General features: G+C 35.2%; 4 protein-coding genes and 1 long non-coding RNA gene across 6 annotated transcripts; 4 read left to right on the top strand and 1 right to left on the bottom strand.

Moving 5' to 3' along the window:
• Positions 1-258: 258 nt before the first annotated feature.
• Positions 259-3,669, top strand: LOC126688194 (probable serine/threonine-protein kinase PBL3). Its single transcript, XM_050382810.2, has 6 exons — positions 259-610; positions 800-1,122; positions 1,195-1,330; positions 1,949-2,085; positions 2,193-2,316; positions 3,055-3,669. Exons 1-6 carry the CDS (start codon positions 544-546, stop codon positions 3,507-3,509), a joined length of 1,242 nt encoding a protein of 413 aa, XP_050238767.1. The 5' UTR covers positions 259-543; the 3' UTR covers positions 3,510-3,669.
• Positions 3,670-14,417: 10,748 nt separating this feature from the next.
• Positions 14,418-17,078, top strand: LOC126653940 (UDP-galactose/UDP-glucose transporter 3). The gene is made up of 6 exons (XM_050347944.2): positions 14,418-14,645; positions 14,801-14,898; positions 14,989-15,150; positions 15,885-15,988; positions 16,122-16,243; positions 16,457-17,078. The coding sequence occupies exons 1-6, from the start codon at positions 14,542-14,544 to the stop codon at positions 16,863-16,865; spliced, it is 999 nt and encodes a 332-aa protein (XP_050203901.1). The 5' UTR covers positions 14,418-14,541; the 3' UTR covers positions 16,866-17,078.
• A 4,800-nt stretch (positions 17,079-21,878) lies between these two features.
• On the top strand, positions 21,879-25,518 carry LOC126687442 (uncharacterized). The gene is made up of 3 exons (XR_007644117.2): positions 21,879-22,123; positions 22,451-22,531; positions 25,180-25,518. It is a non-coding gene; the product is annotated as an uncharacterized LOC126687442 (long non-coding RNA).
• Positions 22,219-26,822, bottom strand: LOC126687440 (transcription factor MYB124). Of its 2 annotated transcripts, none has more exons than XM_050382002.2 (11): positions 26,273-26,822; positions 26,133-26,189; positions 25,990-26,062; positions 25,822-25,877; positions 25,438-25,596; positions 25,189-25,361; positions 24,935-25,080; positions 24,221-24,363; positions 23,914-24,134; positions 23,684-23,832; positions 22,219-22,879 (listed from the first exon to the last, which is right to left on the bottom strand). In XM_050382002.2, the coding sequence occupies exons 1-11, from the start codon at positions 26,368-26,370 to the stop codon at positions 22,769-22,771; spliced, it is 1,386 nt and encodes a 461-aa protein (XP_050237959.1). In that variant the 5' UTR covers positions 26,371-26,822; the 3' UTR covers positions 22,219-22,768. The 2 variants fall into 2 exon arrangements, with proteins under 2 accessions (XP_050237959.1, XP_050237958.1); XM_050382001.2 differs by having other exon boundaries at positions 24,935-25,083; positions 26,273-26,821.
• A 12,029-nt stretch (positions 26,823-38,851) lies between these two features.
• On the top strand, positions 38,852-39,929 carry LOC126687750 (uncharacterized). Its single transcript, XM_050382307.1, has 4 exons — positions 38,852-39,314; positions 39,402-39,461; positions 39,577-39,749; positions 39,891-39,929. Exons 1-4 carry the CDS (start codon positions 38,852-38,854, stop codon positions 39,927-39,929), a joined length of 735 nt encoding a protein of 244 aa, XP_050238264.1.
• The last annotated feature ends 21,064 nt before the right edge of the window (positions 39,930-60,993 follow it).

Below are 60,993 nucleotides of genomic sequence, written 5' to 3'. Positions count from 1 at the left end.
CCGGAATTGATTAATATTTAAATATGATTAGTTAGAATAAGTTATAGTTAATTAGAAACTCACTCTCCAGTTAAGGTGCCACGTCAGCATAGAGGGGGGGGGGGGGTTTCTAAACCGTTTTTGCCGAATTCAAGATACAACTGATCCGATTTTCTAGTTATGAACTTTTTCAATATTTTGTAAAAAATTGAGGGGGTAAAATAATCCTTTGTCCAATAAAAAGGTGAGCTAAGTTAAGACGAAATCAAAGCATAAGCAAAGACACAACAAGAAGAGAAAAGGAAGAAGAGATAGTCATTTAGAAGCCCAGCCACCAACCCAGAAAGTCCCCACCACGCGTTCACCGTGTCTCCACTCCCACAAATAAACACACTTTTTCTTCGCAGCTTTTTAGCTTCTCTCTCTAAATTTGCCTCATCTACTCCACCAAAACAAAAAAAAAGAAAAAAAAAACTCTGTCTTAAAGGCGTTTACTTGGCAACTTCAACTCCTGATTTCAGACAATATTAAGAGTTAAACTGTTTGTATTTTGGTTAAAAAGACATGGGAAACTGTTTAGATTCTTCAGCTTCTAAAGTAGATATAACTCACAGCTCACATACTCCTTCTGGTAATCTTTTTTTTTTCCTTTTTTATGCTTTTACTTTACTTTGTTCTTTAATTTTAGTTTTTTTTCTTATTTAGAAGTGGGAATTTTGATTTCATTTGGATTCTTTTTTATACTCTTTAAATCCAACTGATTTTTATGACGTTGATTAAGGTTTGTTTGTTTTAATTGTACTGTGTTAATTTGCATCAGGAGCCTCAAGACTTTCCAGCAGAACTAGCCTGCCTTCCACTCTATCTATCCCGTCTTATGGCAGCTCTGAGTGTCTGCCTACACCAAGGTCCGAAGGTGAAATATTGTCGTCCCCTAATTTAAAGCCATTCTCTTTCAATGATCTCAGGAATGCCACCCGAAACTTTCGCCCCGACAGTTTGCTGGGCGAAGGGGGCTTCGGGTATGTTTTCAAAGGCTGGATCGATGAGCACACGTTCGCGGCTGCAAGGCCCGGATCAGGGATGGTTGTCGCAGTCAAGAAGCTCAAACCTGAAGGTTTCCAGGGCCACAAGGAGTGGTTGGTATGTTTCTTCGTTGTCCAAGTTGCGCCTTTATAATTTTTGCTTGTTTACTCACAGCTGCCTGCTTTTCAGACAGAAGTTCATTATCTTGGCCAACTTCATCATCGGAATTTGGTCAAACTCATCGGGTATTGCTTGGAGGGTGAGAACCGGCTATTGGTCTATGAGTTCATGCCGAAAGGCAGCTTAGAGAATCATCTGTTTAGAAGTAAGTTGAGTTATCCAATGTAATTTAGATTGTAGAAGCAGCCGACCATTGCCTTTGGTTAACTTCTTATGTTAGCAACTCTAGCTTTCATAGTTTCTAGGAGCATCCTTACTTGAATACCAGTAATCTGCATTCCTAAGTTTTCCATTTGGTCACTTCTCGATTGGTTATTATTTTGAATGTTTGAGGATATTGACCCTTAGAACCAAAGGGTTACAAGTTCAATATTCAAGTTAGGGGGTCAAAAGTGTTGAATGAAGCATATTGTTGTATAAATTTAATTACCTTGATAATTTTAAAACCATTGATGTTAAATCGTATAATTTTGGACTCTTGGAGTTCCTGAAAGACCTCAGAGTGAATAAATATTAAGTTCGGTTAATATTTATAATCCTTTTATTTGTCTTAATACTCTAAGACATGCTAGACACTTCATTGTTTCTGTGACAAACATTCACGTCTAGACGATCAAAACAATTAAAACATACAGTTTGGAGTCGTGTCATATTGGAATAAATAGGCATGCACATAACGCATCTTGAAAAACTTGAAACTCCTTGTGCATACATCCTAGAACACTTGGTAAATGTTGAATAATTATTTTCCCCTTTGTTTTAGGAGGACCTCAGCCGCTATCATGGGCAGTGAGAATAAAAGTGGCCATAGGTGCTGCCAGAGGACTCTCTTTCCTTCATGATGCAAAATCCCAAGTCATATACCGTGATTTTAAGGCTTCTAATATTCTTCTGGATGCGGTATGCTGAAGAAAGGGCCGACTTTTTTTCTTTTTGATAAATGATAAAAATAGTTTTCGGGTTATAATTTAAATAATTTCTGGTTTTAACAATGTATTGGGATGCAGGAATTCAATTCCAAACTGTCTGATTTTGGTTTGGCCAAGGCAGGTCCCACCGGAGATAGAACTCATGTATCTACTCAAGTCATGGGTACTCATGGCTATGCAGCACCTGAATACGTTGCTACAGGTCAGTCAACTGTTTTTCTTATACAATTCTATCTTTTACTCTTTCTTTCTGAAACCTACGTGATATAATTGTTTTATAAATGTCTTTTATAATGCTGCTGCTCCACATTATTTGTTTCGTGATAGGAATATGATTTAATTTCATTATTCTTAAAAAACTCATGTAGTCAGTCGTAGATTATGATATGCAAACGGGTGCTTATCTCAGTTATCTGGGGGTTGCCCGTTCTCTTGGTAATATCTAATGACCGATTTTCTTGCTAATATAAGTATTTCTATTATAATGTGAAGTAATTCATCTGATGAGGATTGGTAAGTAGACAAAAGGATTGAGTGTTTGGTCATTGCAAAAACACTGTACATTATATACAAGAAACAAAGTATATGCTTGGCCATCAGATAAGAAAGCTCTTTGTCTATGTATGTTTTTTTTTGTCAAAGATGGTAATCGACTCTTTCGAGTCTCATTTGTTAGTTGTTAGTTACCGAGGCGTGGTTCGAACTCACAACCTCTTGATGCATTTAGAGATGCCTTAACCATTCAGGCTAGGCCCACACCCGTTCTTGTTGAGGACTACTGCTTTGCATATATTCGCTGTGCACGGACACATGTACAAAAATTTAGCTCTTATTTAAATGGAATGTTCAAACAATCAGGATCAAGATTCTGATGTGATTCACCCTTTTCCAGTTCACTTGTGGAGCTGATATTGTTACAACTCTTGTATTTGGTGAATAGGTCGGCTGACAGCAAAAAGCGATGTATACAGCTTTGGAGTTGTGTTGCTTGAACTACTGTCAGGGAGACGTGCTGTTGATAAAACCAAGGTCGGTGTGGAACAGAATCTGGTGGACTGGGCAAAACCCTACCTGGGCGACAAAAGAAAATTATTTAGAATAATGGACACCAAATTAGGGGGGCAATATCCTCAGAAAGGAGCACATATGGCTGCCAATCTTGCCTTACAATGTCTTAGTTCCGAAGCTAAAGTTAGGCCTCGGATGGCAGAGGTGTTGGCAACGCTGGAGCAAATTGATTCCCCCAAAACGGCAGGCAGATTATCCTACTCAGAGCATCACCCAATTCAGATACCTGTCCGTAGTTCCCCGATGAGACCACAACATTCTCCTCTTAATCTAACGCCTACTGCATCCCCACGCCCATCCCATCGCCAATCTCCACGAGTGCGCTAAGTAGCTGTAATATCAAATTTGATTGCAAATTTTTGATTCCCACGAATATCGATTATCATTACCTGTATTCTGAAAATATGCAGCATTAGTCTGGGGGTCGTCTACCTCTAGTCATTTGTAATTATAATATGGTTTAACCTAGTGTTTTGTTCTAACACAATTTAGTTCTCACTGATTGTTCAAACCGATTATAGTTATAACTTTTTTTTTGATGAATGAAACTTTTATAGAAGAAAACCAAAATCATGTAAACCGCTACATTATACAATATCCTACGAACAAAAACAAGCAAAAGATTTTGGAATGTCGCCAACTGGTTTGTTAGTGTAATGAGCATTTTCACTTGCAGAGTTTTCAATTGCCACCCAAAATTATCAAAATAACAATTATAAAAAACTCAATAATCTTTTTTTTTCTTTTCGATTCAATAATATTGAAACTATTTTTTTCAAAGGATAATATATTAAGTCAATAAACGGATTACAACCTAAATCGTGAAAGTACAACGTAGATCAAATTAAAAAAAAAAAAAAACTGAAACGCTATAACTGATCCACGAAAAGAAACGAAACAACAACAGAAATTTAAAGACACAAATCTTGTAGGTGTTAAATATCCAGGAAGAATTCAAGTGTTGAGAATTCCCTGACACCAATTGCACCTTCAGATCCGTTACTAATATACCTCAAACGATAAAAAAAGCTTGAATCTTCAAGAATTTGAATCTGAAGCTTGAACAAACGCTGAAAAATCTTGAACGATCCAAGGATCTAGAAAATACAGACTGTATATCGAACAAAACACATGAAAATCACACAAAACTCTCAAGAATGGAGCAATTTATTCAAAAAACAAGGAAAACAAAACAAGAAACGAGCTAAGAGACGATGATTTCCGGCTACAAGCTGAGAATCACCGTCTCCTGCGCTCGAAACCGATCAAAATTTCCTTGGACATTCACTCATACTATTACAAAAAAGTAATTTTTAATTCTAAATGCCCTTAAAACCTGAATTTTATATAAACCACCTTAAGTTAGAATATGAAGGAGGATATAAATTCAATTAAAAAATTAAAAAAAAAAGTCTAAATGTATTGATTGGACCCCTGCCTCGATTTTGAATTTGGATTCTCACAAACTTTTTTTTCTTCGATGGAGGTCTTTAATAATATAAAAAAAATTCACAACGGAACTCGCGAACCTAAAATGCCACGATGTCCGTCAATGGCTGTCAACCTCATCACCAGCATGTAAGATTTTATAAAAAAAAAACAATAACTTCGTCCACTCAGCGCTGACGTGTAATTAATCTCGTCCACCTCAAATGACACATCATCAAAAAAACCATAAAATACCTAAATACCCCTAACAAAATACATAAATATCCTTAATACCTTAACCTCTTCTTCTCTATCACTTAAGAATTTTTTGGATTCCAAATCTTACCTCAACTACTGTTCACATGCCTCCTCCTCAAAATCTTTGTCCCTCTCTAATCTCTCTATCACCACTAAACTATGTCATATACACCATCGAATCTGTCGTCCTTTCCCTCAGTCATTTCATTCTCTCTGGCGAAGGCTTCTCTTTCAACGTGCCTTTGTGCGCCGCCACTAACCTACTCTAACATTTTCCTCCGTATGCAAATCCACAATAACCACTAAATGCCTCTCTCTAGTTCACCAGCTTTGCCACGAAAGCATTCACGATGTGAAGTTGTTTTAAGACTAGATCTAATCTGATGTCGTTTTACACCACGGCAAGGTTGCAATGATGTGTGTTAGTTTTTTTGTTAATTTTTGATTACTCTAAGGCTTTGTTCGGGAGAGAAGAGAGTAAAGTAACATATGAATTTTTAAAATAAAATAAAATAAGAGACGGTAAATGAAGGTAAGGGTTATGTTTGACCCTTCTATATTTTTGATAGATTTGTGCCTACAGGGCTTGGAAAATTCCACATTTGTGCCTATTTTAAAAAAAGATTCGAATTTTGTGCCTGGGACCACACAATCTGCGATCCAAGATCGCGGATTGCACCTCAGATTCTCTGCCATTGGCAAGAAATCTGACCAAATACAGAAATCTGCAATCTTAGATTAAAGATTGCTGTCTATAAATGGGGGGGGGGGGGGATTCATTTCCCTCATTTACCACTTCTACAAATTATAGTAAAATTAGTATTTTGAGAGTTGTTTTAGAGCGGTAATATTATTGCGGAGCAGGAATAATTTTTTTAGGCGCTATTATTCGAGGAATACAAGAGGTGAGTTCAATTTTTTTTAATTATTACGTTAAATAATTATGTTATTAGAAAAATATTAGGGTAATAACTTTAAATATTTATTAATAATCTTGATTTTAATAAAATACTAGGTGTTATTGTAGTTTATTGACAAATCCTAATTTAGAGACACACTAAATTTGTCGGACGTTGTCAAAAAACATAATAAAAATTGTTAAAAATTAGGTTTACGAAAAATTGTTAAAATTAGTAGACTTAAAATATTATATAATTTGAATTAGAAAAATGATACAAATTGGAATAACTGAATGTATGTTTATTTTGATGAAATCTGTAGCAATGGCGACTGTAAACCTATCGTTTCTGATATGGTGCGATGGCTGCATGGTAAGCTCTCCGGCTGGAGTAGAATTCAGGGCGGCCGTCGAGTGGATTTGCCGCTTAGCGAGAGAAAAAAATTATGAAGAATTGAAGAATATATGTATAAGAGCAGTCGCTACGGACTCGGAAGTGGAGATTACAAAAATCTACTTTTGGCTTCCAAAAATTGAAAGTGGTCGTACAATCTCATACTCGTTATACTCAGTGGAAAACAACGAGCACATATTTGCAATTCTAGGAGAGGCGATGTGGTACTGAGGCCTTGATATTTTGGAATTTTACGTGGAGTACCGCACTATTGTTTGTAACGACATTTCTCTAGATAAGTTGGTTCTACGTGAATCATGTGGGTCGGATAAACTTAGTGATGAAGATGAAGAAGATGATTTTTAGGGGTGCGAGAAAGAGGTAGAGGATGAAGAGGATTTCAGTGTCAATACACGGTTCCAGCTTCCACATGTGGATTCGGTCATCCTTCTACTCCCTCTGCTCAGGGTTACCGGCCCATCTTACCTTGGCATGGTTATGCGTCAGCGTCACATTCACGACCCTCTTCTTCCACCCCCGGCTCCGGATCTGTCGCAGCTATATTTTTCGCCATCAAAGTCTTTATTGAACAGTTCATGTCTGTGGGGCGGGGGGGGGGGGGGGGGGGGGCTTTTCGGTGAGTTACATTCGAGAGGTATGGAGTTCACAAGTCCGTCCTTCAGCCTTCTTCTAGAGTCACAGGAGGGAAACATACTGCACCAGCTACAAATGTTGAGGAGCCATCCCAGGATGGCGATGAAGAGAGCGAGGGCCCGCTAGCTGACTGACCAGGTGACAGACAATACCGCACGCTGATTGCTAGCATGCGGTGTCGCCGACAGGATCAGGGCTACGATCTGAGGACTAACTTGGAAGAGAACACTAGATATCGAAATTTTTTATGATTTTATTGTTTGTTTATTAAGACACTGCAAACTTTGTATTCCAACTTCAATCTATTTACTATTTCTTATTATTTTTATATTGTTTATAGTTTCAAATTGTTTATGCATTTCGTAATGTTTGTATATACTAGTGAAAACGGAAAACATTTAAACATGCTAAATAATAAAAACGCTTAGATTTTATTAACTATAAAAAAACAATTATTAACAAATGATTGGGCAAATTTCCCAATCATTGTCTCTCTTTCCAATCATTGGGGAGATAGAAATCTGTCTCCCCAATAATGGGGGAGAGAAAGTAATATTACTTAACTTCCTTAATTTCTCCAAAATGAAGTAATTAAGGCATTCCACAATCTTAGATTGCGGATTGCATGGCCCATGCACTAAATTTGAAATATTTTCAAAACAGGCATAAATTTGGAATTTCAAAAGCCCCGTGGGCACAAATCTGTCAAAAACTAAAAAACATTAGTTGAAAATAATCTAACATTCTAATTTGGGCGGTTGGCATATGATGGTTGAGGGGGGGTTAGGGAATATTTTTCAACCCTCCAAAATTTTTAAAAGAAATTTTCCAAACAGGGGTTGAAATTTTCCAATCCCTGTCAATCTTTATTAACCTTCCTCAACCCTCAATCCAAACATAGTGTAAGTTTTGAGTTTTTGAAGTTTCCTGAGTTTTTGTTAATTTTTAGATTAGGGTAATTATAGACACCTATTTTTCAGACTAGTAAAAAGTGACAAGGGACTGAAGCGTCCAATGATGATTTCTAGAGAAATCTGTTCGGGTGACGAGCTATCGATTTGCATGTTGGAATTCAAGCGAGGGAAATCAGAGCATAGCTGTAAACTTGGAGGATCAAAAAGTAATTAGCCGCAAATAGCCTACAAAAATCCAAAGAGATTGTAGTTTAAGTCTAGAAATTGGACTAATTGCAATATCTTAAAAGTTTATGAGCTAATTGGCAACTTTGACAGACTGAAATTGACCATAACTAAACCTATAGGGTCTTAGTAGTATTTTTTTTGACATTTTCACGCACCAAAACTCACTTTTAGCAACTTTTTACTTAACTATCAAGTTTAAATCTGAATTTAATAAAATAATAAGTGTTTTTAGCTAATCATAATACCTAAAGGCTTATCACTTAAACAATTTAAAATCTAGAAGATTCTAGCTAACCTTAAACCCTAATCACCACTATATAATCAGCCTTAACTTAGCTGAGTCAATGGTCGGACCAGAAACACATAAACCCTATCTTAATAAATTCGATCCCTCCCCCTAAAAAACCCTAGTTGGCCGAACTACACACACCACACACAAATCGCACTTCAATCTAGTCCCTAAAACACCTAATTACGCTTTAATTCTCCAAGAATGCATCCTATACAGACTCGAAGCTCGATTCCGCATCCACTTTTCCAACAAATGAGCTAAGGATTAAGGACGGTAATTCCGAGGACCCTCTATTTTATCCTCTTAATTTTTGTATGCCATGATCAAATTAGGTTGTATGTTTAATCTATTTTGTCTTTTTGCCATAAAATTGTCATATTTAGCTAAATTGCAATATTGTCAAATTGCTATGAATTCGATGAATGAACATGTTAATCACTGTTAATTAGCTGTTTTTATAATCAAACCCAAAAATAATCAATTGGAAACATTAGAATGCATGTTTCTAAGTGTTTTTAGTGTATTTTGCCATGAAAAACAACTTAAAATAGCTGCTGTAAATTCTTATTTTAATGCTCAAATCACGTTTAGAAAATTTATAAATGTCATATTTGAATTCCCTTTTCGATTTTATGCATTTTGATTACTTTTGCACAAAAAACGGAGCTGGAATAAGTGAGAATGGACTAAAAAAAAAGAAACCCCGAACCTGCTGCCCGCACCGCCGCCGCCTCTATAACCGGTGGTGATGCCAAAACTAGGTGGCGGCGGCGGCACCGCCACTATAACATGTCGGCGCCGTGTTCATCGCACCTAGATCCCCAGAACCTGCTTCCCAGATCTTCCAGACTTTGATCCAAACTTTAAGACGTGTTTTCGGACTCATACGAGCTCTGAATTAGGCTCGGTTTGAACCCAGACGAAGGAAATTTAATGTACTTTAATTTTTTGTATTGTAACGAGTCAGACCCGATGTAAAACAGACCCCGAAGTCCACTGATGCACCATAAAGTATAATCCGGGTCCACGAGCAAAAGGCCCGCAAACCCAGCATCTTACAGAGCAGATTCTAGGGAATCAACCATGGTTTGAACCGAATGAACCAAATCGACGAGACGGACAACTTCCGTGTTCTGACCGAGAGCCAATTCTGACCTCACTGATGTTCAAACACGTGCAAGTTCTAGACACTCAAAAAGTCGACGAGGTTTAAAAGTAGGCCTAATTACTTAAAAAACCTACCTTGTAATATTTTTTTCGTTTATACCCCGACCTATAAAAAAGTTCATTTGTACCCTAATTTTTATTTTTCATTTTCGTCTCTACCCTAGATTTAAAAAAAATTGTATATTTTTACGGTTTTGTATTTAAAATGTTATTGATTAATATAAATTAAATAATTATATCATAAGTTTAATTTTTTAAAGAAGAAATTATTTTTGTACTATTAATAACATTAAAATCTAATTATAATATAAGTTACAAATTGAAGGACTAATTTAAACTTTTTTCTAAATAAAAAAAGTTCGATTTAATGTTTTAGGGTAGAGGAGAAAATAAAAAATAAAAAATAGGGTGCAAATGAACTTTTTCCTAGGTCAGAGTATAAACGAAAAAAAATATAACAAAGTGTGTTTTTTTTAAATAATTAGGCCTTTAAAAGTATTTCTAACCTTACATGTATCCCAACTGATTCGGCGAGTTTGCAATGTTTACCGCTTTCCAAGAAAGCATATCAATTAACCGGTTAAAGGACTAATCACATAAATTAGCCAAATAATAGAATTCCAGCCAGTCACTTAGACTTCTTAGGACTACCACGAAAAAGTAGTAACGGTTGTATAGGTTATTGAAGATCACCTACTAAAATCAATCTCACTTAAACATCCGGTTTTAGGCTTTGAGCATGTAATTGATCCAGACTAGCCAAACTTTGCTACTTGCTAGAAGCCTATAAGGTTAGATGTATGCTTATGAGTAACTGCTACTTGCTTTACATGTTCAGTCCAGATAAAGTAATATGCGCGTCCAACGTGTTTATCGGTTTCATACCTATTTATTTCCAGCTTTCATTTCCTATGAACTGCATATACTGTCGAGATGAGATTATAACGAATATGTCTAGTAAATAAAGTCGTAACAGATAAGCCAAGCACATGAGTCTCGGGGAGGTCCACGAACCCTAGTCTTTAGTCCGATAAACGATATTCTTATCCATAAGCAAGTAAGGTTACCTAGTCGGTTAAAAGGCATTTCCTAGTTGAACTAGGTGGCGACTCCATTTTTCAAACCATATCCAGATCGAGAAGTCAGCCATAAACCTTGGGCGAGTGGCCTCCGAACCCCGCTCCGATCACAGTGGCGACTCCAGTGGGATTAAAAACAACTATTTTTGAAAAATAAAAACATTTTCAGAACTATTTTTAAAAACGGTTGCCATGGACCTAAATCGCACGGCTTGCGCCTTATCAATCATTGCATTAGAATCTTCTCATCTCACCTACTCTCTAGGAGTTCTTATCCAGCTCCGATACTTATAGCTGATCTCACGCTCTTGCATTACACTCCAACGTCCGGAACGTCTTATGCGGAGCAGTATCACTCACAGCTCAGTACCTCGGTCGTCTGTACTCGTAATTCAGGAGACCTATCAAAAATGTATCAGTCTATGGGAGGCTTTAACCGCTTAAATCCAAATTGATCATCAAACACTTACTGTTAATATCTTAGCTCAAAACCCTAACCTTTTCGTTTCAAATTCCTTCAAATTAACCCATGAAAATTACAAATTAATAGCTTACCTTTGTTGTCCTTTGATCCATGATTGTTTTGCCTCCAAAATCTTCAAGTTTTATGAAGAAACAATGACCCTAGCATGGAGAATGAAGGGTTCGGCCACCCTTGGAGAAAAATGGAGCTTTGAAGTTTCTTTTACTTTCTTAAGCAAAACAAATGAAAATATCAAATATCAATCCCTTCCTTAACAAGTTGATGATGTCATTATTTGGCCAAAATTCCACTTTAACTCAAGGAACTAAATTGTACTTTAACTTAAATTATTAATTAATTGTCGTGCTTGATATTATACCGATTTCGTAAATTTACAATACTTTGACAATGATTTTTTAATAATATTTCACGGACCTTGGTCTGAAAATTATTATCTCGGACTTTTCAATTTATTTATTTTATTTTAATTCATTTCTTTTAATCCCGCTTAAACTTCTCATTTAAATTATTATTTTACGATAGTTTTGATAGACTCGCTTCGATCTAAATCTTTATTATTCCATCTTAATCTGATATTCTCGATCTTAATTTTCACAATTATGCCTCGTGGTACTATACGTAATACCTTGAAAAATTTAGATTATTACACAGTACTTCTGAAAACGTATTTCACTTATATGTATATTTCAGAAAGGTGTTTACGTAAAACAAAAAAAGATTTTAATGGTAATTTCTGGAAATGGATCGCACGCGAGGTACGATCCAGTAATAATATTTGCAAAAAAATTCTAGAGGTTCTAGGTTTGCTACAGGTTTCGGAACAACCATTTCAGTTCCCTAGCGCCGGTCGTGACTTTGTTTAGGGTGAATTCAGGTCGTGACAAAAGATATTTCCGGTTCCTTTGCTTATTTTATATGTGGAATATTATTGGTTCCTTTGCTTATTTTATATCACAACACTAATCAAATCCAGTTATGTTTAGTCCATGCTCGTTACTTATCGGGTAGGGAAATAGATTGTCTTTTCTCGGAGAAACAAAGGATATTTCAATCGGAACAATCTGTAGTGTCCAATATATTACACAAGTCGCACTAGATTTGTAAGGGTTGGGGTACGTCAATCTAAATGGATTCGTAAGAGTTAGGATACGTAATTCCAAAAGGAATCATAATTCATACTAATCTAGATAGTAGGAAAAATGTGATTTATTCTAGAGATTTTTAGACAAATACCTATCAAACACCTACTTATTCTCAAAAATACCTTTTAACCGGAATTAGTTGAAATTTGCAGTTTGACCAAATGTTTTTACTAAAATACTTTTTCCATTTGCAAAAATACGACTTCAGATTACTAACGATTTCCTAATCATCCGTCTACTATAAGTTCACTATCATTCTACTAATAGTCTACTATCAGTTTAGTTAAAAATCAAATTGCTATTTTTTTTATTTTTAAATCATAAAATGTTAAAATGAATTACTACTTAATCTAATATCAGTTTACCAAGAATAGTATAGAAAGTATACTAAATTAGTTTCAACTTTATTACTTTTATTTTACAATAAAAATAAGTTTACTATTAATTTACTATCAATTTATTTAAAAAAAGATTTACTAATAATTTATTAACAGTTTACTAAATGATTTACTAACGAAATTAATTAGTTTACTAACATTTTACTATCGTTTTACTAACGGCTACAATATTATTTTAAAACCATTAAAAAATAGTGCAAGTTTCACCATACTTGCACCTCTACTACTTTTGCTTCAAATCTTCCTTCTTCTTCCATTCAAAAAAAAAGTAAGAGTTAAACTTGAAAAGAGCTGATGCTTCAACTTGAGAAAGAAAATACGAAATTAAACTTAAATTTTTGGAACAAAAAACCCGCCGTAGTCACCTTCACCATTGATCGACAAAACCAGTGCCGACATAGCCAATTTTCCATTATAATTTAGTTTACTAACAGTTTACTATCATTAACCAATTTTCAACTCGCCACTCTTCATCTTCTTCGTCTTGATTATCCCTCTAGCCAGAAATCATCACCATCGCTTCATCTTCCCAAAAAAATCAATACAAAAACCAATATCCATTAATATCGGGTCAAATTTCATTTCTCCACCACATGACCTAATCAATCACATCCTCCGCCTGGACAAAAACAAATCGCCCGAACAAACATGGATAATCCGACCTCAAATTCAAAGCGGCAACACAAAAACAATAAATTCACAACAGAGCAAAAAACAGAACATTTGATAAAATCACTGCATTCTTTCCCCGACATGATTTTAACAGCGGCGGTAGGAAAGATTCGTCAGCGTCCTATCTTTTCTTTGCCATTTCTTTTTCTTGTTGTTGCTTGAGGTTGTGACTTGTGTGAAAATGAAAGTTGATAGACATAGTCATTCTCTCTAATTTCAAAATGGAAGAAATCAGAATTAACAGTAAAAAAAAAGATGAAATATGGAAGAAGAACACTTTATGTTGTAGTTTTGCAATAATATGGGCTGCGTCGTATTTGTGAGATATTGTTACGTTCAGAATCATAAGATATTGTTTGTAATTGAACTTCAAGGTGGTTTAATATCATTTTAATGATATGTTTTGTACAAGCTGGTTTAGGATTATTCATTTTAGTCTTTATCAATTATAGCTTCTTACTTATTTATCCTTTTCCTACTTTTTACTGCTCCAATTATATTATTATTTTTCTCTACACATGTTATCTTTCACACTATCTTACATTTTTGGGTTGGAGAAAAAACAAGAAGATATTAGATTACGTGCTCTTTTTAAAAAAGGTGAAGGGTTTTTCTTTACCTTTAGCTTAAGGAAAATGAAGAATATTAAACGCTCCAAGTCACTAAACTTATTTATTATCACAGAAAAGGTATTAAATTTCATTTTGTTACAAAAAAGTCACTAAACTACATATTTTGTTATAACGAAATGTCACTCGTATAAAACGCACCGTTTTGACATTAAAACGCACCATTTTTGCTTATGTGGCAAGCCGGAATTACAAATAAAAATATAACTCAGTGACCTTTTCGTAATTCACAATAAGTTTAATGACCTTTTTGTAACAAAATTTGACCGAATCCGTCATAGTGACCTCCCGTTGTAATAAAAGGTATAACTCAGCGACCTTTTTGTAACAAAATAAAGTTTAGTACCCTTTCAGTAATAACAGATAAGTTCAATGATCTAGGGTGTTTAATATCCGAAAAATAAAAGTAATGGGGTTTCGGATTTCATTGAGCAAATATAGGGACCGTGAGTGAAAATAAGCAGAAGTTTCAACGGCCAATGATAAACGGGAGTTAGACTCACTCATCCAATCGCAAACATCCGCGTGGCATATCCACGTTTCTTCGCTCTCATTCTCCTAACTTCCTTTATAACCAAAAACGATAAAAATAAAATAAATTAATTCCGTAATTTGGCCGTTGCAAGAAACCAATTTTCTCTCATTTTCAGTGATTTTCTTTCTTCCATTTTTCACTTTCAGGAAATTTGTAAACTAATTTGCAGAGTAATTATTAACGGCGGATGGAAGCGCACGGCGCCGGGATCCGGCGAGTGCTAGTTTTGGCGTTTTGCGTCGCCGGGATCTGGTCGGCTTACATTTATCAAGGTGTTCTCCAGGAAACACTGTAAGTGCACCTGTGTATTTTATTTTACTTATGATTAATAAATTAGTTTAATTAGTAAAGCTAAATTAAGCCTAAACTGGTCAATTCTGTTTGGAGTGGAACTTTCATGATATTGGTTGATAAAATTTGAATGTCGAATGAATTTATAATTTTAGGTCAACAAAACGATTCGGTCCGGACGGGAAAAGATTTGAGCATCTGGCATTTCTAAATCTGGCACAAAATGTCATCTGCTTAGTTTGGTCTTACATAAGTAAGTGAGTTGGATGAGATTACATTAACATGGTTATGTAGGTTGGTGCTGAAGTCTTTTGTTGGTTTGTTTGTTTTGTTTCCAACACAGTGATTAAGATTTGGGCCAGAAGTAGTTCAGGCGGTGCGCCTTGGTGGACATATTGGAGTGCAGGCATTACCAATACCATTGGCCCTGCGATGGGCATTGAGGCGTTAAAATATATCAGCTACCCCGCTCAGGTCTTGGCAAAATCCTCTAAAATGATTCCCGGTATGTCATGCTTTTTGTTGTTTCATACTTTTCTAAGATAAAGCATGCTTGCAATTGCTCACTTGCTTGATTCATTGATGTTCGGAAGGATACCTCGTTAGCATGTGATGCCGGATTAAATCTGCACTATTGTTGGAAATATCGTTTTTTGCAGTATAATGAGAGGAGAACAACCCTTAAGTCATTGGTTTCTTTTTGTCCCATCTATTTTATTTTATCATTGCTATTGATTTCTGTTGCTTATTGTAATTTTTATGCTCAGCAATTGTTCAAAGTGCCTCTTACATCAATATTACATTGTCAAAGATTTTCTGTTTTCTTTCTGAAATAATCTTTTGTGTAAGAACAAATATGCTGAAATACTTGCAGAAGAGATAGATTAAAGAATTCCTTGTTGGCTGCAAAATACCTGACTCTATTGCACAGTGCACACTGTGAGAGCTTGCAGAAATTCTATTTGTTGAATGTTGAATAGTAAAGAAATTTTAAGGCATAGTTGACAGGACTATTTGTGAATGATGTAGATTATGATTGCTGAGCTTTCAAATTCTTCTTCTTTTCTTTTTTACCTTAAATCAGAAATATACTGGTGGATTTATTATATTGCATTTAGACGTTCTCACTTGGTAAATATATGGATTTTCTATTTGCCATTTTAGTCATTTTTTCCACGGGCAGGATTTAGTTATAAATGTAGTTTTCGAAATAACTAATGGATTGTATATGCTGTGCAGTCATGTTGATGGGAACTTTAGTTTATGGCATCAGATACACTTTTCCCGAGTATTTATGTACTTTTCTTGTTGCTGGAGGAGTATCGACATTTGCACTGATGAAGGTAAGAATGCTTTTAGCGATTCTGTAGAGTTAACGAATCACCATGTTTTTGTGAATTGGTATCTTATTTTCAATCCGATGAAGCTTCAGTTCTAACTCCTATGTTTTTCCCTCGATGCTGCAACTGATCTCAGACTAGCTCGAAAACCATCAGCAAGCTCGCACATCCAAATGCACCTCTAGGATATGGGCTTTGCTGTTTGAACCTTGCATTTGATGGATTTACAAATGCTACTCAAGATTCACTTACGGCAAGGTATGCTTGTTGAAAATTTAACATTAGTTATTTGTTTTGTGCAAGTATATATCAAATTAATTGTAAACTGTCTCATAACAGTATAGCATTTTCTTTCTTGGTTTTTTGACATGTTGTATATTGCCATATGAATGAAGGTATTTCGTCAGTAATTCTTAGTTTGCAGTGAATTGTATTCCTGTAGTATTCACTCCCATCTAAATTGTTTTTCAGGTACCCAAAAACAAGCGCCTGGGAGATAATGTTGGGAATGAATTTATGGGGTACCATATATAATATGCTTTACATGTTCGGTTTGCCACAGGCCATTGGATATGAAGCAATTCAGTTCTGCAAACAGCATCCGGAGGCAGCGTGGGACATTTTTCTCTATTGTCTATGTGGTGCAGTGGGCCAGAATTTCATCTTTCTTACAATTAGCAGATTTGGGTCTCTTGCTAACACCACTATCACCACAACGCGTAAATTTGTCAGCATTGTGGTGTCTTCTCTGATGAGCGGCAATCCTCTGTCAATAAAACAATGGGGTTGCGTTTCCATGGTGTTCTCGGGATTGTCATACCAGATCTATCTCAAGTGGAAAAAGTTGCAGAAGCTGCAGAAGAAGAGAAAGGCTACATGAACTAAAGAGTGATTATAACAATTTTGTATGTTATTTTATATTTGACATTTTTCAGCACTTTATTTAAATCATGTGATATGGACATTGTAACTAGAAGGTTCAATAGTTTAAAGTGTAGACAACAGGTAGAAATTGGTAAAGTTTAAAAATATATCAATCAGCAAGTAACAAGCTCTGAGTAAATGTGATATTTGTTTTTTTGTGCTCCTTTAATTTTGGCTTTACACATTGACGAGGGCTGCAAAACATCATCCAACTCATGTAGAAGAATAGATTCTCTCAAATTGATTGGATATATATATCATTGACTATAAAAGGTTTATTCTGTTATTAGATTTTTTTAACTATACGTCTATTTATTAATTGGTCTGTAAACTATATTTTGTCTCTTTCTGCTGAATTTAGAAAAAACATATCTGCAAATCTTTCGATGGATTTCCATTAAAAATTGTATTAGTTATGTGACATATTTTTTACAAGTAACTCGTTATTTTTGGAGCGTGAATTGCACACTCTTAATAAAAGGACTTAAAGACACGTGTTTTTATAAATCCAGAGACTAAAAAGAGACAAAATTAATTTTAGAAGCCAGTTAATCAAAAGACGCATAGTTTAAAGACCTAATAATGAGTTTATTCATTATAAGATGAATGGTTCCTATTTAAAGAGTGTAAAATATGTCAAGTTAATTTATACCGTTTATTTTGTAATGAAAAGTGATTGAACATAATAGGTCATGTTCAATCAACATGAAAAGAGCATAATCCTACCTAGAAATATATGTGATGTGGTGGAGACTGGCCTTTTAAGCAAGATCTGTAAAATGATATAGTTAGACGGCCCAAATCCTTTATATAGAGGTAAATTGAACATGTCTAGTAAAGTCTCACTAAGATTATATTTTTTTATTTGAGATTGTAAGAGAATTATCCTCTCCAACTCTATTTGGCACTGTTGGTCGTCTTCTCATTGGAGTAGACGAACAGATCGTCTTCTCCATTGGAGAAATTGCTCGTCCCTTCAAATGGAGGGAACGAGCACGAGTCTTCCTCTCCATTGGAGTGCTTGTCCACTCTATTAGAGAGAACGTGCAGGTTGTCCTCTCCAATGGAGGGGACGAGGACATATTGTCCTCTCTTCCTCTCCAATAGAGAAGACGGTCGATGGTGGCCAGCCAGAGTGGGTGTGTGAGACGGCGGCGATAGACAGAGTGCGAGTGGGCGGCAGAATCTGAAATTTCAGAATTAATTGTATCTCGGAATAAATATGAAGTCTCGAAATAAATTGAGATTTAATAAAATTAAATATAATTTTAAATTAATTTTAATAAATTTATTTGATTTAAGATGAGGTATAATTAGATTTAATTTAATTAAATTAATTAGTTAATTAATAAATATAAATTCTTTTAAATATATATGAATTTTATAATAATAAAATTAATTAATTTGATTTAAAATTGGATTTGATTTTGGTTTGCTTAGATGAAGAGTGTTGTTACGTCAACAATTTGCTGAGTTGGCAGTGACATGATGGACATGCTGTCAAAATTTTGATTCGTTTCAAAAAAGAGAAATTTACAGAAAAGACTCATTTTTGTAACTTATTCGTTATGAATACCTTATTTATGAAAATTTATTTTTTTACCTCATTTTTTTTATTGTTTTTAGTTGTACTCCCAACTAAATTTAACTTATTAGTATTTTTATTCTTTTTCTTTTTAAACACATGTACAATCTTTTTTCTCTCCTTTTTTTTTCTTCTTCATCTTCTTCTTCTTTTATCCACCGTATCTTCTTTTTCTTTTTATTTCATTCCAATGAAACTTTTTAATAAATTTTATATTATACTTCTAAAATTCATCTAATATCTTCAATCCATAATACAAGGAAAAAAATACCAGATAAAGAAAAGTTCGCGATGGAAAATTCGATCCAATTCGTTTTAAAAAATTGAAATAACAAAGTTTTTCGTCATCGCCATCACTGATCTTCTTATTCCGAATTTTCTTCTTCTTTCTCTTTTATATTGTTTTGAATTATTTAAGTATTGTTTTCTGGTAATTTGTTTTAATTGTTTTTGAAGAAATCGTCATTTTCTTCATTAAATGTTTTGGTCTGGTTTTTAAATGTTTTTAAAATTAATTTTAGAAACTGTTTGAAACTGTTTTTTAGAAATTTGTTTTAGACTGTTTAAAAACTTTGTAAACTGTTTTTTTTAAACTGTTTGAAACTGTTATTTTTGAGGTTGTTTGAAAGTGTTTTTAGAAACCGTTTGAAACTATTTAAAACCTTTGTAAACTGTTTGAAACTGTTTTTTAACCATTTTAAACAATTTGAAATTTTTTGTAGACAACTTGAAATTGTTTGTTTGAAACCGTTTGAAACTGCTATTTGTAAGGACTACTTGAAATTGTTTTTAGAAATCTTTATAAACTGTTTGCAACCTTTATAAAATATTTGAAATTATTTTTAGTTAAAGGTTGTAAATTGTGATTTTAAAAATTATTTAAAATCTTTGTAAATCGTTTTATAACCTTTGTAAACCTTTTGAAATCTTATAAACTGTTTGAAACCATTGCATAAACGTTCTTTTTTAAAATAGTTGCAAAACTAAGTTTAAAAAACCTTCTGAAACTATTTGAAACCGTTTGAAATTGTTTTTAATAATTTTTTAATTATAGAAAATAAATTAAAAGTTTAAAGTGTTTTTTGTTTTGGAGAAAGTTATGACCGTTGGGTCCGAATTCGAAGTAAAATTTGAAGCGATTTAATTACAAATTAAAAACTCGAGGGGATCCGAAACTAGATTTGAAATTGGCAATAATATTTTAAGAAATAATAATAAAATCGCAGGATTTAATCTTTTAAAATGTTATGAGCTGAAGATTTAGAATCGATTTGTTGAATTATTAATTTCTTTTGAGAATAAATTGAAAAAGATGAAGAAGATGTGATGTATAATAAATATGGAGTATAAAAATAAAAAAAGAAGAGTAAAAAAATAAACATAAAACGCGCTGAGGTAGATAAATAAAGGTGGAGAATCAGGGTTAATAAATGCTAATATGTTTTCTTTTTAGGTATCCTCCTAATTATTCCTTCAAAAAATGGCTACAAAAGGTATTGAATATGCTAAAATGCGCTAAATGGACCGATTTTTAAAAGTTTGGATATAACTGACAAAACTCGTAAAAATTTGACATTTTTTGGTGATTAAACCATATATATATGGTGAAAGTTAACAATATCAAGAAAAAAAAATTGGTGGTAAAACACGTGGTCATAAATATGAAGACGTCATGGGTCTAAGTCCTAAAAGGAGCAAAATATTTATTTTAATTTACATTTTAAAGTTTGACTTACGTTAACCATCAGTCAACAGTCCTTAACTGCAGCCGGAGGGTTGCCGAAGTTTTGCAGGTCGGCGGAGGTGGCTGGTCGCCGACCATAGGTGGTCGCTGGGTTGGTCAAATCAAAAAACATACTGGTCACGTGTCAAAGTATTATTGACTTAAACAAAGATCAATGAGATGTTGACACATGTAAGAGATAATATTGTCACTTTTCGCTAAAAAAATGCTTATTGTGAGATATTGAGATATAAATATAAACATCTAAATATTTTTGAGAGATTTTTATACAAAAATTGGGCTAATAATCACCCATGGCCCCTCAACTTTAGGGGTACGGGCGCTAAACCCCCTGAAGTTTAAAAACGGGCGCTAAACCCCCTAAACTTTGTGTCGGCGCTCACTAAACCCCTTTTGGACGAAATATGACCAAAATACCCCTGGCGCCGTTTTTTCAGTCAACTGACATTTTAAAAAAAAAATTCTGACACTGTCATATCATCTGACACGTCAGAATTATACCTTAAAAATTTCAAACACCTAAAATACCCTCAATTTAATTTAGAAAAAGACAAAATAAATAAATCAACCCAATCTAAATTAAAAGATGAACCCAACACCCGACCGGACCATCCCCACCCGACCGGACCACACCCACCCGACCACCCGACCACCCCCGGAAAATTTTCCGGTCATCTTCTCTATTGAAGATGACCGGAAATTTTTCCGGCCATCTTCCGAATCTGTTCCTCAAGAACAGATCCGTCGCGGATCTGTTCTTGAGGAACAGATCGCCGGATCTGTTCTTGAGGAACAGATCGCCGGATCTGTTCTTGAGGAACAGATCCGCCGATCTGTTCCTCTTGAGGAACAGATCTGCAGATCCGTTTATTTTGGTGACCGGAAAATTTTCCGGTCATCATTCACTCGGAGAAGATGACCGGAAAATTTTCCGGTGGTGGTCGGGTGGCGGCGATGGTTAAATCAGTGATGGGTTGGTTTTGAATGGGTGGTTGGGTTTTGAATGAGTGGTTGGCTTTTTTTATTTTATCAGATATTATATTTAGGGGTGTTTTGGGTATTTTTATTTTTTTTTGTCTTTTGATGACGTGTCAACTGACACTTGGTGCTGTCAATTTTTTTTTTTCTGTTTTAAAAGACAGCCGCCAAACAAAAGACGGCGCCGGGGGTATTTTCGTCCAAAAGGGGTTTAGTGAGCGCCGACACAAAGTTTAGGGGGTTTAGCGCCCGTTTTTAAACTTCAGGGGGTTTAGCGCCCGTACCCCTAAAGTTGAGGTGCCATGGGTGATTATTAGCCCAAAAATTGTGAGGTAGAAATGAAAACTAAACCTTATTTTAGGGGAATTTGTATACTCAGAGGACGGACTTAGAAGAACATATGGCAGACTTTTAATTTTGAGCTTTTTTTAAACAACATTAACATAAAATTGAATAGTATATAATTTTACAACTCCACAAATTATAAAATTCATCTTAAAATTTACATTTTATTAATTTTGTCTATTTCATAAACTTTAAGTTAAATTTCAATATAATGTTGGCCTTGTAAAAAAAAGTTGTGAGTTATGTTTTGGATTTGAACATAGGTGAATATATCGAGAAAGTTGGTGTCCAATGAGTAGACTTTATTTTGTATGAGGTTCCCTCTCTATTTTACCCTCAACTTTCATCATTATAGTTTGTCCTCCACTACCATCAGACGTTTACCATATAAATTCTATTCGTCTCCTAAACCAAATTCTTAAAATGAAATTAGATAGCTTGTTGATGCCTATCCGCAGGCGACTATGTAGTATCGGACGCTTACCGTCCCAGGTAATATCCTCACAACACTGTCCACAGAAGCTGAGGAAGAGAGAGCAAAGAGAGTTGCTGGATCCTTTAGGTAAGCCCTCCCTTGAATTCTCATTTTCAAGCTTATGCTGCCTTTGTTTGAGTAGTAGAGAAACATAGTAAAAATGCAGATAAAAGTGAAGCATATGCACACCAAAACCAAGACACATTTTCATTCCAATCATATGAAATTGTATTACATTAGAAAATCAGAAGAGGGGATAAAACTTATTCTATACCCTATGCACACCAAATCAACCAACAGAAAAGGAATCCAATCACCTGGTTATTCCTTGTTTCTTTTCTTTTCTTTTCCTTATGCTTTTCTAACTATAAAGGCGACTTGCCGATTTACACTCTCGCTACTTGTTCTGTACAGATGACGATGAATCAAAGGCCCAAAACTGGATCGAAACCAAATGAAGACAAACAAAAGAATGACACACGCAGCACTCTAAATGTGAGTATGTCTAGTTGGGAAAAAAAAAAAGTGAGCTCGGATCACTTTATTAGATGTGTCCGAGATGCTAGAATGCACCCTTTGCATTCTAGACGATGAGTTTTGACTAAAAAAACTCTGGAGTCCTACAAAACTAACTTTTAACAAGAAATAAATAAAACCTTAATATATGAGTGATGTCCCTAGAGACTCGGGATGAGGTATGAAAATGATTCAGAGAATTCGTTTTTTACTTTTTTATAGACTTCGGAGGAGGGCTCTTCTGCAAGGTGGTGGTTGACTAGTATTAGTACTTGGATTGGGACAAGGAGATTCCCCTCCAAGTGTTTTTAGTAGGAAGTTCCTTTCCTGAAAATAAACAAAGTCACATATTCAAGATAGGTTAGTCTAATTTAAGAATTACATCAGTTTATGTGTACATCAAGCATGTGCACAGAAGATGCTAATATTTTAACAGTATGGCTAACAGCTTACGGAATATCTGCACATTAAAATGGAGCTGTTTAAACAAATATTTCAAACTTTTTTTGCTTTCAGGAGAAACTAGAAGTACATGATTAAGCAATCATCTAGTGTTGTCACTGGCAGCACCTAGAACTATACATATGCGATTGATTATTATATGTATGTGTAGGCACTTAAAATGTTAGCTCGAGGAGGGCTACACGCTTAATGCTATGATTGCGATTGATTAATTTACAGGTAAATAGATACAAGACTTGATAATTGGGAAAAATGTAAGCAGAATAGGAGGCATTAGAAAAGTGGCCTATCCACAACTTATTCTAACCTGATTGTAGAAGCAGCAACTACTGCTTACTAATGTTAATTTCATTTACAAAAGACTAATATTTGCTCTTTTTACTGTTAGTAGTAGTTTTGAAGTCATGGTGATAGCTTCATCTTCAGTACTATGATTGATAGAATCACTCTCAAACTCCTCCTAGTTAATCAATTACTTAGCTAACAAAAGGTCTTATAATACCCACTTCCCGTTATTGTTACTTGTTTCTGCGGCTGTTTTGTTCTCAAAATCAATGACTTTGCTACTTCTAGTTTGCCTTCCTTAATGCAATCCTACACTACAACGAGGGACTCTACTACCACCTCTCCAAATAAAACAAGAATGTCCAATGGGTTAGCTTAACTTACACTTTCTGAAAATTTTGGGCTGGGAATCCCTGCTGCTAAGGATCTGAAAAGTGGGGTAACTTGAAGAGGTGAGCTGAATTCTCTGCTTGATGACGCGGAAACAACTATGTCATTGTTTTTCTCCTCATCCAAAGATGGAAGTAACTCTCCTGCAATAATATTTTAGATTCACTCACTGATAGATTTTTCTAGATTAAATATCTATATGATATAAGAAAATAATACCTTACCTTGACTTATGCTTGCACGAGAAATAATTTTTTTCGCACATTCACCGACATCATTTTTCTCTTCCACGTTTACTGATTGCATTTCATCCTCAACATCCTCATGCGCTTCACCAGTTTCAGCCTGAGCTTGTTTTGTTTTGTCAATGGCTGTACAAGGCATTGTAGTTGATCCTGTACTGTATTCAGAGCTGGCTGGAGAGTCCTCATATAGATCAGGTTGCCTACAATTTCCCAACCATGAATATAGACACTGTTGCGCCAAACTTGCTTAAACCTAAAGACTTAACTAGCCAGCTTATTTTTTTACCTCCAGGACGGCCGACTCCCATCACAACTACTCCTTAAATCCTCTATCAAGTCTTTAAAGTCTTCAAGTTGAAAATCAATGTCAGATATTTTAAATCCAAGAACATCGTTTTCCTTGCTCTGATTCAGAAAATCTTGAAGAACCTGAACATCAAATTTATGGAAAATATATGAGGGTTTACTAGATCATTGAAAAAAGAGTTTTGGCTTTTATTATTAAGTTTGCGCACAGCAACATAATTGATATAGCCTCTCTATGCTATGCCATTTACTTGACTGAAAAGAAGGCAAAACTATTAGGAAGATGATGAATCTTTTAATTTATTTGAAGAAAAAGAACATGCATTAAGGCATTTAATCAACATAAACCCCCTATTGTACCACTAATGGTACTATATTCACCGGCATTATGCCATAATTTTTCAGGTCCTTTCTTCCCCACTCAGTGAAGAAACCAGAATACCAAAAGAGGAAGGGGGTGTATTTATAGGAGAATATTAGTCAGCAAGGGAGCTGTTGGGAAGGGGGTATAAGACATAATAAATGGAAAAAAGAAGTAAAGAGGAGAAAAAATATCAAATAGTCGATAGTCGGCGGCTGTTGACCGGGCAGCTGCCCTGTTCACCGCGCCTACTTCCTCCCATTTGTGATCCCCAAAAGTACATATTCTAGCTCTATACAGAATATGGTAGAGAAAAAGCAATAAGATATATACCTTCCAAGCATTTTCGAGACTCTGATCTGTATTTTCTGTATTAACTTTCAGTGCAAGTGAAGTGAGAAGCTCTGCTTGTTGCATGAGAGCATATATCTTTGGATCATCTTTTTTGAGAAATGTTCCTTCGATATTACTGTTTTGAGCTGCTAGACAAACAGTAGGAACGAGACACATTAGTTTCTCAATCGTGAATATCCTAATGTGTTTCTTGAAACCAATCTAATCATATTCGAATTTTATAGGTTATTTACCATCAAGGGAGACCTCTTTGGCATCAATGGCACTGTGCTGAGCAGCAAGATTAACATTGAGAACATTTTGAGCCAATACTGCAAATGGCGGCCTAGGCTGCTGATTTCCACCTAGTAGGTGCGATCTATTTGCTAATTTGCAATATTCTGGTTCATCACCGATATCGGTCTTTCTGAATATCAACAAAGGAGTTTTTACTATGCAATACACTTTTGTATAGAGATTTCTAAAATGTAAACCCAATGTACCTTGTTTTTTTAGCAGGCGATGCATTTAATTTATTGTGGAATATGATTCTTTTGTTATTAGAGTTGAGATACGAATTTTTATTCTCTTTAGCCATAGCTTCGTATTTTGCCCTCTTCTTGCACAGAGTAGAGAACCTATTCTTCACAGCATTATCCGTTCTGCATAAGCACCACATTCAAAACAATAATAAGCTACCCCAAATATCCAAAACATAAATCCATGGTCATGATTCATGCAGCACCAAAACGAGAAGCAGCGAAATAACAATAATTATAAACATAGAGTTTCGAAGCGTTTTTGAAAACGGAAATGAAATACTGAAAAATACTAGTACAAAAATGATTGGTTGTGATTAGAGTAAGGAAGGAAAGTGATGGTTATACCTGCCAGAGACAACTTTTGCTATTTCTGTCCATCTGTTGCCAAATATTTTCTGAGCCTGCAGATAACAATACAACCTCATTAAAACTGGAAGAAGAAGAATAATAATTTTCAAGTGCTGCTCCATTTCAAGAAACTTAACAACTATTAATCAAAATCAAATGAATTACCTCACATAACAACAAATCCTCCTCTGGTGACCAGCCCCCCTTCTTGAAATCAGAGTTCAAATATGTATACCATCTGCATCCATTTTGCAACATTAGAAACAAAAAAACAAGATCATCACTGAAAATAGAACACCATCACCAACCTTCTTCTACACTGTCTGGTAGTCTTATCTTTGAACTTGGAAGCAATAATGGCCCAACTGCAGCAAAACAAATCTATTATCATTATTACTGTTACCATTAAACGCAAGTAAAAAACAAAAAAGCCAAGAAAGATTCAGACTTTTGAGTTCCATGGACACTAATTTGGTGTCTGAGAATATCATCCTCCTGCTCACTCCATGTAACCACATGTCTCTCCTTCTTCTTGGTTTCTTCCATTTTTTCTTGCTCCCTCTCTACCACCACGCTCCCTCCTCACTTTATCAACACAAAAATCTAAAAAATTTAAAAAAGTATTTTTGAAAAAGCCACCTCTTTTACATAACAGTGGTGAGTTCAAACACAACGGGGTTGTTGTTTTTCTTGGATTCTAACTTTCTGATATTGAAAGAAAAGGGCAGTAGCTCAAGTACCAAAGGGCTATTATTGCTCAGAAATCGAGGAATCGGAGTATAAGTGTTAATGTATCAGTATTATTGTAATTGCTGGGAATACATGGTAGAGAAGAACAGAAATGTAGAGATGAAAAAGAAAGTAAAAAAGAAAAAGAGTAGAAATTGGAAATTGTGAGTGAATGAATGAATGAATGATGATCTGTCTCGTTTTCTTTCTTTCTCTTTCTACATATTTCCCTTTTTTGAATTCCTATTCTTCCTTTCTCTCTCTTCCGACCTTCTCTATTTTTCTTTTACATTTATTCAATCCGAATTCAATATAAATTCACTATTTCTATATTATACTGCAAAATGATAATTAATGTGATTTAAGAGAATATGATATAAGTGGTTATAATTAACATAGGATAAAGTAAGTATTTCAACTTAACTAATCAAATTAAAATGAAAACTAGGTCTATATTTTATGACGCCTAAAATAGAAATTTGACCTATTTTTTGAGACGGAAGAAGTATTACGCTGTTAAATGGGTGTCTTTTTTGCTCTTTGAAAACTATTAGTCATTTTTGGCTTAAAATCACCAACCGTCCTTGGCTTTAGCGCCTCCGATTATGAAAATACATAAATTTAATTTTCGATCACAAAATTTTCTAAAGTTCGATTTCAAATCATGAATATCCTTTTGCCCAAAAAAATCACTAAAATACCCCCAAACACATGTAAAAACAAAAAAATCTAATTCGGTCCAACCCAATAAAACCAAATCTAAAACCACCTAATTAAACCTAAAATCATCCAACCAAACTTAAAATCTGTTGCAACCGTTCAACATATCTGTTGAACACAGATCAACAGATATGTTGACACAAATCAACAGACATGTTACAACAGATATGTGGACATATCTGTTGAGGTTTGTTTGAGACGAACCTCAGACAAACCTGGTCGTCTGAGGTTCGCCTCAGATGAACTTGATCATCTGAGAAGACGAAGACAAGGTGAGGAACTAGTGCTCCTCGTTTGAGGAGCAGCAACTCCTCGGGCGAGGGCAGATCTGCTCCTCGCCTGAGGATGAAGGCAAGGGCAAATTTGCTCCTCGTCTGAGGATAAAGGCGAGAGCAGATCTGCTCCTCGCTTGAGGAAGAAGGCGAGAAATATATCTGCTCCGAGAAGGAGGAGCTGCTCCTCCTCTGTTGGAAAAAAAATTAATCGGAAAAAAAATTAGCAGCGGACAGGTTGGTGTCGATTTTAGGTTTGATTAGATGGTTTTAGATTTAATTAGGTGGTTTTAGATTTTTGATTAGGTAGTTTTAGGTTTGGTTTTTATTGTGTTGGATTTGGTTAGATTTTTTCATCATTTTTTGGACAAAAGAACATTCGTGATTATGAAATTAAAATTCAGGAGTTTTGTGATCGAAAATTGAACTTATAGACTTTCGTAACTGGAGGCTCTAAAGCCAAGGACGGTGGATGATTTTAGGCCTTCATTTTTACAACTCACTGGCAACACTAAAATCGTTTTTTTACCTTATACATTGAAATCCTTCTTTAATCTCTAATATAAAATTAATTTCAATCAAATGACTACCTTTCAATTTATTTATTTTTATTTTTATTTCATACTCTTTTTTGTTATATCCTACAATGTCAAATTAATTCATCGTATAATTTATCTTATTTTTTATTAAGTTGTCAAAACATTCATTTTTTTTGCTTATTAGTCGTCTCTTTAGCTAGCTTACTGAAATTTGTTTGTAATTTTTTATTCTTGCTAAACGCTTGAAATTATATGTCCTAAGCTATAAGTATTATTTTTATTCAGTTCTATTGTCTCCTATAAAATCAAATTTATGATGTTATTATCTTCTTTATCAAATTAAATTGTAGTTATTGTGAAAACAACCAACCAAACCAATTTTCGGTCATTTGTTCAAACTTATAACATAGATTTAGGCTTTATACTTCGTTATCAAAATTAAGTTGAAAACTTGCTATTTATTTTGTTAAAACTACTTAAACAAACAAGTGAATAGCTCATTTATCATATCAAAAATTTTTAAGTGAAATATATAAGAATGTGAGATAGTGGTGAGAGATAAAACCAATGGTTCATTAATTTAATAACCTAATCTGTCTAACACAGGAAAATAACAATATAAAAGTAATTCTCATGGATACTAACTTGTAACACCATGTAGTTTTCCTAGTTAGTTTTGATGAGCTTCTGACGTGACCTCGACGTTTTGGCTCGTCTTTTAGCATATATTAGATGTTTCATGATGTGTTTTACTTGCTCGAAGAATGTGTTGGCTGTTACCTTGAAGTCTAGATCCTTCCGGAGCTTGATTTGATGAGTTTTTTATGTGTGTTTGAGGATTGTTTCGTTCGAACATGACTGTATTATTCAAAATGAGACATATTTGAGAAGCTGAAGCATTTCTTATTTGCCTGTTTCGTTCGGCACATGACCTGTTTTGAAAGAAACAAAGCAAAATTTGGTTCGAATAAAACAGTGTTTCTCTTGCACCAATATATATATATATATATCATTTGCATTTCATTCTTCTCATTCGAGCCAAACCTCTTAAAACAATATTCATCATCATCTCCCTTCTCTTTAAGCTTTCTTTTGTCATCTATGGACTATAATTAAAGATCAAAATAAGAAAACACTTCCATTTGACTCCAATTTCATCACTCTACAAGAAGATGTTGCATGCATTCAAGTTTGGTTCAAGAACTCCAAATCTGTTCTTGTTTCCTCAATTACCTTACTCAAACCACATTTTTTTTGATTTTGGAGCTCTTGTAGGTAATCTATCACCTATGGCCACTGATCGTATAATTTGATTTATGCTTGTGGATTTGGGGCTAGAATTTGAGAATTGGTTTTAATTGTTTGATTTGGAACATGATTAGTTTGACTATATGAATCTCAAATGTTAATTTAGAGATATAAACTCTTTTATGTAAGTATATCTTGTATATTTTATAATTGATGATACATACATGCTTTGGGTTAATGTTAAAACGATATAATTGATTTAAAAACAATGCTAATTTGCAAATAACTAAATTTCACATGTTTTATTATTGAATCGTTGAATATATAGAAATTCAATCATTTTGGTAAATTGATTATTTGATGGAGATATGGCTAATTTGGTGTGATTCCCTTACTTAGTTGTGTTCAATAGATATCATATGAAAATAAAACCTTTGCATGATATTGTAATGTCTGTGAAAAGTTTGGGTTTTGATATGTTTGTTAAAAGGCTTAATTATTTAAAAAAATCCCACCTTGGACTTTGTTTTCGTTTATACCATGACCTTGTAAAAAAGTCATTTATACCCAATTTTGGGTTTTTAGGTTTCATCTCTACCCAAAAGTACTAAAATTGCCTCTTTTCACTTAAAAAAAGATTGAAATAATCCTTCAATTTATGTTTATATACTAATTAGACGTATGACATAACCTTTTATTTAATTGTTTTTAATTTTTTTATCCTTTAATTCATTAAATTGTTAATTTTATTTTTTTATTGGGTAGAGATGAAACCTAAAAATCCAAAATTGGGTACAAATGACTTTTTTTACAAGATCAGGGTATAAACGAAAAAAAGTTAAAGGTGGTTTTTTTAAGTAATTAGGCCTTGTTAAATTGAAGATTGGGGCTGTTTTATAAATTTCTATGAGGAATTATGATCTATGATTGTTATGATTTTCCTTTAGTCGAAAATTATGCTCCAATGCGGTTTTGACGTTTTTACAGTATTTGAGCATTTATTGAAATCTTCTGGATTTTTCATAAAGATGGGGTGTTTTTTAGATCAATTTGGATTGAAAAAAATTAATTTTTTCATTTTTGTAAATTTTGGAATTTTTAAGTTATTCAAAGATTGATTGCCGTTTTTATGGGAAAAAAATGTTTTGAGTCTCGAGGTGAGAACTTGGCTAAAACGAGCAATTTGATGCATATTGATTTTGAAACTGAAATTATTGATATATATCGATTTAATTATGAATTTGCTATCCGAGAATAAATTTTAAAGGTCAGAGCATAATCGAGATTTGGAAATCCTTTATTTATAGTTTATCGATTGAATTATCATTTTTTGTGTCGAGTTGAGCTTATGTAATGTTTATATTTTATGTTTGATTGTGATACTTGTGTTAGTAGAAATCTAGAATTAGACATGGTCTTATTTTAAAAGTCGTATATTAATGTTTATTCCATTTTTAGACCCCTCTATCTCGAGGACGTTAGTGTGGGAGGAAATCTAGCGGAGCTGCGAGACTCTTTCCGACTAAGGTTCATTTAAACGATCTTAGTCTGTGAGTTTGTATTATTATCTAAGATGATTATTTTTTTACATTATGCTATTTATAAATCAGTATTAAAAAATGTTTTAAATGGTTTTTAATACTATCATGGATATAATATTAGAACATGCTATATATTGGGCATCAATAAGACTGCTTGCGCACCGGTAGGAATTTGTGATCAGGTATGTGATTTGGAGTTTTGATATGATTACAGTTGGAGATACGTCTCGCCGATAGTGAGAGCACCAGTGGTAGATACGTCTTATGGGACTCACGACTTGTGGTTTTAGTGAGGGTCGGCAATCGATTGGAGATACGTTTTGCCGACACGACATTGGATTGTTAATCTTGATATATTGTATATTAAGGTTTCGGGTTTCGATTTATTTATGTGATAGCTACATATCCATTTAATATTTTAAATCGTTTAAGTTAATAATTGTTCATAATATTACGAACTCATTAAGTTTCGACTGACTCATGTGTTATTCCCCATTTTCAGGCTTATCATTATTGTGTGGAAAGTCCTTTCTGAATTCTTCATCTCGGCAGTTCTTTTTTTTTTTCAAAGTATATTAATTTAATGTTTAAACTCTAGAACACAGTCGTAGTGTGTATTTTTCGTATGATGTCTCGGGTTTGTCCGATGAATAGTTATGTTGTGTATTTGATTTATCCTTTTATGAATATATTGTATGATGTTCATATGCTGTAAGTGATTATTGGTAAATTTAAGGTCGTAATCTCGGATTTTGCCGAATATTATTATTTATTGATGCTTGATTTTGGAGTCTCGGTTGATAATCGGTGTATATGTTTTCATGATATATTTATTTGTCGTTTTTCTTTATACTAGCCACGGGTTCCGGAGCAATCACTCACATTTTCTAACGCTGATCACGGTCCGTGAAATCGGATCGTGACATAACTAGAAGGATTGCGTTTTAGAAGGAGCCAAATTATTAAATCATTCAATTAATATTATATTATAAAAAGTTAGAAGAGGTTTTATGAATAATAAAAAAGTTAAGGAGAACCGATAGTATAAAAACTCAAAGTTAATGGTGTATCCTTTTGTAAAAACAAAAATGTTTAAGTAAGTGATGGCTTGCCTTGCTAACTAAAGTAAAAACAACTTGAAAGAAGTTAGATTCTTTGCTTTAGATTTCTAAAAATGGTTTTTGATTAATCTGTCATGTAAAGAAAATTAAGGTAATGGGATAGACAGAAAATACTTCTTTGGGGTGACGGTGTGATATATTTGGTAATGGAGAAATAGTACAATGCTCGGTTCATTAGTGATTCAAATGTCAATGGAAGTAAATAGACGAGTTGACTATATTAAATTGGCCCAAGAGCATTTGTATAGGCAAACATGTATTCATCTTAAAAATAAAAAAATCAAAGTGATTTAGAAGTGTCCTCTAGAGCAACAGAGTAAAATAAAAATAGATGGGGCATATAGCTCAATTACGGGCATTCCTAATACTAGGGTATCATCAAAAGAATTTTAGATATAATAGGAAAGGGCTTTTTGCTGGAGGCTGAATACAGGAAGGTCCTCATGTAATACCCCGTACGTTTACGGTTGCCGGAAATTTGTACTTTTTCCGATAACCCGAGCTAATAGGACAAAGAATATCGAAGTGATTGAATAGGAAAGACCCGAGTAGGTTTGTTTTAATAATTCTAATACGGAAAGTTTGATATTAGAATTTGTTTAAAGGATAAGAATTGAGACCAAAAGAAACGGTAAGAGAAGTTATAAAAATAAAATTTAGGTCCCAAATTGATAAATAATAAATTAATTCTCGGGAATTGCAATTGAAATATTATTGACGAAAATTAATAATTATGAGTTAGTATTATTTATTTGGGTATAAATACTATGCACGTAATTGAATTAAAGCGAGTAATTAACTGTTTGGTTAAAATGATAGGTTAATAAAGGAAATGGTTTAAGTTAATGAAGTGAGGGTTTATAATGGCTATTTAACCATGATATATAAAATACATTATATGAATCATATGATTAAGAAAGAAGAAGCAGCTTACAGAAAAGGGTTTTGACGAAGAAACCTTGCGATCGATAGGGTTCGGCCGTTTCTCATCCGAATCGCGCGTTCTTGGTGTTGATCTCTCCGAAATTAAATCCTCTACCATCTCTAAGCTTAAAAACAAGGTAAAAGTGACTTATTGGCTTAGGGTTTTTGTATATATAGGGCTGTTTTGTGTTGTGACGTTGCGATTGGATCGAATTCACCTAAAACACGTCGAAACCATCATTTTCGATCATTTTAGAGTTGGGTTTTGATGGTTATATGTATGTAAGCATGTCGGGATGGATTTGGATGGATTGAAGAGTGAAAAATGAGATGTGAGGGGCTGTTTTAGTTGCGTCGCGACGCGAGGCTGAGTCTCACGACGCGAGACAATTTCTCACGTCGTGAGACCATGTCTCAGGACGTGAGAGCGGCTAAGCACAATGGGCCTAGCCACCGGCGATCCCCACTTGTCATGTCGAGGTCTGACACGACATACCCCAACCCGAATATGTTCTGTGGACTTCGAAAACAAAAGAAACGATTGTCGAACTTGACTGTTTAAGTTAGGGTTTCAAAGAGGATGTTTCAAACAAAGTTTAATCGATTAGTCGAATACCTCGAAGGGTATTAAACACGCATAAGACATTGATTAAAGGTTAACAAGTTTACGAACCGTTTTAAAAGTAAAATAAGAAAACCTAAATCTGTAACCTAGGATTTTAAGAATATGAGGTTCACGTTTATATACTAAACATGTATTTGATTTGAACATATAACAGACGTATCGGCAAGCTACGAGGTCGACGGATTTGGATTAGTACAAGCTTATTATCGTATCGATTACATTGTAGATTGGATAGCGGTCCATGTGAGTTACATTTTACTTTCATGTATTATTCGCAAAAGCTATTTGATATATTATAAATAGTATTATAGCATACATCGCATATTATATGATTGATTTGTATTGTATATCGTTGAATGATTGTTTTAAGTATTAGAATCTGGTTTGCGATCCGAGGAAACAACTACCTATTGGGTGTCAATAGGTTGTGTGATCACCAGTGTTGGGTAAGTCTTAGCAAGTAGAACTAAACTAACTTATTTATGAATTCGATACGAGGTCAGTATGGTTGAACTATCCTGCGGCCTGTATCTAGCGAGTTGCAATGGTTGAACTATCCTGGGAGTCTGATTTATTGTTGGATTTAAGTGTTAATACGAGTCACCATGGTTGAACTATCCCGGGGCTGTACTAGATGGTTGGTTGATATGGTTGAACTTTCCCGTAACCTACCATCAGGATTAAGAAATTGTTATCGTTTATGAATACTAGGAAATGCCTAGTTCAAGATTGTTTATAAGATTAGGGTTTCGATCGGATCAAATACTTGGCTTATATTGTATATCGTATAAATGATTGGTTTAAATGCGATGTTATTTTTATAATACCATTAGTAATTTGTAATCTCACTCAGCATAGTCTGACCCGTTGTTTTTAAACATTTCAGGTGCTTAGTGTTTGGACTTGGCTAGAGTCCACCTTTTTGGGTCCGGAAATCGTTAGTCGCATGTATAGTTCCTGACTTCCGTAGAGCTGCAATAGTAGTCCGAGTTGACAGAGTCGTGGCCTTGACAGCAGTGTATTATGTTGGTTGTTTTACTTGTTGTCCATGTTTATATCTTTTTGTAGGCTACATTTGTTGTGTTTTGTTCACGATACTAGTTGCCGGTGATATGTATTAGATACACTAGTAGGTGTATTGTATCGTGGGGCCAATACGTACGTGGTACGGAAGTTAGAGCCCATATGTTTGACAGAACGGCTACTGTATATATTTGTATATATGTTGTATGTTGCTTCCGTGTGATTGTTATTTTGCAAATTTTTTTATGGTTTTAGGCTTAATACGGATTTTGGAGCTACCACTCCTATTCCCTAGCGCCAGTCTCGGCTCAATAATTTGGGTCGTAACATCTATGGCCTTCAATTACAATGTAATTTGAGATGGACAACAAATTGGTGGTACTGAAGATTACTAATGGAATTGATGAAACTCATTTCTCCAATATTTTATCTACTATCCATGCTTTGATTAACAAAGAGTGAGAAGTCAAGGTGTCAAAACAAATTTTAATGTGGACCATCTAGCATTGTTCGATGATTAGTGAGTTGCTCGTTTCACGAGTCTCCTCCTCTTATTTTGATTCCTCGGATCTTGCATGATCTGTTCGAAGTGTCTTATAATATGTATATTTAATTTAGTTTTGTAAGTTTTGCCTCTCGTTTTTGAAAAAAGAAGAAATTATTTAATTTAAAAACAATTTGTGTGATAAATTTATAATAAAGGTTGAAAATAATAATTTTTTAATACACATTAATAGTAAAAAAAATGACCATAATGTTGTCATTAAGGGGCAAAAATGATCCTAATGATTTTTTAGGAGCAAAAATGACCTCTAATTTAACTGTGTAATATATCTTCGACTAATGGAGAGATCTAAATCTCAATTTTAAAAATATTAAAGTTATATTTGCTCCTCGGAGACGACATCAGAATTATTTTTTTGAAAATTACGACGGTCATTTTTAAGTTTTAGTTGCAACATTAGGGTCATTTTTTGTATATTTTTCCAATAATATAAAAACATAAATCATTTAATATAATACGGCTGACGTGTTGCTTTTTAAAAAAAAAAAAAACTATGAATATATATTGTGAGATTTTATACTTAATCAATAAAAAATAAAGTATATTTACTACTTTAACTTATATTTAAAATGCAATATTTAGTTGTACTTATAGTATACATAGAAAAAAAACAATAAAATATACATATTATTCATAAAAAAAACACTAAAATAGAAAAAAAGAAGAAGAAGATAAGAGTATATATTAATTAAGAGAAAACGGATTGTTGGTTGAGTGCGCGGGCATGAATGGGAGTTTGAAAAAAAGGATTAATGAGAGCAACACACATGACATTCAACCTCTTCATTGCTATTGCATCATAACTTCCAACTGTGTCTATGTCAGCTCCACCAGTTTCGTGTCTTTTTTTATTATGTCCCTATGTTTAACATATTAGTATTACAGTGATGGAGATATTTTAATGGGTTAATTACATATAAAATCACCACCTTTACACGAATTTTTAAAAATAACACGATCTTTAAAACGTGTCAATTCAGGGCATCACCTTTCATTTCTTTTCAAAAACAACATGGACACGTTTTTTGATAAAATTTTGATGACTTAAACACCCAATGAGAGTGCCACGTGTCACGCCACGTCAGCAAAAATACCACTAAAAATGTGCCCGTGTTATTTTTGAAAAGAAATGAAAGGTGGTGCCCTTAATTGCCACGTTTTAAAAGTCGTGTTATTTTTGCAATTTCGTGTAAAGGTGGTGATTTTATATGTAAATAACCCTATTTTAATTAAATATCAAAAAACTATAGGATTGAGTTTTGAATTATCTTTTCTCGAGGTAGGCGGCAATTTATCCCCTACACTCTTTTAAGTATCAATTTGCTATAAATTTAAGAAAAAATTACAAAATTACCAAAAATTAACCTTCAATTATATTAATTATCATTCAGCTCAACTATTTAACATTACTACCACAAAAAATAAAAACTTTACATTAATAACATCGCAATAAAATAAGGACATGCGCATCATGACATCATCAATAACAGAATATATACAACACGGGATCCATGCTGACAGAATTTCAATTTCAGAAGGAAAAACCAATCATCTTATGACACGTGTCTGTCACCATATTCCATCCCTAATATCACGGGATTCTTTCCTTTTTAACAAAACTCAAATCAAAGCAGATCTCATATACCAAAAAAATATACAACAAATACAAATCAATGTCAGTAGCTCCTTCCTTATGATTTATCACTATTGTTGAAAAATTAGAAGGTAACATTTACAATTTTTTTGTTATATTAATAACAGACAATGTATCATTATGCATCTATATCATAACCTTTAAAATTTTGTACACAGATGGATTTATTCCTGTCATGATACAACACAAAGACAAATGAGCAGAATCAAATAAATATAAAGGGTTTTTGATTTTTGTGTGCCTATAAAGCATTGAAATTTCCGGTTTAGTGCCTCTTTAGAATTTAATTCCAAAAGAGTGCATGGGCCCACGCGTTCCGCATTGTGGGAATGCGGAACACGTGGCGTTCCGCATTCCTACAATGCGGAACGCATTAATTAGCTGATTAAATCAATAATCAGCTAATTAAGCAACTTTAATATTTGGGCACTTTAACAATTTTAAAAAACGATATAATATTAATAAACGATTTTAAATTAATATTAACAAACGATATAAATTAACAAATGATATAATTTTAAAAAACGATATAATATCAATTTTATTTAAACAACGATTTTCAAAATAAATAATATATTAAAAATACAACATCTACTACAAATGACAAAAAGCAAATATAGTGTACCAATATTATCTAAATAAAATTTTAATCTAAAAATTATATATCCATTTCGTCTCAATAAAGTTTGATCACTTAAAAAAAGTATATTATTAAAAAAATTGACTTGACATTTATAAATTTAAAAAATTTGTATGGTATTGATAAAAAGTTTAAAACGCAGTATGATATTTTTAACTCATATTAAATTGGGTTGTTTCAATTTTTTATTAATATTATCATACTAATTTTTTAAATCTTACAAATGTCAAATCGATTTTCTTAATAGTATATATTTTTTAAGTGATCGAACTTTATTGAGGCGAAATGAATATATAATTTTTAGATTAAATTTGTATGTAAATAATATTGGTACACCAATGATTGGGGAGACAAAAGTACTCCCCAATCATTAGGGAGTAATTAATCAACTGATTAAGTAATTAATCAGTTGATTGATGCGTTCCGCATTGTAGGAATGCGGAACGCCACGTGTTCCGCATTCCCACAATACGGAACGCGTGGGTTCAGGCACTTTTTTGAAATTAAATTTTAAAGAGGCACTAAACCGGAAATTTCAATGCCTTATAGGCACACAAAAATCAAAAACCTAAATATAAAGACTTTGAAGTTATTGGTGTCCTGATACCTGAAAATTCAACATATTTGAATCTTCTACATATAATAGCACAAGAGATATAAATAAATATGGAAAAATAGAATACTGAGATAAAATATCAAGTGAAGATTCATTATCCACCACTCAAAATCATAAACAATTCAAAGTTCAGATTTTACTTAGAAATCAAGAAAAAGAAATTGAATTTCATAATGTATCATCTCTACATAGTAATTACTGATGATACCGTGCAGATACACACACTTCTTCCAAAAACCATAAGAAGTATTTCAACAGATATTTCACAATCAAATAAACTCTCAGATACATTGCAAATACAAGAAAGATACAGTTCTGATACATTCTATGAAATAGGGCAGTATACAAAACTTCTTGCTGTATATACAATAGAATCTAGAGATGAGGCAAATGAGAATCAGAAAAAATAAGAAATAGTATCACATCCACTACAGGAAACAGAACTGAGAGTTGGACAATCATACAAAGTCAAATCAATTCTTCAAACATACTTACAAGTTTAGGTAGTCAGTCATCACTACCAGAAAAAATAGTTAAATCGCGTTAAAAGAACCTTTTGGTAAAATGTATATCGATGACACACGTGAATGGTATTTGAAGGCGTCAAAAAATGGAAACATTAGACAATTTATCATTCGTAAACTAAACATGAACCACACATGCCCAAAAGAAACCAGATTTAGCAATCAAAATCAAGCATCATCATCACACATTGCAGAATCCATCAAAATAAAGTTTCTAAATGTCAAAGAAACCTATACACACCAACATATATAAAGAATGATATGCAGACTTTACATGGAGTCCATAATGGCTTTGAGATCAAGACAAAGGGCATTTGAAATGTTAAGAGGTAACCCTTGTGAATCTTACAAATCATTGCCCAATTTTTTATATATGCTTGGAACTACAAATCCTGGATCTGCCATAGACACACAATTAAGAGAAGACAACACAATTTTGTATGTATTCACAGCATTAAAAGTTTTAATTAAAGGAAGGAAGTATTGCAAACCTATAATCGTTGTTGATTGTACATTCCTAAAGGCAACATTAGGTGGCACACTTCTTGTTGTAACAGCTGAAGATGCTGTTGGAAAGCTATTCGCTCTAGCATTTTCTGTTGTAGATTCAGAAAATGATGCCTCACGGAAATATTTCTTCACTAAATTGAAACAAGCATTTGGAATAAGACAAGGTAGCTGTATTGTATCAGATAGACATCTCAACATAGAATCAGTTGTTAAGAAGATTTATCCTGAAGCTACACATGGCATATGCATGTTTCACCTTCATAATAACTTGAAGACACGTTTCAAGAAAAATGTAAAGAAACTTAAAGAACCTTTTTTTTTTGCAGCAGCCAAAGCATACACCGAGAGTGAATTTGAATATCATATAAGAGTTGGACAACTTAGATGTTCGAATTAGACCATTTCTTCTGAGCCTCAAATATGAAAGATGGTTAAGGGTACATTCTCTCAAAAAAAGGTACAAAACTATGACATCTAACTTAACTGAGTCATTAAATACAGCAATAGTACATGCAAGAGAACTGCCAATCACAACATTACTAATGCACATACATGACCTCCAACAAGAATACTCATACAAACATAGAAAAATTGAAATGGATACAGTTACAACAATTACAAAAAACCATGAAGATTTACTTTTTCAAAATTACATTAATTCACTGAAATTGCAAGTATGTATATGTCATATTCACCTTGTTTTATAAAGTACAACACTATTTCATTATGTATAAATTATGTATATTCCAAGTATCTAACTCTCTGTATCAGCTATGTTGATCAACTGTATCTTAATATTGTTTCTATTTTGTTAGGTGAAACCATCTACACATGATATCATAACAGTGCTGTAAAAAGGTCAAAAGTACATAGTCAATATGATGGAAAGAACATGCACATGCAAGAATTTCAAAATTGAAGAAATTCCTTGTTAACGTGCTGTAGCAATTCTAAACGACAGACAGATTGAACCATAGGAGTACTGTTTGTATCCTTTGGAGAAAGAGGAAGAATGGATTATACCACAAGAAGTCAAAGACTTGATTGTCTTACCACCACAACATACAAGAATTGAAAGGTCCAAAAAAGAGAAGAAACACAACAACTTGGAAAAAATAAAAAAAAGGCAAATGTGAAAAGTGTGGACAAGCTGGATATAATAGGAAAACTTGCCGAAACATGCCAAAATTTACCTAAAATGTTCCTTTCAGTGTTTTTTATTCTATTTTTTTTCTAGTAATATATAAATTCTGATACATTGACGAAAGGATGAATTTAAATCAGTAGAGCATTTATATACACATATCTTCTTGCATCTTTTTTAAAACAAGTTAGATACATATATAATTATATAATATACTGTTAGATACAACTTAGATACATATATAATTATATATTATATATGTTAGATACAAGATAGGTACAGATATAATTATATGATTAAAAACAAACATATGCATGTTTCATACATATGCATTACATAAATGATACATATATAATGACAAGTTATATCATTAAACTGAAACATAAAGTACAAAAGTATATAAAAAAGAATAATAAATTCAAAAACAGTAATTCATTAATTTAAACAACAAAAACATAAACAAAAACCATGTATAAAGAAACCTAAAAACCATAACACACAAAAACTATATAAAAAAAACAAAATCTTTTGGTAAAAACCATTATTCATTCAAATAAAAACTAATTATTCAGTGTTCAATGAAGCTTCTTTCTTCCAGCTCTAACTTTGTATCTTTTTGGTTTGACAATTAGATTCTCATTGTCCTCAAATTCCTCTAATTCACTTTTAACATTGAATGTATTCCTCCATTTCCCATACTTGTACAAATTAAAAGAAGCACGCCTTCGGTGACCTTCACATCAAAATCTGATTCTCTTTCCCATGCACAAAATATTTCAGCAAAATAGAAGGCAAGAATTCCACAATCACTGCATAAAAACGCAAAAAAATATACACCAGCTACACAAAATATATAAAATGTATAAATCTGAAAAACAACTACTTACTCAAACTTTACTTCCGACACATTGTCTTCAAAAATCAACTCAATACTATCCTCGAGTCCTTGATTAAAATAGAACGGTGAAAGCAAACACAATGAAGACTATCATTGAATACACCAAACTTGGCAAGAAACAAAGGAAGAACAGATGCGTAATTCATAGCGATCCCTTTAATCGATAAAAAACTCAATGTTGAACGATTAGATTTATAGACTGTAATCCTCCTAATCTTGAAATTCAACAACGCGATAGCCCAATGATTGTTTGTAGAAAACAGATAAGGAACAACACACATTCACATTTACTTTAATCAGTATTAGAAAGCATACGTTTACCATATATATACTAAGAAATTGAATGTTCTTCATAAACAAATCCCGATCTCCGGTATCATAGTAAAGCTTCGCAAAAGCCTGCAAACTTTGATTAAAATAATCGTCGGCGGTTATAAATTTCATTGATATACTGCTGTCATATTTGACTTTCTTCCTCAAATAGTAAAATAAGACATCTATATGCTACAGCAACACAAAAACAAAAAAGTCAAATAATAAACAACTATCAAATCTACAACCTAGTAACATTGTATCACATGTGTATCAAATGTGTATCTCAGATATCAATACACACCTTTGTATGCATGGACTGTCCCCATACTCCAGAATAAAGAAAAAATCTTTGGTATTAACGATATTAGCACCAAAAATTAAAGAAGGATTGATAAAATTACAGGATTCCTTAACAAATCTTCCACTAAAAAAATATTCAAAATAAATAGATATCAATAAAATTAATTAAAACTAAAAAAATTGAACTTACTCCTTCAGTTTAGGGCATTTTAAGAGCCCTAAACCAATCTACTCATGGTATTCCATGATTTCTGGAGATATTAAAACACTTCCAAAGTTGTTATCCAATGGAAACATCCTAGGCACGACAAAAGTAGTATTCTCTATATGGAATTCCTTATTCCCAAAAATGAATTAATCCAAGTACGGAGATTTTAATAAACTACTGACATTCCGTTTGCTTTCAATAGGAATGGTAAGATCATTCGCTACTTTTGTCTTCTCATCATGCTGTATTAAATAAATAATATAATATATTATAGAAAATACATAAATGATACATGGTTCATACGAATTTTAGATATATAGAAAAAATTACAATACCTCATCAGTAGCCATTTTTGTACCAGATTCAGTTGCTATGTCAGCAGAAAGCTGAAAATTTAAAACCAAAAATAATTATAACTTAAACATAAATAAAACTTAATAATTTTTTTTTAAAGAAATGCAATTGTATTGGAACGGGCATTGATTTATCACCACCGCCATCATCATCGTCATCTCCATTGTCATTATTATTGCCATTATTACCAGCACCATCATTACCATTTATATCATTATCCTTCTCATCATCTTTTTGCTCACCATTATTCTCCTCATTGTCATCGTTATCCTCCTCTTCGTCATCATTTTCCTTCTCATCACCGTCTTCCTCACCATTATTCTTATTCTCATTTTTATTGTTATCCTCCTCATTCTCATCATCATCTTTGTCTTCTATATTAATGTTCTCTTTTTCTACGCCACCATCATATTTGTCTTATATATCGGCGTTCTCCTTTTCTACGCCACCATCATAAATCCCATCTACTCAATCATTGGCAACATCATCATGGTCACTAGCACCATTTCTATATCCAGGTTGTACAATTTCAGTACACACCTGATCGTTTAAAAAAATATTAGATACATAGTCGATACATCAGTTATACATATAACTTACAATGGAAATATACATATTTGATACAATTAAATAATGTATGATATAAAAATATACATATTAACTACATAATGGATACATTAAAGTATATATTGTACAACAATCAATTAAAAATAACTTACCCCCACATACGCATCATCATCATTATCATTACTGATGGATACATCACCAAAAGTAAGCACATGAACTACACAAGAGATGCAAGTCACAGACTCAGAGACCATCACCAGCTCCCTGACCCAGTACACTGCAATAACCGTAGGAGTCTTCGATAGACCAGATAGCTCATTATCCCATAAAATCAAGGATAAGGGCAAATCTAAACGACGAAACAAAGGGATGAGTGAGAATCAACAAAAATACTCCTACTACGATACAATGACTATGAACTATATATTGAAAAGGCTTAAGTCAAGTAAATGGATTCACTTTTCATTATTATTATTATCAATACTCCATCCAAGAACTGACTTAGGCATCAGAGGGTGTTCATGCCAAACACCGGCTCGAATCCTTCTTACCCGTTTTATCTTGACATGTTAGAGTCTAGCCACAAAGACGATCATCAAAACCATCATTTGGCGCCGTCTGTGGGAACGATTATTCGTTTTTAATACAAGTTTAATTTTGATTTTGAAGACGGAATGAATGACAGAGAAGAACCACCACCACCAGGAGTGGTACTAACAACCACATGATTACCTGTGAGCAATGGACCTATTCTTCCACCCCTCTTGCCCAACGGAAGAATCAGGGCCACCGTACCGGTTTCCAGTGGGACTTTACCAGCAACCAGTGGAGTCGCGTACGGCATTACACCGTCGCCGTTCATCATAAATACTAATAGATTACATCTCCCAGGAAATACGACATAACCTTGGAGGTATTACACCCCTCAGTATCAAGCACCTATGGCGTATCAGCAACCAATAGGGACGTGGTATCCGGGATATTACCCGTGGACTCATCACACTCATTCAGGATATCAACGACCTGTCCAACCCATCCCTTTCCCCTCTCTAGATACTGAAGGAACAGTGATCTCTACAGCACAAGTACCTCCGTACGTGCCCCAAGGGGTGCCTCTACCACCCCTCTATCACGAAGCAGTGATGAAAAGTATCAATGACTTTCAGGACCACCTGGTCGGGTTAGCTAGAGATCAAGCGAACCACAAGGGAACAAAGGAGAAGCAGAAGGAGGACGGTGACCCAGAGACCAGACGCAGGCGGGAAACACCAGTCATAAAGGAGAAAGGAGGGAAAGAAGCACCTAGGAGAGGCCATTCTGAGCCTGTACCTCGAAGGAAGGATGATGCTCCAAACAAAGCCGCAGGCACTGCTTCTTTGCCTAGGAATAAAACAACCCCGGAGAAGGTCGCAGACGCAGAGCCCCAGAACAGTGATAGAATCCATGTAATTGACGAGGAGGAATCCAGAGGAAAGAAGATATCTGGAAAACAGAATAAGGATGCTGAAAGTCACTCCTCCAATAGAAGAAAATAAGTGGAGGAAAAGAACAACATCGACGAGAAAATCAAGAACGCCATGAAGAAGTACCGAAAGGAGGAGAATGGAGTAGATGATGACCGGGAGGACGAAGACTCGCCCCTCAAGTCAGAGGTACAATTGGTAAGATTTCCTTCAAGGTTTAAATTGCCAACCTTTGACTCTTTTGATGGGACATGAGACCCGAAGAGTCACATTTCGAAGTTCAAAATGATCATGATGCTGCAAGATGTGACAGACTCCATGCTTTATAGAGTGTTCCCTGCGACAGTGAAGGGATCGGCACAGAAATGGTACTCTTACCTCAAAGCTAGATCAATCGTCTCGTTCTCCGATTTAGCTTCAGCATTTAAAGCAAGATTCAGGACCAACATCCCTATGTAGAAGAGTTCTAGCGACCTGAGGAAGTGCCAACAAGGAGAGCAAGAGACCTTAAAGAACTTGGTTGAAAGATTCAATAAAGAAGCGTTACAAATTAAAAATTTGAATCATGACACATCGATTGAGGCAATGAAGATGGGAACGAGATTTGACAAGCTTCGTGATAAGATCTTGATAAAGAAACCAACTACTTTTCAAGATTTGATGCCAATCACACACAAATACGTCGAATTGTATGAAGCCTGAAGAACTTTGATGAAACAACATGAACCAACTAAGCAAGATAACTCCAGATACCGAGGGAAGAAGGAGGAGGATAGACCCCGGACATAGAGATATGGCGCAGGTCACAGACCTTATGACTTTACACCGTTGAATAAAGCACCAGTCTATATACTTAGCTGGATGAAGCAGAATCGGGTGATGTTCAATGCACCCAAGAAGATGGATCCCGACGTCTAGAGAGACAAGAGCATGTACTGTTGTTTTCACGAAGGTTATGGTTATGACACAACAAATGCTGGGATCTAAAGAGAGAGAGATAGAGCAGTTGATCCAATCTGTACTTTTAAAGAAATTTGTCTATGAAAGGCTGGGAGAAAAGAGAAAGAGCGACCCAGTGGAGAAGGAGGAGAAAAACAAGAAATCCAAGGATGCAGTGTGAGTGGTGCATGTGATAGATGGAGGAGAACCTTACAGCAACATCCAAAAGAAGAAAAGGAATAGAAGAGGGTCGGCAACCATCTTCGCAATTAAAAGAGAGATAGTCCCAGAAGTTTAATTTGGACCTGACGATAGAGGACATGTCAAAGGCCCGCACATTGACTCATTAGTAATAGATGCAGTGATCAGAAATCACCTCGTGAAACAGATTTTAGTGGATGAGGTAAGTTCAATGAACCTGTTGACCCTAAAAGCATTAAAATAAATGAAGGGGTCAACGACAGACTTATGGAAGGCCTCTATTCCACTCGTCAAACTCTGAGGTACACCAATACGGCCAGATGGGATGGTAAGCTTGTATGTGGAGCTAGGGGATAAGAAGGAAGGACCTATTAAGAGGTTGCACGCTCAGTTCAATGTGGTAGATCTCCCTCTGGTATACAACAGTATTTTAGGCCGACCATTTATATACTAGTCCGGCGCAGTAACCAGTATCAGACTCCTGACCCTGAAGATGCCTACTTCGGAAGGAGCAGTAATCGTTAGAGGAAACCAAGAGATGGCCAGAGAATGTTGCATGGTGGCAATAAAAGAAGATGAAAGCCTGACAATTGAAACATTCCCAGGAAACGTAGTAGAGGAGGAGTCGCAAGGAGCAGAACTAGTCAGAGACATGCAGGAGCTCCACTTATCAAAGACTAAGACTGTCAAAATAGGGGTGGATGTACCAGAAGAGGTAGTCAAGGAGATAACAGAGATACTGAAGAAAAATGTGGAATCCTTCGCCACAGAACCAGCGGAGATTGTGGGAATTGACCCTAAGATAGCAGCGCACAAACTAAACGTAAACCCAGGGAGCAGACCCATAGCCCAAAAGAAGAGAAGATTCACAGAGGAAAGACAGAAAATAATCGCGGAAGAAGTAAACATACTAAAAGTAGAAGGGTTTATTCGGAAATCCGTTACCCAGAATGGGTGGCAAATGTGGTCATAGTGAAGAAGGCGAATGGGAAGTACAAAATGTATGTTGATTTCACGGATCTAAACAAGGCTTGCCCAAAGGACAGTTACCCACTTCCAAACATAGACCAGTTAGTTGACTCCACAGCATGTTACCTCCTGTATAGCTTCATAGACGCATCACAAGGGTATCATCAAATACCGATGGATAAAGAAGACCAAGAGAAGACTTCGTTTGTCACAGACCGAGGCACATAGTGTTACACTGTCATGCCATTCGGGCTAAAAAACGCAGGGGCAACTTACTAGCGCTTAGTCAACTTCATGTTCCAAGACCAACTGGGAAGAAATGTCGAGGCCTATGTCGATGACATAATTGTGCAGAGTGGGACAGCGGAAGAGCATGCACGTGACTTAGAGGAACGTTCAAAGTTTTGAACAAGTTCGAGATGAAACTCAACCCAGTAAAATGTGCCTTCGGAGTAAAGGCGGGGAAGTAATTAGGGTATTTAATAAGCCAGCGAGGGATAGAAGCAAATCCAGAGAAGATTCAGGCAATCATAGATATGAAGGCCCCCCAGAGTGTGAGGGACGTACATAAATTGAATGGCAGAGTCACACAACACTGGGACGTTTCGTTTCTTCCTCAGCAAAGAAGTGTCTACCTTTCTTCAGGAAACTCAGGAACATGGAAAAATTTACGTGGGACGAGGATCGTCAGATGGAATTTGAAGAGTTGAAGTTATTTTTGACCAAACCCCCTACTGAGCAGACCAATAACCGGAGAGACGTTGTACCTGTACTTATCGGTTGGGAGAGAGACCATAGCCTCAGTACTGGTACGAGAAGAAGAGGAAGAACATAGGCCAATCTATTATATAAGCAGAACACTGAAGGGGGCAGAGCTCAATTACCCGACAATCGACAAGCTTGCACTGGCAGTAGCAGTAACAACCAAGAAGCTTAAGCCGTATTTCCAAGCACACACAATCATAGTACGAACAAACCAACCTTTAACGAAGGCACTTCATCGTCCAGAAACCTCTGGAAGACTAGTTAGATGGTTAGTACAGTTGGGAGAGCATGATATCCGATACGAGCCAAGGAAAACGTTGAAAGCCCAGGCACTCGCAAACTTTGTGGCCGAGATGATGGAGAAGCCATGTGACTTAGTCATAGAGGAGTTAACCTGGAAACTTTTTGTAGATAGCATCCAATGATCAAGGAGCAGGCGCAGGCGTAGTCTTACTGGGACCAAACAAAATTGTCATAGAGTATGCAGTGCACCTGAATTTTAAGGCTACCAACAATGTAGCACGTATATGAATATTTCCTTTCATTATTTTTGATATCAATATTGATATGTCTTCCTAACAATATAGCAGAATATGAGGCCCTCTTAACAGGACTCGGAATAGCAATAAAAGTGAAGGAGAAAAATTGAGAATTCATAGCGACTCTCAATTGGTCACCAGCCAAGTTTTGGGTCAATTCCAGACGAAGGACGCCAACATGGCAAGATACATGGGAAAAACAAAAGAAAGACTCAAGAACATAGATAAGAATGGGGGACAGTGGAAAATAGTTCCTATCCCTAGAGAAGAGAATACTAGAGTAGACGCAATAGCCAAGGCCACAGTAGTGAAAGGCCCGCTATATGTGTCACTTCAGATGAAAGAGGATAGAAAAACGCCCACAATAAAGGAGAAGGCGATGTTACCAGTCATAGTGCTAGATCCATGGATGCAACCTATTGAGGAATACCTAGCAGATGGCATACTACCGGAAGGACGCGCAGAAGCAGCCAAGCTGGTCCGAATCTCCTATGTTTATTACTTAATAGAAGGAGCACTGTACCGGACCTCAGTCACACACTCCTAGTCCAAGTGCATATCGCTAGAAGAAGGAAGTTACGTTTTGAAGGAGCTTCACGAAGGAGAATGCGGAGCACATGAAGGCTCAGTCACCTTGTACAGAAAGGCAATGCTGCAAGGCTTCTACTGGCTAACTATGAAGAAAGACGGAGAGGATTTGGTTAAGAAGTGTGACAAGTGTCAGAAGTTTCGGTCACTTATCAGAACCCCTACGGCTCACCAGTCCACTATAGGGAACCCTTGGCCTTTCATGATATGGGGAGTAGACATCTTGGGGCCCTTTACCTCAGCCAGAGGACAAGTCAAATTCATTGTAGTCGTAGTGGATCGCTTCACCAAGTGAATAGAGGTTCAACCAGTGAGCACGATAACAACCCAGAAAATTCAGAATTAGTTAACTAAGAAGGTCATGAGCAGGTACTTAAATCTTATTTTTTAATTCATACATGCCCATCAAACACACTAACATGTAACAGGTTTGGCACTCCACATGCCCTAGTCACAGACAACGGAAAACAGTTCGACTGCACAAGCTTTAGAGAGTATTGCACCAGATTGGGAATCATCCTAAAATTCTCGTCTGTAGCCCATCCGCAAACTAATGGCCTCACAGAAGTCACCAATCGCACAATCCTGTCCGGAATTAAGAAGAGGCTGGGCGACTAGAAAAGGAGATGGGTCGATGAACTCTACCATGTTATATGGACTTATCGAACCACTCCCAGAAAAGCAACAGGGAGACGTCGTTTCGCCTCACATATGGAACGGAGGCAGTCCTCCCAATAGAAGTGGGATTGCCCACACCGAGGGTCCAAGTCCTTGATAAAGACCGCAACAAAGAGTCCTTGAGGCTATGCCTGGACCTTCTAGAAGAAAGGAGACACCAAGTGTCGATCAGAGCTGAATCCTATCGCAGGCAAATGACTAAGTACTACAATGCACGGGTCAAAGAAAGAAGTTATGAAGGCCCCCCCAGAGTGTGTGTCCTTCAACTGAGTCAGGGACCAAAGGATCATGCTCCATAATCTCAGAAGTCTCAACCGCCAAGTCTTTGACATCTTCCACCACGGTTGAGATGGTCTCTGACACAGTCGGTAGTCCCGAAGGAGGCAAAAGCACTGCGTCCTCCTTAGCTGAGTTTTCAGTCAGCTTCTTGTCTTCTTCAGCATCTAGGGCATTCTCCACACCATCACTAACAGCATCTGAAGGAAGGGTAGGAGAAACAGGCAGCCCAACTTTCTTAGCTGCAACCTTAGCCGCAACCCTCTGACCCAGAGCACGAAGGTCAATGGACATGAACTTATTGATATCATAATCTGGATAATCTTCACGGACAATCTTGATAACAGTGGAGCAGAAGGCAGCCACTTATATACACATTGACATCCCTTTTATTATTCTTTTGCTCTTGAGACAATTTCTTACACGAAGCTCTAAGTTGGCACATAACACCCTCACGATCAGCAACCGTTTTCTCCAAAATCTTAATTCGATCCATCGCAGTGTGGTTCAGTTTAGAATGCCTAGCCCTCTCTGCAGATGCAGTCTCTCGAAGACCAGCTACTTCTTTCTCATGCTTCTGAGCCAAATGCGACGGGTCAACCCTCTGACGATGAACCAGGGGCTTTCTCTTGCATTAGTTGATAAAAGAAATACATATATGTGAAATAGACACAATCAAAGCTGAAGAACAACAAGCAAAAGAAAACAAGTCACGGGCCTGCAGTAAGGAGGAGTCAATCTTGTCGCAGACATCGCCATCTAAATTTTTCTCCCAGATTTCCATATCTTTCGGGAACTGAAAAAATTGGGAGAAAAGAGAGGACACTTGAGGAGACGCAACAGTCAAACCTTCAACATTTTGTTCCAACCAATCCCTGGGATTGAGACACGAGTCTAAGTTCTTCTTCAGCCGTTTTGCAGATCCCTGCCTAGTCCGCTCGCGCATGTCCCGAGCCTTTTTCCCAGAAGAGGGAGGGGGGGGGGAGCATTTCAGAGGTTTTCTCTGTTTTGACAACAGGTCTTGGAGGCAAGGAAGCAGAGGCAGGGTTAGACCCAATGATCACAGGAGTATCATCATCAAAGGTAAGCGACAGGCTATTAAGAAAATCATCACACATTTTTGCAAAAATAGAAGAAACACACAATAAGTACAAGATGCGTAGTCCCACATTCAAATTAAAATAGACAAGAATCATACCCTGAGAAGTAGCAGTCAAATCTATAAAAGAAGAGGGAGAAGATGTGTGGCATGAATGTGACAATGTGCCCTCACTTTATAGAGGTCACTCAGTCACATTGCAGAGAGGTAGGTCAATCTCAGGAAACTTACGAAGCAAATATTTCTCTACTAAGTCACAATAGTCATACATCTGACTCTTAGCATCATCCACCAACGAATCTAACACCTCTAAATCAGTAGCATAGAGGGGAGAAAAGGTCAAGGAGGCAGACTCATCAACCCATTCAAGGGGGAAGTGATTGAACGCACTCTCATAACTTACAACAAAGAAGGATCGTTTCTAGCGCTTTGGACTTTTAGGAAGGCCATCTACCAAATGCCGACCCATATGAGCAGTCAAACGATGATAAAATTCATTGTTTCAACGAGAAACATAATAAAGTTCATTAAGAAGACTCAGGGAAGGCACTAATCCCCTATCACAAGCTAGCTCAATGAAACAACAAATGGCCCAAATGGCATTTGGGTGTATCTGGCCCAAAGTCACACCATACTCCACAGCAAAGGATTCAATCAGGGGATCCAAGGGAAAACGAAGACCACAACGAAATTGTTCCCTATACACAAATATTTTTCCAACACCTACACTGGCATTAGCCGCTACACGAGACCCACAAACAGATAGTGAGTATGCAACATGATTACCATATGTCTCACGAAACTCATGCAACATATCTTTGTCGACATTGGCAGTAAAAGAGTTTAAATAATTGCGGTATTCTACGTCGGCACCAAAAGAAGGAAGAGACACGGTGGATCTAGCACGAGTCTTAGTAAAAGAAAACACAAAGCAATTTAAAGAAAGATAGAAGAGTTACCTAGCAAATAGGAAGAAGAAGAAAGCCAAAAGAGAGACAAAGTAGCCGAAGGAAATCAAAAGATATCTATATGCTCAAAAAAAGAAAAACCAAAGAAATGAAAGAGGAAAGAGGAAAAGAGGATATTTAAATAAAGCTTTAGAGAACCGTCAAGAGGTTACCTATTGAGAACGTGGTATGCGTTGAGGGGTGAGAAGTTAATGAATTTTGAATTTTGAAATAAAAGAAAACGGAAGGGCAGAAAGCACTGACAGGAAGAATTAAAAAATTAAAAAGGTAAAAGGGCCTGAAGCCCGGAGATAACTTGTCAAAGAAAGAAAACGAGGGTTACAAGCAACGACCCTAAGACGCAGTGAAACAAACATAAATGCTTGATAAAAGTAATTTGTTGGGAGGGACTAATGATGGATACAACACCAAAAGTAAGCACATGAACTACATAAGAGACGCAAGTCACAGACTCAGAGACCATCACTAGCTCCCTGACCCAGTACACTGCGATAACCGTAGGAGTCTTCGATAGACCAGATATCTCATTATCCCATAAAATCAGGGATAAGGGAAAATCTGAACGACTAAGCAAAGGGATGAGCGAGAATCAACAAGAATACTCCTGTTACGATACAATGACTATGAACTATATATAGAAAAGGCTTAAGTCAGGTAAAGGGATTCACTTTTCATTATTATTATTATCAATACTCCATCCAAGAACTTACTTAGGCATCAGAGGGTTTTCGAGCCAAACACCGGCTCGAATCCTTCTAACCCGTTTGATCTTTACAGGTTGGAGTTTAGCCACAAAGACGATCATCAAAACCATCAATTAGGAACTTCCTTTTCATCAACCGACATATTAAACTACAAAAAACATAAATTAACTTAAGGAAAATCAGTAAATACTAGATGATATTAAAAAAAACTGTCATAAACATTAAAAGATACCTTAGGTAAATTCTTTATTCCAAAATGATCGCCAATCACTAGCAAACAATAAAAAATGATTAACACCTCCTTCTTTAAAGAATTAACTTCAGATTGCATATTCGATTGAGTTGACACGATTATATCCAGTCGACCCTTCAGCTTATTAAGCCTTCCTTTGTCGTGATGATTCAACTTGCTTACATTTCAAATAATCAGCAAGAAGCTCACCATCAGTTGAATCATCCAAATCTTTAACAATTTTTTTCTTTCCAAAATGAAAAAATCGAGAAATATAAAGTGAGTTCCGTTATTCTGTTGTAGGAACAATATTCTTCAACTATGACTAACAAAAAAACAAAAGATACAAATAAGATACATATTCAAAAACTGTAACATTAAAACAAAAACTAATTCTTTTAAAAAACTTATACCTCCTCACGTGTCAGATCATAATAAGTCTCATTCATATATTTATTGCAGATATTCATCATAGTGATTTTCCATTTCAACATCCGAGACATTAATGTTCCTTTATCATTAGTCAAACGAATTTTCAGAGTTACGGCAGGGAAAACTTCGTAAAACCATAATTTCTAAGCCAACGGGAAACCAAGTGTGTAATAACCTGGAATTTCGAGATTTAGAAAAGAAGCGATGAGTCTCATTTTGAATTGTCAAAATGAGGAAAGTAAGAAATTAAACGGAGTACTTGGATAAAGAGAACACGAGTAGGTCAATATTGGAATTTTAACAAGAAAATTTCAATAATAATATTCCATAAGAAAGATGGAACTGGGTTAAAGAGATAAAGTTCAGAAAGTGGCTAAAAGTTCACTTTAGCTCAAAATTTGAAAATGAGCTTTTAATTCCCAGAAAATAGATATTAAATAGAATATAGACGGGAATTATTATTTATAGAAATAATATCGATAAAATGGTTTTCGATAATTATTAAAATTGAGGTTTCGACAAAAACTTGGAAAAAATGCAAGTTAACTCAAAGTTGGAATTTGAGCGTTTTCGGCCGAAATTGCCACATTAAGATATCGAAAAGTGATGTTATAAGAGAGGAGACTAATATTATTTATTTGAAAATAAATAATATGTGATTTGTCGGACCTAAAAGATTTAGCGTTCGACGGACTAAATTGGACGAAAAAATAAGTTCTGAATTTCAAAGTGAGGAGGTGGCAAGTCTATAGACCAAAGAGGAACTTTGCCATAAATATATAAGGAAATAAATCTGAGTTTAAACTCAGAATTATCACTTGATCTTAGCTAGCCAAACCGTCATCATCTTCATCCTTAAGCAAATAGAAGCAAAATCTTAGAATCACCATAACTTTCTCGTTTTTGATTCGTTTTGGACGATTTTTGCGGCCATGGAACGAGGAGGAGCTCTACTGATCTATACATGTTAATCAAGGTAAAAACGAAACTTGAGGTTAGAGTTTGGAGCTGTAAGTTTCGGGTTTGTTGATTAATGATGTTTATGATGATTCAATTTTGGAATTGATGTGTAGATGTTATAATTGATTGATTTAGTTGAAATTTTGGTATGAATTAATGGGGATAGGTTCGGCCATGATTACGGCTAAGAGTATATGGTTCAACTGATGATTGTAAGCTTGTAATGGAGCTATTAGAGCTGAAGATTAGTGAGTTTGTATGTTGAATATTGTTTGAAGATATTGCAGAATATGTGCTGCAGAATAGCCATATTGCAAGGAAGATATCTCAAGTTATACAGCTCCGAATTAAGTTCGTTTTGTTGTTACAGAAACTTAAGGGTGTTGGATATTATGTCGCTAGTTCGGCCTCTAAGTGGCTCAAATAAATAAGAATATTATGTCGCACATAACAGTTTTGAAATTTGGGACAACCCAAGTTAGTAACTTATGAGCGAGTTTTCGATACCTTCGGACGCTAGTAACCTAATGTAATAGTTTGGGTTATAGATATTAGTTATACTTTTATTAGATATAAACGTATTTGAAATGTGATTGTGTAATAGGTAGCGAGGCGTGAGTATATTTTACTTACTCGCATTATCATATTAAATTTATGTTATATGCTATATGAGTAATATTTAAATGCATCGCATGAATTGTTTGGAATGAGATGTTTGGATTGATTTGTATTGTTTGGTTTGGATTATTTTGTTTGGCTTGCATTGATTGGATTGGTTTTTATCGTCTGTATACGACTTAATTGTATTGAAATGGATTGGCTGGTATTGTATTATTTATATTTCTTTGTATATGCGACTTGCGAATGTGTGTGGGGTTCGTATTAGAAATGTGATAATAGAATTGAGTCAAGTGTAGACGACAAACATAGAACGAACCCAAGTAATTGACAATGGGGCCTCTCGGAGGTGTAAATACGTTTGTCAATCATGGTTGCAATTTTCAAGTGAGTAATGTTGGTTGTGATAATCATTTCATGCTTATATTTGAATATTTAATGAGAATTGATAATAATCGTTGGTTGCCTAAAATGGCAATTTGGGCCAACAACGTGAGATTGAGTTATTGGTTGCCTAAATGGCGATTCGGGCCAATAACAATATGTTGGTTTCCTAAAAGGCGATTTGGGCCAACATTGTGATAATTCAATTATTGGTTGCCTAAATGGAAATTCGGGCCAATAACAATATGTTGGTTGCGTAAAAGGCGATATGGGCCAACATGAGAATTCTGCGCATGACTGAATATCCTTTTGTAAGCTTGATGTTGATTGGAAATGTGTGAATATGTTTGGTTTGAATTGAACATTGGACGACTATGTTTGTTATGGTTATTGCTTATGTTGAATGGATCATCACTCGATCTATATTTTAGTTACTTGGAATGCTTATGAATGTGTATATTTTGTATGGTGTGGAAGTTTTGCGAAGTTGTGTGGTGTGAGCTCGGTTGAATTATCCCGGGTATTTTGTATTTGTGTCTGGTTGATTGATCCTAAACTTTGTGTCTAGCGGAATGAGCCCTGACTTTCTGATGGATAGAAAAGGAAATACCTTCTTTAAGACTAGGTAAATACCTAGAGCGATATAAGTCTAAGATTAAGACTTGCTTGAATTGTTTATTTTTCCTGTTTGAATTGATTGAAAGTATATGTATATGAAATGATTGTGTTTGCTCAAAATGGTTTTTAAATTCGATGATATTTTGATAATAGGGCGAGTAACGTATAACTCACTCAGCTTAAAGCTGACCCCCCATAGTGTTTGCATTCAGTTACCTAAACTCTAGACTTGGATAGAAGTCCGCCTTTTGACCGGAAGTCTATTTGCAATTAACAGTCTGGACTCTCGTAGCTGCTGCAGTAGTATAATGTCTGTCCAATTTCGTGGCCTAGTACGACAACATGTTTTATGATGTTTGCAGTTGCTATCTTTATGTATACGTTGTTTGGCTACGATGTATGTATTTTTTCCATGGAGGTAGATTCCCGTGAGGTGATCTTAACACAACGAGTTTGTATGCCGGGCTAGTATGTACAGAATATGAAAGTGATAAGCCCGAAGAAAGTTGTATGTTCTTAGTGTGTAATAGTATATTTATTAAATGCTTCCGCGTATAAGGTTAGTATGTGATTGTTAGTTGATCAATTTGCGAAAAACGCTTTAGTGAATTTTAGGCTTGCTACGGGTTTCAGAACTATCATTCTCATTCCCTAGCGCCGGTCTCGACTCGAGATTTCGGGTCGTGACGAAGTGTGAACAGAGCGAGTTTCGGTGGGACAATCCCTCGTTGGTCCATGCTTATGACTGACTTCAAAACTAGTTTGGTTTTATAAAATGTGAAGTCGCCACCCAGCTCAGCTAGGAATGCCTTTTCTACCGACTATATAACCTTACTTGCCTCCGGTAAGGATATCGTACGCTATACCAAAAGACCGGGTTCTTGGACGCTACCAAGACTCTTATACTTAGCTTCTCAATTACACTCTCTTTTATAGGATATATTCAATATCTCATCTTAATCAGGCCTAGAGTCCAATGGATAATTGCTGGAAAATAAACACGTATAAAAGCGGTAAATTACATAAGACGCGCATATGACTCGATCTGGACTGGTATGTGAAGCATATAACAAGTTGTCTTGACAAGCATTTAATCCTAGCGTTTTTAGCATATAACAAACGTGGATTGTTTTTATTCTTTTTGCATGAACAAAGCCTAAAACCGGATGTCTAAGTGAATTCGATTTTATTAAGTCATCTTGAATGCCTATACATCCTCTATTTACTTTTTTCATGAAAATCCTATGATTTTTAAGTGATTTGCTGGTTTGATTGCTAATTTAATGTGGTTAGTCCTTTAGCCTGTTAAAAGGTGGATTGGAATTGCTATGAAAAGCAGTAAACAATGCCAACAAGCCCATGTATAGTTGATAAACATGCAAGGTTAAAAATACTTTTAAACCTTGTCGAACCGGAGTGTCGGGAACTCGTCACTGCTTTGGAGGTCGACATGGTTAGATTTTGGTTTCGCGATGACATGAAAGTTATTTATCTCATCAATACAGATCCACCGGTTCTAACTGGGATCGATTTCGAGTTGAAACGAACTGAGAATTGCTCGTGGAAGTCGTTGGTTTCTCGCGGATTTGGCTTCTAAGCCCGGTTGATTGGTTGATTACAAATTTGGGATTAAAGGCCCGAAAACAATTTGGATTTAACCCATTACAATAGAGAATAAGATTATACAACTAATTACAAGTCCGTAGCCTTAAATCGCGCCTAATTCTGAGCTCAAACGAGCCCAAAAACGCGAAAACAGTGCTGAAACTACGAATCGAAGATTTGGGAGCATTTTGAGGACAAAGGCATGAAGCCAGTTTGAGTGGCGCCGGCACCAAAATGGACTGGTTGTGTCGCCACAATGGACCGGTGGCAACACCAATCTTTGCCTAATATGAGGAGCAACTTTTCGGGCTTAGGAAACATGCATAACAACTCAAAAACACGTCAAACGCACAAGGAAACACTCTGGGACATACTGGAATTGGAATATGATGTCTAAAACTAAATTAAACACCCTATAATATATGTTTCTAAGCTTATTTCATGAATATTATGGTAAAACAACAAAGAACACAAAAAACATCGCAATCATGGAAATTTGAGTAACAAGCATACATCCTAAGCGCTTAAATTAAAAAGTTTCAACATTTAATGACTAAGATATATAAAACAGCCTATGGACGTATTTCTAAGTCGATTTTATGAAAATCATATTGAAAAGCTTAAAAGCATGGTAGTAATGGTAGTTATGGCAAAAACACAATTTAGGCAATTTACAGCAAAACGACCTAAACATGCATTCTAATAACATGTAATCTAGAAATTCTAAGTAAACATGGTAAAAGTGATGGAAAGAAGGTTTGGGTCCTCAGAAGTACCGTCTGGAGTCCTCGGCTCATTTTGTAGTGATCCGGACATGGAGTCCAGCTTTGGGTCGATGTTCAACACTGCGTTCTTGAGTGATTTAAGCGTCTCAACTTGTTTTTAGGACTGGAATTGAATATGATGTGTGTGTAGTGAAGGTGGGTGGTTCGGCCAATCACCTATATTTCTAGGGTTTGAATTTGTTTTGTTAGGTGTGATTTTTGTGTTCTGGTCCGATCTGTGGCTATGCTGGTTAGGGGTTCTATTTATAGTGGTTAGGTTAGAGTGGATTTACTTAGAGGTTATGTTAGTTTTAAATTACTATTTACCTAGAGTTGGAGTTTGAGTTGAAGTTGAAAGAGTGTTAAGTCATAGACTATTAGGATTATGATTATCTTTATATTATGTATCTTTATTATTTTGAATTAAAATTCGTATTTAAACTTGCTAGCTAAGTAAAAATATGCTAAAAGTCAGTTTTGGTGTCCGGGTATTAAAAAAAGAGCAAATTATTATGACACCCCTCACATTTGATATAATTCATACTTTAGTCCCTCTTGTTTAAAAATCAAATGATATGGTCTCTCACTTCGTTCCTAACAACAATTTAGTCCTTCCATCCATTTTTAATGTTAGTCAACAAAGTCAGCGAAACTATATGGCCCCCATTTTTGTTTTTATCAACAATGTAGTCCCTCACTTTTGTTTTTTTTAACGATTTCGTCCCTCATATTTGAAAATTAATTTACTCCTAAGTCCTTTGACTTCGTTGACTAACACCAAAAGGGACGGAAGGACTAAACTGTTGACGGAAATAAAAGTGAGGGGCCATATAGTTTAATTTTCAAAAAAGAGGGACTAAAGTGTGAAATATGTCAAATGTGAGAAGCCTCATAGTAATTTTCTCTTAAAAAAAGCTTATGGGACCCTATTAGGGCTGTCAAAATGGGTCATGAAACAATAACACGAATCGCCTGACCTGTAAGTTTGGCGAATTCGGGTTGAGGCTTAGCGTGTCCGTGTCAACCCGTTTATGACACGAAATAAATAGGTCGTATAACAAGTTGACTCACGAACCCATTTACCCGACCTAACCCGATTACAAATTTTATTATTTATAATAATATAAAAATAAAATAGTTATTGATGGTTTTGCCGTGGTCTTTCTTGCTTCGCTCCAACCTGTCAAGAAAAATAGGTTAGAAGGATTCGAACCGGTGTTTGGCTCGAACACCCTCCGATGCCTAAGTCAGATTCTTGATTAGCTAAAGTATATGCTTTTTTATAAGTAACGAATGAATTAACCCTTTTACCTGACTTAAGCCTGTATTTATACTTTCTTCTATTGTAATTGTAGTCGAACTCTTCTTCTAATATGAGATCGCTATGCTTGATCATGAGGCCTTCCTTATCGGGATTCTGTTCAGCCAACTTCATCTTAGTTTGTTGGAAGTCTAATTTACTCGTGATTGGTTGACTAGGTCTGGCTCTTGGGCCTGGGCTATAAGCTGATTGAAACCTCTGTGTGACTAGTCTTCGGGTCTTGTTCGTGGGCCTGGATTATGTTAGTTTATTTATGAACAAAGGATCACTTTACCCCCTGAACTTGGCGCAAAGTATCAAAAACGTCAAAATTAGCAAAATGGGGTCACTTTTACCCTGAACTTGTCAAATTTGGTACAAAAACCCCCCTCCCCACTCTCACTTAAGAGAGTGAGATACACTCTCCGGTTTTCAAAGTGGTTTCGGTTTCTTAAGGTGGTTTTTGATAGAAAAAAGTTTAAAATAGTCCTAATTCTTTTTAAACATTTTAAATTAATACCTAATAATTTAAAAAAAAAACAATTTAATCCCTTTAATTTAAAATTTTATATGACAAATTAACCCCCAAATTTTATATATCTAACAAATTAACTTCCAAATTAAATTTTTAACAAAAATATTAAAACTTTAAAATTTTTTAATAAAAAAAAATTAAATTCTAAAAGACCCACGGGTCTTGATGAACAGACCCATGGGTCTGTTCATCAAAGATTTGATGAACAATTTTTGTTCATCAATTGATGAACAGACCCATCGTGGGTCTGCTGATCAATTGATGAACAAAAATGTTCATCAAAAGATGAACAGACCCATCGTGGGTCTGTTCATCTTTTGATGAACAATTTTGTTCATCAAAAGATGAACAGACCCACGATGGGTCTGTTCATCATTTGATGAACAAATTTTGTTCATCAAAATGATGAACAGACCCATCTGGGTCTGTTCATTTTCTTCAAATGAAGAAGATGAACAGACCCAGATGGGTCTGTTCATCGTCTTCCTCGTCAAACGAGGAGCGGATCCGCTCCTCGTTTTGGCGAGGAGCAGATCTGCTCCTCGCCTGAGGAGCAAATCGCTCCTCAGGCGAGGAGCGGAGCTGCTGCTCCTCCTCGGAAAAGAGGAGCAGCAGCTCCCTTCTCCGGCGAGGAGGCTCCTCCTCCTCGCCGGAACTGTAAAAAAAATTTGAATTTTTTTTGGAAAAAATCTAAAAAAGCCCCTAGATTAATTAGGGTTGAATTATGATTAGTTAATATTTAATTATTATTAATTAGAATAAATAATGATTAATTAGAACCTCACTCTCCATTTAAGGTGCCACGTCAGCATAGGGGTGTTTTTGTACCGGTTTTGCCAAGTTCAGGGTAAAAGTGATCCGGTTTTCCTACTTTGGACGTTTTTGATACTTTGTGCCAAGTTGAGGGGGTAAAGTGATCCTTTGTTCGTTTATTTATTCTATAATGATTTTTAAGGCATTTTTACGAAAAATAAGGGTTTCGTGATTTTCCGGCTATTTTGAGATTTCAAAAAGATATTATTTTTAATGATTTGGATTAAAGTATATTTCTGAAAAAAATATATATTTTCTTGGTTTTGGAAAAATCGTCATTTTTACGAGATTTCGGGTTACGAAACTCAAAATGGGTATTTCGGCCGATACGAGCGTGGGACACTCTTGAATTGGAAAATGATTTTCTGAAAGAATAATGTATTTTATTTGAATATTTTATCCCAAAAAATGTATTTTTATAAAGGAGCATAACTAGTATTCATAAATTTTACAAAATTTCAAATGTTCGTAGTTTGTTTGGTTAGAGTTGAGGGTTTTGTGTAGCACATTTTAATTTAATTTTTTCGTAGATCCGTCGACGTCCCATGATTTAAAACAAGACTGTGCTTGACGTGGAGGTTACATTAGAGTTTATTTTGAGGATTTCCAAACTGTGAGTAGTACTTTTATATTTTGTTATTAAGTAGTATTTGAAATGCTAGTGATGTTTTTTAGAAATGTT

This window comes from Mercurialis annua, linkage group LG6, assembly GCF_937616625.2.
Source record: "Mercurialis annua linkage group LG6, ddMerAnnu1.2, whole genome shotgun sequence".
In the NCBI taxonomy this organism is placed as follows: Eukaryota; Viridiplantae; Streptophyta; class Magnoliopsida; order Malpighiales; family Euphorbiaceae; genus Mercurialis; species Mercurialis annua.
The sequence above is the reverse complement of the archived record's forward strand: the minus strand, read 5'-3'. Positions and strand labels throughout refer to the sequence as shown.

Coding starts and splice junctions, on each gene's coding strand:
- LOC126688194 (XM_050382810.2), top strand. CDS start 544: ATGGGAAACTGTTTAGATTCTTCAGCTTCTAAAGTAGATATAACTCAC. Junction 1,331..1,948: donor AGAGAATCATCTGTTTAGAA/GTAAGTTGAGTT, acceptor CCTTTGTTTTAG/GAGGACCTCAGCCGCTATCA. Junction 2,086..2,192: donor CTAATATTCTTCTGGATGCG/GTATGCTGAAGA, acceptor ATTGGGATGCAG/GAATTCAATTCCAAACTGTC.
- LOC126653940 (XM_050347944.2), top strand. CDS start 14,542: ATGGAAGCGCACGGCGCCGGGATCCGGCGAGTGCTAGTTTTGGCGTTT. Junction 14,899..14,988: donor CTTAGTTTGGTCTTACATAA/GTAAGTGAGTTG, acceptor TTTCCAACACAG/TGATTAAGATTTGGGCCAGA. Junction 15,989..16,121: donor CGACATTTGCACTGATGAAG/GTAAGAATGCTT, acceptor AACTGATCTCAG/ACTAGCTCGAAAACCATCAG.
- LOC126687440 (XM_050382001.2), bottom strand. CDS start 26,370: ATGGAAGAAACCAAGAAGAAGGAGAGACATGTGGTTACATGGAGTGAG. Junction 26,190..26,272: donor AGTGTCCATGGAACTCAAAA/GTCTGAATCTTT, acceptor GTTTTGCTGCAG/TTGGGCCATTATTGCTTCCA. Junction 24,364..24,934: donor GTCTCGAAAATGCTTGGAAG/GTATATATCTTA, acceptor TTTGATGTTCAG/GTTCTTCAAGATTTTCTGAA.
- LOC126687750 (XM_050382307.1), top strand. CDS start 38,852: ATGGCTTTGAGATCAAGACAAAGGGCATTTGAAATGTTAAGAGGTAAC. Junction 39,462..39,576: donor AAGAGTTGGACAACTTAGAT/GTTCGAATTAGA, acceptor CATTAAATACAG/CAATAGTACATGCAAGAGAA. Junction 39,750..39,890: donor TTAATTCACTGAAATTGCAA/GTATGTATATGT, acceptor CTATTTTGTTAG/GTGAAACCATCTACACATGA.